The sequence below is a fragment of the Protopterus annectens genome, chromosome 6.part1 (assembly GCF_019279795.1).
Source record: "Protopterus annectens isolate FY-2018-M chromosome 6.part1, PAN1.0, whole genome shotgun sequence".
Classification (NCBI taxonomy): domain Eukaryota; kingdom Metazoa; phylum Chordata; order Ceratodontiformes; family Protopteridae; genus Protopterus; species Protopterus annectens.
The window spans coordinates 168,812,509-168,884,597 of record NC_056738.1 but is presented as its reverse complement, the minus strand read 5'-3'; positions in this window follow the sequence as shown (position 1 = coordinate 168,884,597).

Below are 72,089 nucleotides of genomic sequence, written 5' to 3'. Positions count from 1 at the left end.
TATGAAGATGTTTTATCGAAGCTGCATTTGTAGTAGGTCTGATCAGTTGTGCATTATTTAGAATTGTTGGATCATAGCGCTTCATTCTCAGTTTCAGTCTCAGCTGGGGTGCCTTTTGTGTGAAGTGTATACACCCTTCCAGAGTTCACATGGGTTTGTTCTGGGTGCTGCTGTTTTCTGCCATTCTACAAAGACATAATATATGTGAACTAATGATCTTCTAATTTGTCCATATGCATAATTTGTCCATATGCATACCTGCTGTATGTGAGTAAACACATGCACATTTTTTGCAATGAGCTGGCACTCTCTCCAGGATAGGTTTCTACGCTTTGAACCTAATGAGTGCTGGGATAGGCCATTTCAGAACCCTGAACAGGATTAAGCAATGAGTCAGATAATGAATGAATAAAAAAATGACTATATGAACAGTCTAATTTATTATATGGCTATCTGCCTTTAATAGAGAATTTATCCTATGATATCACTGGGCCTATGTTTAACCATCAAACGAAATCTACATCGAACGGCTATTCTTCGAACACTAAACATCAAATCTCCTGTTTATTGAACAGGCATATCATCGTAAGTAAAGTCACCAAATATTTATAGTTGGCCATCATCCTGGACATATGATGATGCTGTGAAGTAAAACTAAAGAAAAACAAGGTCTGTAAACACACCATCTCAAGTGCACACTGCATGACATAAACTAAACAAAACCTTTTATAAATTTGTCCTTTTCCCCACTTAGTGCGATCTTGGAGTTGGTATATTTAGTTAGGGGGTGGGGGGGGCAAAGCCCCCCACCTGGATGGGTTATAGCAGTTATAGAGCAGGTTTCTATACTGAGGAATAATTTGGAAAATGTATATTAATAATATTAGCCTGTTTAGCTGTCATGTTAACTCATACTATGCGCTCTTTCCTTCTGGTTGGCCAAGTATGACATTTCGTTCATTTTACTTACAATGATATGCCTGTTTGATAAGCAGGACATTCAATGTTTAGTGTTTGATGAGTAGCTGTTCAATGAAGAGCTCATTCAATGGGCAAACACAGACTTGATATCATTGACATTAAAGAAACAAACAAGCTCAAGTTAGGCACCTTGTTTGTTATGTTAAACTTCATCATAATTGAAAGTTCTATTACTGATGTCTATTCAAATTTCTGATATTTATTGATTGATTGATTGATTTTTATTCAGATTTTATTATTTCTGAATGAATTAACTTTTGGTCTAGTGGAACAGTTTATGTATATAGTATGGCCTTTCTTAGATAGAAATAGATTTACACTGGCTAGTTTAATTTTATAGTATAGCTTGGAAAGTTATATAATAGTTATGGCAAATACTTTTGCTCTAAATCTCCAACATGGAGGTTGTGTGCTTGTGTGCCCATCACAGTTTTTGCTTGCTGGTAATATACGTTGTCAGTGATTGTTATATCAGTATTCCCTTCTTTAATTTGTTTCTTCTTACACCCAGCTGTACTTTTATTTATTTTTCAGTAATTTCCCTCATATTTTGTTTAAGAACATTGCTATTTACAATTTATCTAAATGATATATGTTATGCTACAGATCAAATTACTGTGTATGCTGAACTGGGCTGATAATTATGAGGTATATGGGTATAACAGGTTTCTAATATTTCAGTAATTTAGCCACCTCTCCATTGACCCTCTGTTTCATATCCATATCCCAAAGCATTACCTTCCTCCTTAGATTCATTCTACCTAGGGAAACCAGACAGGTGTTGTCATATAGCATGGCAGTTATGCTCAAACTTAGGAATAAGCATCCTTAGCTCCCTTCCTCATTAGTGTACAGAATGCATCATTGACTGTGAAGCATAAATATGTTAAATGAGTTGAAGACAGAGCTCAGAAACACTCTAAAAAGAAAAGGAAAACATAAGTGAGTTGTTGTGTCTTTCGGCTTTTCCCAGTTAGGGGTCGCCACAGCGGAACTCCGGTCCACTAATGATTGGCAGTAGATTTTTACATGCCGAGTTGCCTGCTCTGACGCACAACCTTCAATGAAGGTACACCCATTCACGCATGTCTCCACACAGAAAACGCTCTAGCTGAGAATGGAACAGGGCCACGTCATACTGTGAGACGACAATGCTACCGCAAGACATAAGTGAGTGCTCTGTCAAAAATGTAATACATATGACCAGTGTGATTGCACCTGCATAAACATACATTTTTACAAATGTACGGAGGTGTGAGTTAGTTGCCCATCTTGCTGCCCACATGGTGATTTATCCAGCAGACTGTGTTCCAGATAGCTGGCCAGGGGAGTTGTAAATGAGTTGTTATAGGTCTTCTCTAACATTTCTTTGGGGGGCATTTTTGCATTCTTCTCTGTTAGATTGACTCCTGCAGTACTTAGAGGAAGCTGCACCAGCCACAGAAAAGAACCTAGATGTATCACACCAGACCACAGCATGCAACAACATGTACAATCCTAATCATTTGGGTCAGTGCAGAGCTGTAGGTAGTACTGGTTAAGGCTAGGATATAACCTAAAGCTCTAATTCTTGCACTATGACAGAATCACCATATACTGGCCTTAAACATTGCATTGATGTATAAATGACTGGGATGAGCAGTAATGAGGGAAAAAGAGGTTGTGGTCAGTATAGCCAGGATCATAGAATTATTTTAAAATGCACAGAGTTCATATACAATCACATACAGCCACTAAATAAATAGGTACAACTTGCACACACACAGACTGCAAATAATATAGTTAAGTGTACATCCTGTAATATATCATGGGTATTTATTATACAGTTGAAATTTTAGCTAGAAATTATTAATCAGGCACATAAATAGACTTTCTTCAAAACTAATTTGGCAAGGCACAACTCAAACTATGCAATAACTTATAACATGTTTTTTTTTTTAAGTAACAGACAACAGATTTCTTTCACCTAAAAATGAAGCCACCTTGCAGTGCCTTAAAAGGTTATCTACATCTAGTGGCAGGCACGTTGTAACAAAATGGTGTATACTTGTGGTGAGATTACATTCAAATTAACATATCTCACACTGAGTTAAAGTATGCATTTTTTAGTAAATAGCATTGTTTATTTCAATTCTAAGATTTCACTAATTCAGATTTCATCACGTTCATAGTTTCTGCTGACTGACCTACAGTGATCTCATATTTCTTACGTAACACAAAATACATTACTGCAAATAGATGTAGTATCTTGGCAACCAGGCCCAATATAAATACCTCTGAATAAAAGTAAGTAAATAAAAACAAAGCATCCTGTATAAAGGCAAGAAATTTTTAAGGCAACCCACCTATTGCCTGAGAAGATATGACTTATCTTAATTAAACAGGTGGTCAGTTGACAGATAACAACCTTATCTAGACAAATGTGATGGTAATTAGTATATGTATCAGGAGTGCAAGTGTCTGTCTGTTTGCCTCTTTCTGTCACTCTCTTTGCATGTGTGCCTGCCAGTTCTCCCTCTGACTTTCATTCTTTGTTTATAGGCTAAGACAGCATTCTTGTTATTTTCCTTATTTTAACTATTACATGTTCGAAAAAATGGCACATTACAAGTTTAACAGGTGCTATACTATAGACATTTGTATTTTCTGACATAAGCAAAAATAAATATTTTAGCCATTGTATATTTGTAAAATCATTTGTGATTTCAGTACTGCACACATGACTCCAGCTAACTGCCCCTTCATTTTTACAGTTTGGATGGATACGGGAAATTAATTCTCTGGAAAATGTAGCCAAAGCTCCTGGATACATTTGTGTAAACTAAACCTTAAGTTAAAAAAATAAAAGATGAGTTTAAATACAGTTAGGCAAATTATTGTCCATACAGAACAACTCCCAGTGGAGCTTTGTTCAGTTTATTCTTCTGAATGGCTATGAAGCAATTAAATTTTACATTCAACAAAATAAGTGTGAGTTTATATCTATTCACAGATGGTTAGTGCAGTGCACTGTGCAAATTGGCATGGGTATCAGCCATGCACAGGGGGTGTGTGTGATTTAAAGACGCAGCCTTGGAATGGTAAAAATGCTGTCCTATGCAGTGCATACTAATGAGTGTATAATGATATAGAACTGATGAATCCTGTACAAAATGAGTCAAAATGATTACACAACTGAAGAAACCCAAGATGGCAGCATGATTCAGAAACATACAAAATGTGTGTGCTGTGCAGCAGTGCATTTTCATTTTGAATGTTGTGATTCATGGTGTAGAACAGGAGTAATGCTATATACAGTAACTATATTAGTAGCACAGTTGCTTCTTCTGAGAGCAGTGCCTGCAGTACTGCATGGGATGGTCCTCCATGACACTGAAGGAGTTATGGATAGCACATGATATACCACCAGCTGACAGGCTAAAAGATTATGGACTGTTTCTATGTGGGCAGGCATACAGTAGAAGACCTAGCTGAACTGTGTGACCCACAAGTGGAACTGAGGGGATGCATTGTATTCCTATTCTTGTGGATACAAAGGCATCTGTAGCCTTAGCAATCTTATAAAAAAGTGCTTTCCAGTGAAATACAGGGAGCACATTAGGGTATCACAATCATAATCTTCACAAATTAAATCTGTCCCTTGGTATAATGTTATAAATATGGAGGAGCACAGCTGTTTTCCTAGGTTAGCAGAGAAGAGAACCAGCATCATATCTGCCTTTTGTCTCATAGCCCATCTGCTTAAGGACCTGCAAGCTTTATGTTGCACATTTGTTGCTATCAATACTCCCTCTGGCTCAGAGGGCCTGCTATAAATCAAGAGAAAAGAATTTCACTCTCTGATGTGTCAGGTAGTCTGTAATGCCCAGGGCTTTATTAATAATGTGTCCATGTGCCACCTGCGCAATGCACATTATTCACCTGTAGCAAACATTTTGCAAGAGTTCTTCCCATATCTGATTGATAGGGGCACACACATGCCAGATAGATAGGTGTATGATACACATACATACTGCACAAGCAAGCAGCAGGCCATATATAATATACTACATGTTGTATGCTGCAGGCAATGCTGAATTTGCACTTGTGCCCTGGTTGATGACCGCAATGAGCAACCCCTGCCTGACCATGTAGGAAATTACCTTTAAACCAGCATATGTGGAAACCTGAAATGTGGTGGAGCATGTGTTCTGACTACTGAAGTGATGTTTACAATGCCCAGAGACTACAGGAGGAGCACTGATGTACAATTCAGATATACACAACAAAGTGTTTGCTGTGCATGCCATGCTACACAACATGACATTGCACAAACAACTGGAACAGATAGAGAACATCATGGCAGGGTCATCCATACCAGATGTAGCAGCAGGTGAAGGGTATAGTGGAAAATCAGGAGATAAACATGCAGCAGCAGTACAGTACAAAAGGGAGAGGTGGCTGCAATAGGTTGTAGCACTGACAAAGAAATTGCATCTGGTTCATAACTGCGAGCCAGACAAAGGCAATGCAGAATAAAATGAGACCTAGGCTATGCAGAACAGTGCATAAACTTGCCATGCTGTGCATCAGACATCACTATAGCCATACAGCTTAGAGAGCAGTTAGAGCACAATCCAGTAGTGTAGATAGGGTGGAACAAAATAGGCAGCTGCCTGGGAGTAAAGTGTTAGAGGACACAACCAGGCACTCTTGATCACTCTTTATTCATAGTGCAGCTGTTATGTTGGCTTTTAAATGCCAATATTGCACTTGCTGTAAAAGCTGAGCTCTATAGCACTCTGTGTAGCAAGCAATTTGCTACAATTTAAAAAATAAACCATTTTTTTGTTTCTTTTATTTAAGATAAATCTGTAGTGCTCTGTGGATGATATAAACTGTAGCAAGCAGTTTTCTACAATTTAAATCAAAGTTATTTATTTATTTACATAACTTAAGTGCTTTAGTGCTTCATGTTCCCTATGCAAATGTAGCAAGCAATTTTCTATAGTTTAAATGAAAAAAAAAAGACTGTAGTGCTACATGGGTGGCATAAACTATAACATCCACTTGCTACAAATGTAGCAAGCAGTTTGCTGCAGTTTAAACCAAGACACTCCACATTCCCTGGGCATAAACTGCCGCATCTGCTTGGTTCAAATGTAGCAAGCAGTTTACTACAATTTAAATGGAATTTTTTTTAAAATATATACAGATCTGAGTGCTGTGGTGCTCCATGTGTGGTATAAACTGTAGCATCTGCTAGCTGCAATCGTAATAAGCACTTTACTGTAGTTAAGAAAAGAAAATATATATATTTTTTTCCTTAGCTGAAGAAGGAGAGGTGGGGTGAGGTACAAAAAATGGCAGCTGACTGGCTACTGCACCAAGTACCAGATCACATACTTTTTTTTAAATGGCTCTCTCCTGTCTTATGAAGGGGTGGAGTTTGATGCAGAACCAGGGTCTAGATGGATTATTGGCTCCAGCATTCTGGAGTACCAGTCAGACACCAGATAGTACAGACCTTTTTTTTGCTCATCAGTTTTGTTAAGGGGTGCCAGATTAGGGAATGTCTCCAGGGGCTGGATGAGTCAGCTATGCCTCTGGCACAGTCATCTTCAATTACACAGGTGAAGGTGCATGGTAATATGTGACAGCAGAACCATATTATGGGGTAGAACTTTGTGAGGTGTTCATAGAAGCCACATACTCTGGGAGGTTCTGGGAAATCAGATGACACTTCCATCAGAGGTGTGGATGAGCTGCCATAACAAAAAGTTTCCACTATGTTGGTTTATGGTTTTGGGGTTTTATACAGTCTATGGCAAGGAATAAGTAGAATTACAGGACCATAGGTATGTATCCTAATGAGATATTGCATGTGTTGATCCTGATAAGTGCCTTTGTCTATGATCTGAATGACACCCACAATTGGGGTGGGGTGGGGGCTGTGTATACAGAGGTGACAGTGATGTTGTCTCAATTGTGGTCCATGTTGTCTGACTTAGGATGATCTCTGGCTGATCACCTTGCATCTGAAAGGACTGCATGGCTTGTGAAGGCAGACCAGATTGAGATTGCAATGTGTGTCATGGTGGCACCTACTGAGGTAAAGTTTGCCACAAGTAACCTTGGGATTTTGTGCTCCTGCCCTTATACTCCATGCTACTATGTAATGAGTCCATGTTATTCCAGAAGACACACAGCACACTTACCATCTCTACAGTGTCGATAAGAGCTGCCTGTGTCTGTTTATTTGACCTGTTTATTTGCAGGTTAATGCTGCATGCTACAGCCATAACAGAAATAGTTCTTGAGTCATGGCAGTGCTAAAATCACCCATGGCTTTTCCATGGTGGGTATTTTACCTCAAAGGCAGTGAGCATGTCTGATGCTGTGTGGGCTGGGAGCACAGGTGGAGCCCATGAAAGCCTCTCTGGTACAAGATGCCTGTACTTCCACATGGACCTCTGTAATTGTGGATATAGGTGGACCTTTCTGCTGTGGTACTGAAGACTGTAACACTTATATATTACCAAAATCAACGAAAAAGGGGAAATACAACTCCAAATCAGCAACAAATAGAACAAACAGGAGTTGTTAGAAAATACGCTCCATGGCCACGATAGTTAAGCTCTTTATTCCAAGAAAATACTCAGGACCACACAAAAATATTAATGCTGACGATTCCAAATACATTTTCATCCACCAAGACTTCATCAGATAACATCATTCAACTTAATGCAAGTCCTTAAATACATCACAATTTAAAAAAATCACCCAACAGAAACTTGATATCTATTAATTACAGCCTAAGAAATAATGATTTACTTTTGGAAGGATTAATTAATATAGAAACTTTCAAATTTTTACATGTGCCTCAACCTAGAATACTCACCATGTTTGGGATTCCTAAGGTCCATAAGGATCAACTTAATCCCCCTCTCAGACCTATCGTGTCTGCTGAAGGCTCCAAGACCACGCCTTTAGCAAAATATATGGATGCAAAATTAAAAAAGTACTGGGGTAAGGAAAAAACTATTCTTAACGATTCCTGGGAATTCCTTCAGGGAATTAATTTAAACCAGGTTTATGATGATATTTTATTTGTGACCATGGACATTAAAGATTTGTTCACAGTAATACCCCAGGAATGTGGGTTAAATTGGCTAGAGGCTGCTTTGGTATATAAATGTAATATTCCCAGTGATGAACTACAAGTTATTCTTAATATTATGGAATTGATATTAAAAAATAATTATATTTATTATGGGGGTGAGTATTTTCACCAGGTGAGGGGGGGTGGCTATGGGAGTCAATTGTGCCCCCACATACGTCAACATTATTTTAGCCTGGTGGGAAAAGCAATATGTCTTTAACTCTATGATTGTTGGATCCTATACAAGCAATTTCTTGATGATATTTGCATTTTTTGGAAGGAATCTGAGGAGAAGTTAAAAGAATTTTTAGAGTATTTAAACACAACTACTTTTTTTTGCAATTTACAAGTTCAATTACTTTTAATAAAGTAGATTTTTTGGATGTGAGTATCATTAAGATAACTGGGGGTATAAAATCTAAAGTCTTTCGAATGGAGACCTTGTCAAACTCGTATCTTCACTTTGAGAGTACCCATCCCTATGTACAAAAGAAGAGTATTTTTAAAGGGCAGTTGGTAAGAGCTAGTAGGCTTACCTCGTTAGATGAAGATTTTGAGGAAGAATGTGTCTTCCTAGAAAAACCTTTTTTGGAGAGGGGATACCCAGTTAAATTGATTGAGGATACCACTAGGTGTGTTAAAGATCAGCAGAGGGCAAGATTTATGCCCATTTTAGGTAAAGGTGATGCATTTACATTTATCTCTGGTGAGAAAAATGATAGTAGATTTAGTAAGGTATTCACAATGGAATACAATAGTGACTCAAATATGGTGGTTGATGTGGTTAAAAGAGAGTGGAATAGATTTAAGTCTTTCACTGACCTTAAGGGGGAGGAAAATAAGACTTTAAACATTATTTTTAAAAAAGGTACAAATTTGTAGGAATTATTTGAGATGAGGAGCACTACATCTAGGGTTAAGAGATTTCATACATATAGATGTGGGGCATACTCCCAGTGTAAGCATATAGCCAATGTTGACCAAGTGTACATTAAAGCTAGGAATAGGACTGTTAAAGGCATTTATTACAGTAATTGTAACACTAGTGGTTTAGTTTATTTAGTAATATGTGAAGTTTGTAGCGCCTTTTATGTAGGGAAGACTGGGGGTATAAAATCTAAAGTCTTTCAAAAGGAGCATTTATGAGCGTTTTTATGATTTAAGGAAAAGGAACGACAAGAATACTTTATATGAGCATTCACAAAATTGTGCCCGAGCAAACTTTTTATTTTTTTGTGTTGGAAGTTATTCCTATTGATGCTGGGTGGGGGCTCTTGGGAAACCCGTTTGGAATATCGAGAATTATATTGGCATGTTTTATTGGATGCTGGGAGGTATTCTGGCTTAAATGAGAGTATTTCTTTGGCACCATTATTGAAGTTAAGGGCAGCTAAACTCTAAACTTTTTAAACTTTTTAAAGCTTATATTCAGTTCTAATCACTAGAGGGTATCAATGCATTGGAAATGTTAATGAAATAATTTTATTCTATTTTATATATGTTTACGTATTTAATATATATATATATATATATATATATATATATATATATATATATATATATATATATATATATATATGTGAATACTTTTATAATATGTCTAAACTGATTTTTAATGTTGAGTATTTCAAGTTTTGGGTTTTTAATATATTTTTTACCATATTCTTAGTATTGTATTAAGTGTATTGAGGATGCTTAAAATAAGGTGCTTCTGTTTCTTTATTTCTTAGGCTGTAATTAATAGATATCAAGTTTCTATTGGATGATTTTTTTTTAAATTTTGGTGTATTTAAGGACTTGCATTAAGTTGAATGATCTGATGAAGTCTTGGTGGATGAAAACCTATTTGGAATCGTCAGCGTTAATATTTTTATGTGGTCCTGAGTGCTTTCCTGGAATAAAGAGCTTAACTATCGTGGCTGTGGAGTGTGTTTTCTAGCAACTCCTGTTTGTTCTACTTATATATTACCATCATTGTCAATTACACCTGCATTGTTGACATCATCAATCCTTTGTCCTTGCACAGAACCCTCCATAAGTAGACCCTGTGAAAGAATGAACATGCATGACACCAATATCAGCCCACGTATATGAGCTTCTGTCACCCACCATCACATGCATTCTGTAACAATTCTGTTAAAATATAGTAACATCAGTGAGGTATATACTGTGTTGTGAAGGATATTGCAGTTACAGACTAGAGTTGTCTGGAAAGACAGATATGCAGGTGGGGTTTTGTCAATCTTTCCCTTCAGAAGTGCAGTAGTTGTGCTATCTGTACTTACTGTAATGGACATTACTATCCTGGTGCGTCCTGCACTGACAGATAGATGGTTGGTGCTGGCCCAGTTGTCACAGCCTCCAGACATGAAGAACTGTTACTCCTCATTGGTGAGTAATGCCAAATATTTTCAGTCTTCATGAGCTGCTACAGTATTGATGGCCTGCCTCTGTTGAGGACTTGCCTCTTGTAATGACCTGTGCCTTTTCCTTTGCATGAAGTATCATATCAATAACCCTTCAACTAATTTATGGTAGAGGGTCATGATGGTTGCTCGCAGCATTCACATGTTGCATTAGTCCCTACCAAATCTGGTTCTAATAGTGCTTGTTTTCTGGGACCTTTGCATAGAGATCGCATGCCATGTGTGCAGCAGACCTAAAGTAGCACTTAATTTTCTTGCCTATTGAACAGGCATTGCCTTCACTGGGTGGCCATTGCACATGTCTGCTTGTGAACAAAACACGTCAGACATTTGATTTGCATGGTATGCTCTGAGATACACATAACTATGGCCCTAGCCTCCCCCTCTGTATTCCTTTGTTTATGAGCTAGAGTTAGCATTTTGCAGAAGTTCCTCCTTCTTATTACTGTAGCCATTCCTGAACATATTGTCCTGGAATGTCATACACTTTGTGGCTTGTCCTTCACCTGATTTTCTTTATTCTTTGTTTTAAACTCTCCACCCATCCAAAGACTGACAATACAGTGCCATGCCAGTGCCATTGATTCTCAGTTACACATACACCATGACATCTACCTCACTGTGCTTGACATCCATCACAGAGGCTTTTGTTATTGCTGAGGTACAGTGCCAGGTAGGACTCTTTATTTAACTGTGGGATGCCCCACTTTTAGAAACCAATATTTTTTATTTCATGCTAACAGAGTTAGTGCAGCAGTTATGCTAATGAAGCCAGTCAGCATCACTGGATGTGAATCACACCTGTTGCACACTGCACTGACCATACAGGACCACACTAACCATGCATGTCATGGGGAACGTGAAGCATGTGACCTCTGGGCTCATGAATATGGCATGGATATGCCACAGTAATGTGGTTCAGTACTATTGCGACACAGCAATTCCACAGTAAGGCAATATGATCTATGACATGTGATTCACAAACTTATGTCCATGTGTATGACATCAAAATTTCATTCCTCAAGTGGACATTGTAAGTGTCCATAGCTACATCAGCCTGTGTGAAATGCAGGGTTCCAGTTTTTGTACCATGGAGAGCAGGAGTTTTCCATTATTTCTACACAGGAGCATCAAGGAGTAACCTGATGTACCATTGTAATGGCTCATTGTAAATATGGATGCCTAACATGAGCTATCTGGAATGCTGAGTGATGTCAGTGGCATCGCCCTTTCTGGTGAGTAGTGCCAGCATAGGTACAGAGACCCCAAAAACACCATCCTACGTTGCTTCACAAGTGGGAGACAGAGGCTCAGGACAGGGAGCCTGAATGCATTTATAAGCATTTTTTTAAGTACAATGGTCTTTTATTATTTTAACTGCTGTACATGAATACTTTAGAGTACATATGCTGTTGTTTTTCAGTGTTGCAAAGGACTACCGGAAAGAGTCAGGGAGCTGCAGAAGATGAGAGGGTCTCACAGTCATCACTGGTGTGTACAACATCGGAGCCAGTCCACTTTACAGCTCAGACTCTGTTTGTAGTATATGTGTGTGATAATATTTTCCAGTTGTGTCATCCTTATACAGGTCATGTTGTGGACAGAGCTAGGCTGTAGCACTAAGTGATCTAGACATATTGGCAAGGGGACCAAGCTATATCATTAAATTAAAAAAAAAATGTTCTTACTTTGCTGAAAAAAGTGAAATATTTTCTGCTTTGTGCATGTTCTGCTACTTCTTGCTTTCAGCCAATGAAAACATAGCATATGTGCATGCCGAAATAGCATTAGATATGCAAAGTGCAGCAAAAGTAAAACAAGTTTCCATGCAGCATTTTGCTTTGTAAAGTGCTTTGCTTTGAGTAACAGTCCATGCAGCCTTTGGCATGTATTTTACTTTCAGTTACAGTCTGTTTAACAGGTATTTTAACAGTCCATGCAGTGGGTTGTGTGTGCAATGCCCCACTTGCTTATAAGGTGTGTCAGAGTGAAACCCTGAACCTTAGTTACAGGGGATAAGAGCCATAATTCAGCTGCCAGACCCATTGGAAAACTTGCGGCTTTGTTAACTTTTTAAGTGGTTAAGACTAGTCTGATGAAGAAGAACGATAAATGAGAAGTAGGGGTCCTGAAAGCATGTAACCTCCATAAAATTAGTATGCTATATGCAATAATATTTTGATATGTATATGACTTTTGGGTTGTTGAGCAAAGATTTGTTGCTACAGCATTTATATTGTCTGTAATTATTTTGCTTTATTTATTGCACTACACAATGAATGAATTCATTAATAGGCCGCGATTGATAATATAGTCTAAACATGTTGCATTTTAGTAATATATTTTTGCAGTACCTTCTTTACAGCCTCCAGCAAATGCAAAGGGTTTTACATTTGTCACATCAAAGAGTGCATTATTTAGAACCATCTGATCTTTAGCCTCCATTATGTACCCATTGTTGCACATTACCGGGACATAATGTTCTGTACAAGATTGGATTATAAATGATTTCTGTATTTAGCTCAAAACTGTTAGTCTGTCAGCTAGGACAGAAGATTAACTCACTGTCTTGTTAATGACCTACTTTCTGTGGTAAGGGTATATGGTTTGAGTCCTTTTACCTTCATTTAGCTCATGTGTGACACTAAACAAATAAATGCTTTGGAGCAATTAGGGAATTTATATTAGGCTCCTTAATGATTTCCAGGTCTGCATGCATAGTAACTATGAAAATGTTGTTTGCCACTCATTTTACTACTGCATAGCTGATCTAGCTCTGGAAAAGTTATGGCAATATTGTCAGCACACTATTTTTAATGCAACACAGATGATTTTACTCTTCGAGGGCAGCAGGCCATTTGTAGATGAAACATTTAAATGCAAAGTTGTTTGCCAGCAGCAGCCTCTGCATTAGTAATAGCTGCCTTTAATGTGGAATTATGCAGATGACTTTTACTTTTGCAGAGATTGTGTATATGGACAGCATATGTTAACAGGAGGTTGATATTTCTTAAGCTGTCATAAATAACTATTCCATTTAAACTGTGCTGCACTTGGCTGAATCTTACGGTATGATACTAGTGATCTTTATACAATTTTATGTAGTTCATCCAAAGCTACCAATAAAGAGTATGTAACTTATTTCTTCATAACAATAATGTCTGTACACAGTCAACAAAGTAGTTATGACTGCTGGTGGGGGTAGGGGGTTCTCTGTTGATGAAAGTATCGCATGCTCTTATCTTGTCATTTTTAAACAAATAATCTGAGTTTGAAGAACCACGACAGCAAACCAAACACATAAACACACAAAAACATACTCGGAGGTTCTAAATAAAAATCTGCCTAAGCAGCAGAGACCTCCAAAGCAGACACCCAAGCAACCGCTACCCCAAAACAAAACACGTGCAACACATAGCTCACAAAGCCAGTGTGCTGAACAGTCACAGCCCTTAAGGCTAAGCAACACACCTGATACACTTGTAATAGGTGACTCTATCATCAGGCACACTGACGTCCTGCTCACCAGGCTGAACAAGGAGAAGGTCACGGTGAGCTGCCTGTCGGGCACTAGGATCCACCACATAGCACAAGCACTCAGGTCACTCCAAGGCAAGTACAAATATGACTCAGTCATTGTCCATGCTGATGTGAATGACCTGAGACGTACCTCCCTGGACTACATGAAAAGAGACATAGAGGAGCTCTCTGAGCATGTAGCCCAGGCCGGTATGACCCTGACCTTGAGTAGCATCTTAGCCTCACCAAGAATGATGCCACAATATGAAGGCAAGATGATCAATTTCAACAATTGGCTTAAGTATTGGTGTCATTCAAAGGGGATCCAATGCCTGTCAGCCTGGGATGACATGCTCGACAAGCCATGATGCTTTGCTAGGGACGGCTTGCACCTGTCACCCCTGGGCTTTCGGATATTGGCAAATGCTCTTGCTACCCCCATAGTGCCTTTTTTAGGCAAGGCTCAAAAGACAAACCCACCTCCATAGGTATCACAGGGGTTAAGAAACTAAGAGTAATGCTACTCAATGCCAGAAGTCTAAACCTCAAGATGCACACACTCAAAACTCTCCTTAGCATGGAGAACATCGATATCTGTGCAGTAACAGCAACCTGGTTCAAGGCTCCCTAGTGCACGCCAGCACTACCAGGTTATACCTCATACCATGCTTTTCAGCCCCAAAACATGGACTGAACCACAAAAGGACAGGGAGTATCAATATTCGTCAAAGATACCCACACCTCCAGGTTGGTGGCACAGCACGAAGCATCAGAGACTATCCATGTGCAACTAACAGTGGGTAAAACTGCCTTCCAGTTTATAGCCTGCTACAGACCACCCTCCCAAACCCAGGAACCTCACTCGGCCTTCCTGAGAACACTGGAAAATATGAAGGTCTCTCCAAACACCATTATATTGAGCGACTTCAACTACCCAAACATAGACTGGGAGCATTACTCTAGCTCCAACACCCTAGCCCAAAGGTCCCTAGAATTTATAAACTCAAATGCTATGGAACAACTTGTTACCACTCCCACAAGAGGGGAAAACATACTGGACCTGATCATCACCAACATGGGGACTCTATGCTCCAGACCAGAAGTGTATCCCTCACTGGTAAGATCAGACCATAAACTAATCTCACTGGATATTCACATCCCGACCCCACCCCCTGCCCAGAAAACCACAGTGAAAAACTTCTCTAAAGCAAATTTCACCCTCCTCAAAACCGAGGTGGAATCCTTCAAAGCCCCCGGGCCTATGGAAAATACGGCCCAGACCGCAGAATCCTTTATAAACGCATTCTATGAACACCTTCAGGAATGCATGGATCTTGCAATCCCAAATAAAACCAAGACCCAATCCTCCAAAGGCAGACGTCCTGTCTGGTGGACCCCAACCATAAACAAACTATACAATAGAAGGAGGAAGCTACTACATGATAGAGCAAAATCCCAAAAAGGGAAGGCATCTCTGATCAGTATTAGCAAAAAACTACGGGCACTCATAAAATCGTCTAAGGCCAGCTTTGAGAGAAAAATTGCACAGGACATAAAGGATAATCACAAGGCTTTCTTTAGTTATGTTAGGAACCTGGGTGGGAATTCCCAGATATGCTCAGAATTAGTCCAAAATGACAAAAAATACACAGAACCCACAGACACTGCCAACATCCTAGCTGACAGGTTCAGCGCAAACTTCTCCCCCCCTCCCCACCAAAAGGGCAAATATCTATCCCAGCAGAGTGCTGCCCCCCTGACATCTCAGATCCTCAGGTAAGAGCCACCCTCTCCAAAGCAAAAAACACAGCATCAATGGGACCAGATGGTGCCCTGGGCTGCGTCCTACATGAACTCCAAGAAGAGCTAAACCCAAACATAAAACTACTGTTCAATCTCAGCCTTACTACAGGATATGTACCCAAAGAGTGGCGTACAGCAACAGTGGTCCCTCTCCACAAAGGTGGTGCCTCAATGGATCCTGGAAACTATCACCCCATAAGCCTGACTAGCTTGGTCTGCAAAGCTATGGAAAGGATCATCATGGACCTCATAAATAAAGATATTGGGGACCTACAGACACTGGATCCTACCCAGTTCGGCTTTGTTAAGGGCAGATCCTGCCTCTTAAACCTGGTCGATTTCTTTGAAACAGTCACCAAGGCCATTGACGAGGGGAAGGTGGTCCACACAGCCTACCTGGACCTCGCAAAAGCCTTCGATACAATACCCCAATCGGGCATTATAGATAAGCTCACCAGCTTAAATATAAAGCCCTATGTCACTAGATGGGTTGCAAACTGGCTCAAGGACAGAACCCACATGGTTAGAATTGCTGGAGCCATGTCAGACTCCAAACCAGTTACAAGTGGCATCCCACAAGGCTCAGTTCTGGGACCTCTCTTGTTCGGTATATATTTCTCAGAGGTACAGGCCAACACGGAAGGACTGTGGCTGACCAAGTTCACAGATGACTGCAAACTGGGCGCCATAATTGACTCTCCAGCCAACACAAGCATCCTCCAAAAGGGCCTCATTGAAACAGACAACTGGTGCCAAAGCCATGGCCTCAAGCTAAACGCCAAAAAGTGTATAGTCATCCCCTTTGGCAAAAACAAAGTGCCCACAAATTACCACATAGGTGGTAATCCATTAAGTACAGAAGAAGTAATTAGGGACCTGGGGACCCAAGTTGATAGCAATCTCTCATTTGACAACCACGTGGCTAATGTGGTTAGAAGAACATTTTATATAGCCCACCTAATCATGAAGGGATTCACATCTAGATCAGGGAAGGTCATTGTGCCTCTTTACTCATCCCTCATCAGGTCCATAATTGAGTACAATGCCCCTTTTGGGATTTACCAGACACCTGCAGCAACTGGAAAGACCCCAAAAGTACCTCACCAAGAGGATCAAAGGGCTCAAACAGATGCCATATTGCTGCCCGGTTAAAGCAACTCCAGCTGTACTCAGTGGCATACCGCCTGCTCAGAGGCGATCTGTGCCTGACGTATAAAGCCATGTCCAACCCGGAATTAATGGACATGCTGCACCTCAGAAAATCCAAATCCCATCGAGCTACACGCTCGAGAGACTTGAACCTCAGCACTGAAATAAATAGTACATGCTGGAGGGACAGATTCATAACCCAGAGGCTCCCTTCACTCTGGAATAAAATCCCAGTCCGGGTTAGGCAGAGTCCCTCATTGACTTTCTTCAAGTGGAATCTTGATGAGTGGATGGGAGATCATAGGTTTACCCCGGGTATCACTTCTGTGTCACTGTTAGACAGAGGCACAGTATACTAACCTCGAAAAAGGGCATAGCAAAATTCATTTAAAATGGGTGGGGAAAGCCAAACACACTCTGGCTAGGCTTATAAATGCCCTAGGGCAGATAGTCTAGATTGAACCTATGAACCTATGTTTGTGTGTGTGTGTGTGTGTGTGTGTGTGTGTGTGTGTGTGTGTGTGTGTGTGTGTGTGTGTGTGTATGAATTAAGCTGGAATACTTTGGCTACTGGATGACTGTGTGAAACAAATTTGAAATATGTGACTTTGGTCATTATTGATTTTTTTGACACTGGCATCTGAGAAGGATGTAGTCAACAATGTAGCTTTGCTGGATTGCTGGATTTGGAGGATGTCTGTGGATATAAACATACACATAATCTACCACTGGCTAGATGCATTTTCAAGAAATCTGAGTTTCACGGGAAGAGAAGAAGAGAAATGTAATGTTTCTCATGATGTCTGTTTTCAGTATGATACATTTTTGTTTTCTTTAGCAAAAAGCCATCAGTGTTTGAGCTATAAAATTTGAATTAAAGGTTTTACATTAAATCTCTGTAATCATTGAAAATGTAAAGAAAATAATATGCACACTGACAGGTTTGAACAATGTTTATAGTAATTGGGGATAGACAAACAATTACTGGGACACTAGAATGCTTGCAAGGGGAGGGGGCCACTGTACATTACCCTGCTTAGGGCCCCATCTGACCATGATTCAGCTGTGGTTGTGGAAGAGAAGGAGGCAAGGCTTTGGTCATCTTGGTGTACATTGGTCACTGCCTCTGGCACTGGGTCAGTGGTGGTTAGCACATCTGATTCTTAACAGAGGGACACTCTGATCTGTATGTTTCACTGGTTCCCTATCTGCTTCTCAGTGGGCTGAGGCTCTTTCATGAAAGTGGACCAGAAGAGTTTCTTTTGGTCTTCCATGGTCAGTTGTAGAGGCTGGTGGTTGTTTAGGTGCTCAGGTGTGCCAGCAACTGGGTGCTTAACTTAACAGTGTGGAGTGGCTTCTTTCATGACTAGTGCTGTTGTACAACCAGCAAGCTCTGCTCATTGGGCAACCAGTTGACTAACTTGGACATAATACTAGCTACTCAGGTAAATGATAGGAGTTAGAATGGAGAGATGATAAGTCAGCAAGCAAAGGAGACTAGTATTGCTGAAATTGAATTTATCCTCAAGTCTTGGTGAGTACCTTCATGAGGTGGACCCTGTTTTTAATAAAATTTCACCAAGACAACACTCATATATACACTATACTTTATATACCATATATTATGGACAGAAGTAGATCAATAATTTAAAAAGATAGCTGTTGATAGATGTTATCGAGGAAATAGGAGTCCACAAAAATCACAAAAACTGATAGGTCAAAGAAGAACCATAAAGATGATAGAGTTGACTGTTGAGGATACGAAAGAAATTATGTTACTATTATGCAAAAAGCCCAGAATTACCAAATGCAAAAGATACAAAAAGATTAAGAAAGAAATTAGAGGAAAGAAAAATACTTCCCACAAGAAAAACTGTCAGAAGCCTCAAAGAAAAATGGGTGTTCATTAATACAACAGATGTGTGAAAAACACTATATAGATCAAGAAACATTGATTTGTTTGGAAAAAGAAACATCTGTGAAAGTGTGAAAATATAAACAACAAAACCTAGAGATTTTTGTAAAGTACAAAAAAGAAATATGGACATGGGAAAAAAAGAGAGATTTGGTATGGCGCAATATTTATGCAAAGTTGAATGTGAAATTAATCAATACAAAAAAGGCAGCCCCAAAGATATTCAAAGAGTAATAAAGACAAAGGCATCCAGATATGGAAAATTTCTGAATTAAAAAAAATAGTATCACAAAGAGGGAATGTAGAAAAGAAGATTAGTAAAATAGACGTTAAAAAATAGAAGTTGAAGTTATGGTATGCCTGCAAAGTGAATAATTTGGTGTAGCAGGCCTAACACAGGTTACATCACACCATGATGGAACAAGTCCCCAAAGTAAGGAGAAACAGGAAGATCAGGAGACATCTAAAGAAGAAATATGGACATGGGGAAAAAAAGAGATTTAATATGGTGTAATATTTATACAAAGGAAAAAGCAAAACTAATCAATACAAAAAGAGCAGCACCAAAGATATTTGAAAAGAAATACAGGCAAAGGCATCCAGACAAGGAAAACTTTACAATGCATAAAATTATAAGACAAAGAGGAAAAGTAGAAAAGATTAGTAAGGGAGAAGTTAAAGAAATAGAAACTGAGGTTATGGAGTACCTGTGAAGTGAAGGCTTCAGTGTAGAAAATCTAACTCAGAAAGCCCCACAGCAGGATAGAGCAATAGACATCCAAATTAAGGTGAAACCAGTGGAACGAGAAGCAGCTGGTCAGTTGCCATATGAAGATATTTTGGAGCCTTTCACTGGAAACCAGTATAAATATTCACTTGAAGCTGGACAGCAAGGGAGAAACAGAAAACTGTGGCAACTCTGATGCAGTCAGTGATAAGGAGTGATAGGCTAGTGAGTTCCCATATGAAAGAGCAACATATGAAACAGGATGAAATTGAAGAGAATGTGCCACAGGAAGATGCTATTGAACTTTCTATAGAATGCCTGCAGAAAATGGAAAACAAAAATGTGCCCTCAGCTCAGAAGAAAATGAGCTAAGAGAAGAGTTGCTTGATTTAATAGAGACAGATAGACATATTAAGGTCAATGAAAAAAATAAACTGCAGAATGTCAATAAAATCCAAAAAGCTAGAAGTTTGATAAAACAAATGAACACAGTAATTAAAAATCCATGTGACATAACAGAAGTAAACAGGATATATTACTGTGCAGCTAAATTAATAACAGATAAAATTCTACCACAAGAACACAGGGTAGTAAAGGAAAGGAAGGGGAGAATTTGAATAACATCATGGAAGTATCGAATAAAGAAAACTATAAAGCAATTAAGACAAGAAATGTCACTGTTAGAAGAGTGTAGAAGATCCAACAGATCAACAAAAATACTTAGAAAGATAGATGTGATAAAAACAATGTGCAGTATTATAACGGATCAGGATTTATCATTCACTGTCACAAATAATAAACTAAAAATATCAGCACAGGCAGAAAAACGTAGAAGACACAGATAAATATAAAGGAAAAGTACAAAATAAACAATTTATTGATGACCCAAAAATATTTTATAGAGAATTGGGAAACAAGGTAAAAGGATTGAAAGACCACCCCAAAACATAGAAGAAACAGAAGAAGAAACAGATACATTTTGGAGAAGTGTTTATGAAGATCCTATGGAACATATCAAAGATGCTAAAGGGATAGAAGAATTAAAAGAAAGAATAAGAAGTTGAATGGTACAAGATATGAAATAGGATGAAGTAACAGCCAGAGAGATTGAAACAAAGTTAAGAAAAGCCACTAATTGGAAAGCCCCAGGCCCAGATGCAGTACCTAACTTCTGGTTAAAAGTATTAACATCTTTGCAGGAAGATTTAGCCATGAGTAAGAACTTTTTATATGCACACCCTGAACAGGCACCAATCTGGCTAACAACAGGATAAACAATTCTCCTACTTAGGAGTGAACCTGGCAAGCTACCCTAAATATTATAGACATATAACTTGCCTTCTGGCGATGTATAAATGACACTGGAATTGATGCTGACAGAGTTTATAGTCACATACTTCCGAAGCCTTAATAACGAACACCAAATAGCCCCAAAAACAAAAGTAATAAAAATAAAAAGAACGGCTAAAACCAAAAAGGAAAAACTTTAATACACGCAAAATAAACCAAAAATAGTTTAACACAACATTACAACTGATGCAAATGGCAAGTGCTTTCATTCCTTTTGGAACTTCATCAGACCAAGTTGCTAATTCTAACAAGCATTAAATACCATTCATATTATCATATGACCCGATGCCTCAGTGGATTAACCTTTTTTTCCAAAACTATTTTAAAACTTTCTCTGTCATTTAAACCTGGAAAAAGGCAAGCATTTAATCTCACTTGCCAGCAATATTCTTTCCAATCCAACTCCTCTTCAGCATTGAGTCTGACATCATAGTCAAAAACTTGATCAATAACAGAAAACTTAGATAATAAATTATTATTGTGCTTTTTCTTTACATGCTTAGCCAATGCATTACTTAAATCCAATTTCTCAATGGCCCGTATGTGTTCATAAGTTCACATATAAAAATCTGTAATGGTTCTGCCTACATAAAATGCAGTACATAGCTCACATAATGCAACATAAACAACAAATTTGGATTTACAGTTATACACATTGTTCAGTTTTATATCATTCCTAGCTGTGAGCCTAATATTACTATCTTCTTCCATAAACTTACAATAACTACACTTTTTTGCATTTATACATACCTAAATCATGCCCCTATGATATTTTCTTTTTAAAGTTACCCTTATGAAAAAAATTATTTAAAATTTTTACCATTTTTTAGATACAAAAACATTACTATCTCCTATTATTCTTTTAATCTCCTGAAAATTCATCAGAAATCACCTGTTATTTTTGATAATTGCCCTTATTTTTTTTCATCCACATAATTTTCAAGTAAACAAGCCAAAGCAAAATCTTTTTTCTGTGGTTGTCCTACACATATTAACATGATTCTCAACCTGACCATACAACACCTACAAAATCCTTTCATTTTTTTATTTCATCCATAAGCTTTTTCACTAATACCTTACAGTAACCTCTATCATAAAATGTCACTTTTAAATTATTGCATTCTTTAATTTATTTATTTTATTTTATTTTATTTAACATTTGTTGACCGGGAAAGTCCAACTAGGTTCCACAGAGCCTGTTTTCAGTGGAGGCCCAGGGAGAAATGCTCCAGATACATGTCTTTGGAATGTGGGAGGAAACCGGAGTACCCGGAGGAAACCCACGCGAACACAGGGAGAACATGCAAACTCCACACAGAAGGTACTCCAGCCGAGAATCGAACCGGAGAACCTCTTGCTGTGAGGTGACAACGTTAACCGCTGCACTACTGTGCCGCCCAAATAAAACAATCAAAATCATCTGTTAATTCACTAACACTTTTAAATTGTTCCTTTATAATATTTTTCTTCAAGCTAAAATTATGCATACTATTAAAGTGAAAATAACTATTAATCCACGGTGGTGCAGTGGTAGCATTGTTGCCTCTTAGCTAGAGGTTCTCCCGTTCGATTCTTGGCTGGAGTGTGGGGAGTGGCTTCTGTGTGGAGTCTGCATGTCCTCCCCATGGTTGGGTGGGTGTTCGAAAGACATGCGTAAAAGGGCGTGCCTTCGTTCAAGGTTGAACGTCGAACTGGCACCTCGGCGTTCATCAAAATCTACTGTCAATCATTAGCAGACCGGAGTTCCACTGTGGCGATCCCTAACCAGGAAAAGCCAAAAGACAACAACATTAAAGTGAAGATAACTATTATATTACTCTGCACTTCTTTTTAAAAATCTTCACCTTTAAAACATTGGCAGACTTATACACCACTAGATCTAGAAAATTAATCTTTTTGTTATCATATTTAAAAGTAAATTTTAAATAACTTGTTGAATTACATAAATAATTCATAAAATCTATTAATGCACCTTCTGAGCCATCCAAAATAAAAAAAAATCATATATAAAACTGTGAAGATATATGAAGTCTGTCAGCCTAGCTAGATAGAATTTTGTAGATAAGTCTATGTCATTGTAAATAGGAATATAATCCACATGCTTGCCCTCTTAAAGTAAGAAAACTGTGTTACATGTTGAACTTCAAAAATGTAACCACAGTGCACTCTGCTGGAAGAAAGCTGATAAGTCAAGCATTGTATGACTGTTTGATCTCAAAGCTCGGAGACATAATGTCTGGACTGAGGAATTCCTTCCATTGTTTTGAGACCAGATTTAATTGCTAGATTTTACATATACAATGTCTTTTATTGCTATAGTTTCCTGGCCAGGTGCAAGATCAAAGAACTGTTCAAACTCTGAGTTTCTGTTAGCCTGGGAACCAGAAGGGTCAAGAATGATGTAATCTAAAATGAGTCAGCAGTGATGTATTACCAAATTAAGAGATCTCAGAGAGAAAGAGAAAGCATTTTGCATTTGTCTTCAAAACTGACAGCACCACCAGCACTTGCTTTGCCCTGTATGTAAGTAGGATCTTAGACTTTTGCTTCTCTCTTAGAAATAGATAGAAAATAGTAAGTTTAGTCTAGCTGTTTTCTATATTTATGTCAGACTATTCTACAGTATTATTTTAAGCATGTTCCTGTGATTTCTGAACTCTTGACTAGCACTGTGTTGAATTGAGGAGACGTGTCTTGTTTTTATTATTTATTATTAAATATTTTTAAACCTTTCAACTGTGGCTATTTTGTGTAGAGATAATTTAAGCTCTAGAGTAAATTGCATGTATATAGTGATACTGTACAAAACCACTCCAATAAGCCTTAAAAGTTCTGTTCATACTTACTCATTGGATAATAATAGTGCATGGTAAAATTGGGCACCCTTTGGGAAGGGCCTTATTGGTAGCTGATAACTAGGTGTTCTAGTGGCAGTGGATTACTACCTTGTAGCTTGGTAGGAGGGGGTATAGCTGGAGAACCTGTGACAGCCTTCCCCAGGAGTGTCTCTGTGTTTGTGTATAAACCAAATCTCAAAGTGTGTGTGTGTGTGTGTGTGTGTGTGTGTGTGTGTGTGTGTGTGTGTGTGTGTGTGTGTGTGTGTGTGTGTGTGTGTGTGTGTGTGTGTGTGTGTGTGTGTGTGTGTGTGTGTGTGTGTGTGTGTGTGTGTGTGTGTGTCAGCTACTTGGGCAGGGACATGAAGCACTGGTTGGACAGAGAGGGCACTGGAGCTTTTGGATTGACTTCTCAGCTGAGATCTGGCCCTATAGCTGTGCCAGTGAAGAGTCTTATTGTGGATCTGGAGAGAAAGGGAGAAACCAGACCCAGACTGACTGTGATCTCTGTGTGCTCTTAAGGGGAATTGTACATTACTGTGTGTGTAGTTGTTATCCTTTCCAATGTGGATGCCCCTCAGTGGTGTTAGTAGTGAGAATTGAGGCTCCTTGATTACTGGGCCAGTGCATGGGTGTCACATATTAATTGGTTGGCAGTGGTGGGATATTCGCACCACATATCAATTGGTTGGCAGTGGTGGGATATCCACACCACATATTAATTGGTTGGCATTTGGCCTGTAGTGGTGTGGATGGTAAATTCCTGTAGCTTGTGTACAGTGATCACTGAAGGTGTTTTTATACTCTAAATCAGCCATGCAGTGAATATTCAGAGTTCAGATTACAATTGTTTTATTTATTTTGGTAGCTTAGTTAGTCAGGGAGAGCAGGCAAGCATGTCAGCAGAGGAGTATGGCGAGTTGACAAAGAGCCAGTTGGCTGAGATGTGCCAGGGTAAGGGACTAGTGCATGGAAACCTGACTAAAGCAGACATGATTGCAGCTTTGATCACAACTGCATCAGAAAACAGCAATCAGGAGGGTGATCAGACTGGCCGTGGAGATGTGCAACACTCATTGAATGGACAGCTCAATCTTTCTGCAGAAGACTTAAAAATCCATCTGGAGCTAAAGAGACTTGAGTTGGAGCCCAGTCATTTGAAACAAAAGCAGCAGAGAGGCTGAGATGCCTACAGGCTGAGGAGAGTGAGAAACTGTTACACTTGGAAGCTGAGGAAAAGGAGAGGCAGAGGCAGCATGAAAAGGAGATGCTGACTCTTCACCAGAGTCATGGAGATAATGGGGTAGGGAGTAACTGGACCCCAGAAACACAAAAGGTCAGTAAATGTCTTCACCAGTTTACAGAGGTGGATAATTTTGATAGTTTCATTCATATGTTTGAAAGGGTATGTAAACAGTATGAAGTTGACCAAAACCTCTGGGTATGGATCCTGACCCCCTTACTCCATGATAAAGCTGTAAATGTACTTTCCAAACTGTCAGACAATGATTTCTTAAATTATACTGTTGTTAAGAATTGTTTGTTAGAATATGTTATGCTAACACCTGAAACATATAATAAAAAGTTTATTGAACATAGATGCAAGACAGAAGAAAGTGTGTGTGAATATGTTGCTGAACTGACCACTTATTTTCATAGGTGGGTGAGTGGATGTCAGGTCACCACTTTTGAAGAGCTGGCAGAACGTTTGGTGAGGGAACAAGTCTTTAGCACTTTGCCTGAGGACATGAGGATCTGGTTAGCTGATAGGCAATGGTCTACTTCAGATGAATTGGGGAAGAAGGGAGACCTATACCTAGCAAGCAGGCATCCCTGCTCAGGAAAAGGAACCCAGTACTGCTCATGGGTCTAAATGAACCCATGGTGGGTAGCCCAGACTGCCCCAACAGAATCTGCCAGTAGCAGGGGAAGCCACTAGTCCAGGTACACATCCAGGACCTAGGGTTAAATGTTTTGAATGCAACCAGTAGGGCCATGTGGCATATAGATGTCCATGGAGGCAAGGTGGGGAACAAAAGGAGAGAGAGTGTGTATCCCACAAGGAGCCTGTTGTGGCATATGTCCTAAACCTCAGGACAAGGCTCAGGGAGCTCATGGGCTTGTCCCAGGAAAATCTGACAGAAGCCCAACAGCAGAAAAAGGTCTGGTATGACAGGAATTCTCAAGCTAGAGAGTATGCTGTAGGGCAGCGGGTAATGGTTCTCATTCCTGTCAGACACAACAAGCTGCAAGCAGCCAGGGAGGGACCCTATAAGGTGGTAAGCAAGGTAAGTGATGTTAACTACCTGGTAGAACTGCTAGACAGGAGGCAGAGGCACAAATTGTACCATGTTAACATGATGAAACCATACCATGATAGGGAGGCCCTTGTGCTGAGTATTTGCAGTGGATTGCAGGAGGAGTCTGAGTGGAGATCTGTTGACTGATCTACTCAGTGATGCTTGGACTGACACCACAGTGGAAGGGGTAGCATTGTCCCAGCAGCTATCTCTTACCCAGGTTCGAGAAATCCAAGTAGTGTTACAGGAGTTTGAGCACCAGGTGATGAGCACCAGGTGGATACAGGACCCCAAAGGCCTATTAGGCAGGCCCCTTATAGGGTTCCTGAGACAGCCAAACAGACTCTGAGGGAGGAGATAGATGAAATGTTGGAACTAGGGGTAATTAAAGAGTACAACAGTCCCTGGGCCTCCCCATTGGTGCTGGCGACAAAGAAGGATGGCCACACCAGGTTCTGTGTGGACTACAGGAAATTAAATAGTCACACAGAGTCAGATGCTTACACCATGCCTAGGACAGATGAGGCACTAGAGCAGCTGGGTGGGGCTAAGTATCTTACCACCATTGATCTTACCAAGGGTTACTGGCAGGTGCCCTTGACTCCCAGTGCTAGAGAGAGGTCAGCCTTTGTGACTCCTTTTGGCTTATATGAGTTCAAAACGATGCCCTTTGGGATAGAAATACCCCAGCAACTTTCCGGAGACTGGTAGATCATATCCTAACAGGAGCAGAAGGGTTTGCCCTTGCTTACCTAGATGATATTGCCGTCTACAGCCATTCCTAGCAAGAGCACCTTTAGCATGTCAGGGAGGTGCTGGGCAGACTACAGAAGGCAGGGTTGATCATTAAGCCAAGCAAATGTCAGGTGGGTATGGCAGAGGTCTCCTACCTGGGATATAGAGTTGGGAGAGATAAGATCAGGCCAGAACCTGCCAAAGTGAAAGCCATTCAGGGATGGCCTGCACCTGTTATCAAAAAGCAGGTGAGGGCATTCCTAGGGACAGAAGGGTACTACAGAAAGTTCATCCCCAATTATAGTACCATAGCTGCTCCCCTCACAGACCTGACAGGGAAGAACAGGCCAGATAAGATAGTGTGGACCCCAGCAATTGAGCAGGCATTCCAGAAGCTTAAAGAAGTTTTGGGAGGACCCCCTGTGTTAGCCAGTCCAGATTACAGCAAATAATTTGTTGTGTTGGTGGATGCTTCAAACCATGGGGTGGGGGCTGTACTTAGCTAAACTTCTTCAGAGGGAGAAGAACACTCAGTAGTTTATCTCAGTTGTAGGCTTCAGCACAGAGAGGAATGCTATGCAGCTGTAAAAAAGGAATGTCTAGCCATAGTGTGGGCACTGCAGAAACTTCAGCCTTATATGTATGGAAGAAAATTGACTGTAGTTACAGATCATCATCCCTTAATAAGGTTACCTCAAGCCAGCCAGCAAAATGCTAAGTTGCTAAGATGGAGCCTAGGGTTGCAAGCATATATGTCAGTGCAGCACCGCAGTGGGAATAGCAATGCCGACGCAGATGGGGTCTCATGACAGGGAATGGGGTAAGGTAAACTCAGATAGACCTAACCCTCTCAAGCAAAGTTTCTCAAGGGACACTTGAAAAACTAGCTAGAGTTCTCTGGGGTGAAAATATGTGAAGATATGTGAAAGCTGCCAGTCTAGCTAGATAGAATTTTGTAGATAATTCTATGTCATTGTAAATGTGAATATAATCCACAGGCTTGTTCTCTTAAATGTAAGAAAACTGTGTTAAATGTTGAACTTCAAAAATGTAACCACAATGCACTCTGCTGGAAGAAAGCTGATAAGTCAAGCATTGTTTGACTGTTTGATCTCAAAGCTCAGAGGTATAATGTCTGGACAGAGGAATTCCTTCCATTGTTTTGAGACCAGAGTTAATTGCTAGATTTTACATATATAATGTCTTTTATTGCTGTAGTTTCCTGGCCAGGTGCAAGATCAAAGAACTGTTCAAACTGTGAGTTTTTGTTAGTCTGGGAACCAGAAGTGTCAAGAATGATGTAATCTAAAATGAGTCAGCAGTGATGTATTACCAATTTAAGAGATCTCAGAGAGAAAGAGAAAGCATTTTGCATTTGTCTTCAGAACTGACAACATCATCAGCACTTGCATTGCTCTGTATGTAAGTAGGATCTTAGACTTTAGTGTCTCTCTTAGAAATAGATATAAAATAGTAAGTTTAGTCTAGCTGTTTTCTATATTTATGTCAGACTATTCTACAGTATTTGAAAAACCACAACCAAACGAAAAAAGCCAAATAATAAACCACGAACTGCAGGCCAATTCCACTGAAGTGCTTTTAGAATTTATTGTAAAAAATTTTACAAAAGTTCAATATACTTCCACAAAAAATCGATCTTCTTTCTAGCGCCTCGGCCATACTTGCCTTTAACAGAGTAAACTCTAATCACTCATGCCAACAGCCTTTTATAATAATGAACACACCCACTTAATCAATTACTTAATTGGGTAAAAAGAAATATCCCCATAAAAACTTTTGTATACATTAACAATATATTGACATGTTATAAATCACTTTAGAAAAAACTTCTCCATGTACATTCATGATTTAGCCTTATAGGTCTCATTATATTAAATTTCAAAATCATAAAAGCCTGCTTTTTCCTCAATAAACATTTTATTTGCTGTTCATTCATATATTCATTCCCTTTTATCCAGAGGGGTTACTAGCCACAGTACTAGATCGTGTAAAAGAGAGTAACCTTACATGCTTTTTTTTAATTGGCCTGAGTTCCTCAATTTACTATTCACCCTTTCAAGCCCTTCTTCATTTGGTATTACTGTATATAAAGACACCACATCTGCCATCAACAACCCCATAGTATCTGTCACCATTATTTCCTTCATAATTTTTTTAAATTCAGAAGAATATTTAACAAAAGATTTACCTGAAAAAACTAACTCTTGTAAAAATTTGTCTACATAACCTGCCAATGGCTCTGTTTTATTGTCCTGGCTAGCCACTATAGCTCTGAGCTCTGGATTATCTAAATCCTTATTAACTTTAGGAAGGCCAAAAAAACCTCCCTAATTTAGGCCTGAAGCTGCGGTGGTGCAGCGGTAGTGTTGTTGCTTCACAGCAAGAGGTTCTCCTGTTCGATTCTTGGCTGGAGTCATGTGTGGAGTCTGCATGTCCTTCCCGCATTTGAAAGACATGCATAGAATGGGCATGCCTTCGCTAAAGGTTGGGCATAGAGCTGGTACCTCAGCACCTGTAAAAAATCTACTGCCAATCATTAGCAGACCAGAGTTCCCCTGTGGCAACTTCTAACCAGGAAAAGCCAAAAGAAGAACAAGTCTTCAAAAATTCTACAACTTCTTGATTTATCAGGTCATCCAAAAAACATTCTTCTATACATGAATCAATTACACTGTGTGAACTTTTTGCTCAACTCTCCCCATTTGTCCACCTTCTGTGTGTATGCATCTAGCCACTGTCCTCCCAACCTTATGTGCATATGTGTGTGTGTGTGTGTGTACTGTCCCTGTCTATGTCTATGTTTTATGTCTATCTGTCTGTCTACTGCTGCTATCTGCCCTTGTCCCTCTGAAGGTTTAAGTACATACTTCAGTCTTAGCCATGTCAAAAGATATTTTTTATTTAAGTACAAAACACATGTACTCAAAAAGTCATGTCTCCCAGAAAATGGTTACTTTATAGAAAACTCTTACCAGAGTAATAAAATCTATCTATAAGACCACTGATAATATCCAACAGAAAAAAAAATAGACAGTACACTTTATCCATCAACCCACTACTACATATCCAATAGGAAAATGCAAAGTTTAGTAAAAATACATTCTATACTTCTTATCTACATTTTAACCTAATATGGAATTTTAACCTAATAAGGAATACGTTTCCTTTTTACCCTGTGATTTACAACAAACACTGCCTCAGGCTCAGGAAATGAAACTTAACATTCTGGACTTTTCCATAGTTTCAGGATACTTCTGTAGTCACATACACCATCCTTCTAAAACACATGCATTTTCCTTTTAATCCTTTACATCCTTTTATTCTTTCCAATGTCCTCCTTCACTTCCTTCTCCATTCTTCCTTTATAACACTTACAAAAGGGACTAATTCACCCCCAATATACTTCCTTCCCACCCCTCACTTTTCATACCTTATGCTTACCTTTATGTGTTTCCCTCTCTTTGCTGTTTTACTTTAACTACTTTTATACCTCTCAACCTCTTAGAGCAAGAAATTTTGACAAAACCACATATAATAGGGGGACAAAGACCCAAAAATACAGGCTCTAACTAACTTAGAAAGTTGATAGACTAACAGGTTTTGCATTAGCATGAATTTTCTGAAGGATATGAAGTTTGAAACTTAAATGTCTGGTATTATTTTCTGACTTTAATCCTCAATGATTTGCCAGTGATTTGCCAGAAAAACACAATTGTATGAGAAACAGGCAAAAAATACAGGGCAAAAATCTGGACATTCTGCAAAAATCTGGATAGTTGAGAGGTATCTGGTCTATCCCAAAAGTATTTGGCATTCTTCCCTATTTATATGACAGAGCTGCCATTTTGCTATGCACACCCACACTGATTTATCTGTTGGCAGTTATGCTATTTTTTTTATACTAGATGGGCATTACATGCAGCTTATAGGGACTACATTGCATAGGTGAACATGCAGTACTTGGATGTTCTTCTCTGAAGTGTATCAAGGGTGGAGCAAAAGGAGCAGCTGCCCCAGGTGCAAGTTCCTGCATTCTTTTTTCTGTACCAGGATGTCTTGAAAATTAAGGATCTATAGCTACCTAGTGCTTGCATATGAATCCATGCCATTATATTAGTCTGCAGGTAATTTCAGAGTTATTTTATGAGCCTCTTGGGAAACAAAAACCTAAAACAACAGAATTCTATGTCTGCATACTTCTCACTGAAAGACATAGCAATATGAAGTATAATGTGAAGTATGTGGGCCTAAATACAATCAGATGTCCTTCAATATCACTGTTGCACACCCAGGGCAGCCCGATGTTCGGTCTGTATACCAACGCCTAATGATCTTGTATGCACTGTACGTCACACATATGCTTCCTGCACAAAATGTAGGGCATACAAGTGATAATTCAAATGCAGTTACTCAGAACTTCTTTATCTCTAGCCTGAATGCCATTATTGGTCATTGGTCTGAATGTCTTGTTGCTATGCTGAATACCTAGCTATCAAATAAGTGACTCATTGGGGTTGTTTTTTTCTTTTCTTTGGTCTTGTATTTTAATTTGCTTAACTAGAGTTCATGTCATCTAAGAAGGGAAAATGTCAGTGTGGGAGGCAAATTCCTAATAAGGATCATCACCAACAGTGTCTCTTTTGTTTGGGTGTATCCCATGACCATACCTCTTGTAGCATCTGTAAGGCATTTGTACCTAAGACACTCATAAGCCATTTGTCTTTCCTGGTCATTTATCTTGAAAACCAGTGGCATAAACAGTTAGCCCAGGGTAACATGGCAGAATCCTTTAATCCTGAGATATTCTGCTAGGTAAGAAGAAGGATAAGAAGTCTTGGCCAGATTCTTTAGCTATCCAGCCTCCACCAGAAGTCCCTCTAGAAGAGGGTAATAGCACTGTAGGCTTTTCAGATCCTACATAATATTCATCTGCCATGACCCTATTGGACGCCAGCATGGATTTGTCTTTTCGCATGTCCTCTGAGGCTTTGCAGGCATCTGTTCTGGATGTTGAGTGGGAACCATGGTTGATTATCTCTAAGGTTCTTAGAGGGATTCAGCAGATTATTGGTCAGGGAGAAGGTTCTGTGTTCTCTTCTTAAATCTTACCAAGGGTCAGAATATCTGGTATTTGTTAGGGCTGATGTTCCTTCCAGGAAAAGACAAAGATGAAGCATGTTTTGGTCCATTCTAAGGAACCTCAAAGGCAATAGCAAGAGTTTGCTCAGGGCTTGTTTTCTACCTTGCTGGCCATGAAGCCTCCTCAAGGGGTTTTACTGCCTGCTTCTTAATGGACCTCTACCCTTTCTAAATGGCTTAGGGAAACAGATATCTTGATTGTGGATTCAGAGTCTGATGAGGTGTCTTTGTCCTATTCTTAGAATAAAAGCAAATGCAAGCCAACCATCACTGTGATCAAAAGAAAATTTTAATGGTGAGAACTTTCACAGGGTTACTGTTTCATCAGACCAAATAACACATCAACCAGATGATCAATTTAAATAAGCATGCAACAACCAATGAAAATACACTATTAAAAATTAACCAATAAAAATCAGAAATCAATTAAAATGAATCAATTGATAAACTGTTGCCTTGCCCTCAAAACAGGTTTGAAGGGTAGACTATGATTAAGACCAGGCATCCTATGTGCTTGAAGGGCTATGATCCATTTAAGTTCACAGCAACCCCACCAGGCCTCCAAGGGCAACAAGGGTTGTATTTGGGCCCCCTCTGCTAAGGCTTCTCAGATTTCTGTGGCCCAGAAGCCTCCTTTATCTGATTAGCGTGCTTCCCTTTGACAGCTTACCGCCCCTTTTCTTAGGCCATGTTCCTTTATCCTTTTGGCTTTCCCTTAGCCTTCTAAATTGGCTTCTCATCACTTCAGACTCTTGGGGTCTTTCTATCATCTGTCAGGGTTACTTCATGGTATGGAAATATCTTCCTTCTTTTTTGAGGATTCCTCTACCTCCTCTAGAGAATGTCCTCATTTCCCTGAGTTTCCAGGGTCCCTGGTGAACCAAGGAACCATTCAACCTGTTCTCCCTTCCCATGTGGGAAAGGATTTTTATTCCCAGATGTTCTTGGTTCTTTGAAAGAAAGGCACTCATGGACTTATTTGGGATCTCTCCCTGCTCAATACCTTTCTCAAAGTCCCTTCTTTTCTGATGCTTACTCTTCTAACCCTGTTTCCTCTTTTACTACCACAGGCTTTTCTGTTGTCTTTGGATCTGAAGGATGCTTACCTTCATATCCTTATTCACCCTCTTTTTAGGAAGCTTTTACATTTCTCTGTTTTTTTCCTTTCATTTTCAGTTCTATTTCCTGCCCTTTGGCCTCTCTACTGCCCCTAGCGCCTGTAATTGCTTTCTGCAGGCTCCAAGGCTTTCAGATTTTTCCTTATCTCGATGACCTGTTGCTTCAGTTGTCTTCTCTCAGTCTCCTGTTAACAGGATCTGGAGTTCACCATCTCCCTTCTTCAAAGTCTGGGGTGCACTATTAACTTCCAAAAGTCCATCCTGACTCCTGTGTATCTGGATTGCCGGATTCAGACAGTGCCACTGTTGGCCTCTCTTCTACCGTCAAAGGGTTTTGATAGTCTTCTTTCAGTCTCTTCTTCCTCTGATTGCCATGCCAGTCAGAGAGTTTCTTTGGGCCCTGGGACTCACGGGCTCTTCTATTCCAGTGTCCCCTCTTGCCAGACTGCATAATGGAAGCTTCAATGGTACCTCATGTCAGTTTGGCTGCAGCATTGCCACACTCTGGATTTCAGTGTACCTTTCCTTACCTGTCCAAAGAAAGAATCTGAGTAGTGGATTCAACAGTTTTCCCTCAACTCAGGCCTACCCTTTCAGCCTCAAGTTTCTTCCCAAAAACTGTTCACTGATGCCTCAGCATGGGGTGGGAGAGGGCTTAATTTATTCACTTGAAAATTCAGTGTTTCTGCCCCCCCCATTAGAAGTCACACCATATCAACATCAAAGAGTTGAGAGCTCTGATTCTGGCCCTGCAAGCTGTTCATCCCATGTTCTCCTCAGGTTCTTTGAAGGTTTACACAGACATAACTACAGTGATGTGGTATGTCAACAAGTAGGGAGGCACAAAATCTTACCTTCTGTGCAAAATGGCTCTTCAGGCTTGAGAGGTGGCTCTCATTTATCAGTTAATTCTTCAGGCAGTGTACATTCCTTCAGAGCAAAATCTAGTGGCAGACTCTCTGAGCAGGTCCAAAACACAGGCTCACGAATGTATGCTTCACAGAGACATGTTTCTGGAAATTGCCTATCAGTGGGGTATTCCTCAGGTAGATATTTTTGACTCCTCTCTGAACAGGCAGCTCCCTCTCTTCTGTTACAGAGTACCATGCCATCTGGATTGGAATACAGATGCCCTTTCATTTCCTTGGAAGGGGATGTTTCTTTATGCTTTCCCCTCCTCGTCCTCTACTATCAGGAGTCCTGAGAAGATTCAGCTGGACTTCCCAAAAATATTGCTAATGACTCCCTTTTGGTCAAGACAGCACTGGTTCCCCCCTTAATGCATCTGACCAGGGAAAACCACAAGTTACCTCACTGGCTGGGCCTCCTCAAACAGGACAAGAGGTATTTCATCCATCCTCACTTGTCCACTCCTCAACTGACACTGTGAGTAATAGGGTTTTGATCCCTTTTGGGCACCTGTTTTCTGAGGACATGCTCAGGGTTTTATACGGGCAAGAAAAGCCTCAACCAGGAAATTTTATTTTCTAACGTGCAAAAGTGCAAAAACACAAGTTACTTATTGATGTGGTAACTCTGTTAGCTACTGATGTACAATATACTGTTAGTTCCACCTCTTTCTTCTCCAATTACTTCCCTACAATGAAAAAAATAAATGCACGTCTTTCTTTTTTTCACAACATCAAACTTTTTTAATCAAGACTCTTAAGACAAAAGAAAAATAAACTAGTACAATTTTAAGCACAGAATATCATTTCATAAAACACAAACTCCAGCAGCATATGACTTATTAAACATGAGAAAACAGTTAGCAGAAGACAACAGATGTTGTGTCTTTTCATTCCTCTATTGGTGACAAGAAAACATAGACCAAGAGCAAAACTGGCAAAACAGGCTGTACCTTATAACCATTTACTTGATCTAATCAATAAACAAAAACACTGTAGTAGAATACTTATTTATGACCGTTAGTTGTTTTCTCTCCTTTTTAACCAGATTAGGTACTAACAATGAAATTTTATAATTTGAATGCAAAAAATGCACCAGTATTCATGCCACTTATTCGTATCCAGTTGCTGACTTGACCATTTTCCTAAGTTGTACTGACTATAAACAGAATATTTATCCATTTCCGAGTAAGTTCTTTCAATGAACAAAGTAGATAGTCCATAAATGTTGCATCTACCATTTTAACCCATGCCTGTTCAGTTATCCGAAGTGTAAGCCTATTGTCTGGAATTCCAAATATTCAGAACCTATAGTCCATTTCCTCCGGTAACGGTAATCTTATAACTTGACACCAGCATGATCTAAGGACAGTGAGAAATCATATGCAAATAATCTGCCATCTCTGTCTGGTACCTTCAGCAATTACTCTCTCTGCTCCCTCCCCTTTTGCAGAGTTGAAACAAAGTGAGATGCCATCTAAAATACTTTAGGAACAGTGAAGCAGGCTAAATGTGACTGATTTTTATTAGTTAGTTGTTTTAACACTAGTAACCATTCCTCATATGACAAGAATTCCCCCAAAACATCTTTTCAACCACTTTGTAATAAATGTAATTGTGCCTGAATTTCCTATCCCTGGTAACAGTGTAAAGGTTCTTCAAGATGTCCTTTACTGCTCACAATGTTTTTGGTCACTGTTCTATCTAATATGAACCTCAGCTAAAGATACTGCCACCAATGGGCTCTGAGCTTGGGGAAGCTCTGTTTAATTGCCTTAAAGGGTAAAAACCTGCTTCTTGACTCAATCCCATGTATCTTTACTGTAAAAAAAATTCCTGCAGACTATCAATTCATTTAGCTTATAGGTTTCTCTTCAACTTGAATCAGAGGATTATTCCATAAAAATGATAGTGGCAATAACCTTGTATCACATATAGCCCCTGGGTGCCATACTTTGGAATATGGAGTAGTCACCCTCTTGTTACTTCTCATGATTTTAAGAATAACCTCCAGCATTAGCCATATAGGAAAATTCTTTAACCTTGCCCTGAGATAAAACCACCCACCTGCAGTCACACCATCAGTATAAAGATCTAGAATACCAAGTCCCCCTAGTTTCTGGACAATATATAACATATGCCTAGTAATTTTTGGAAGTTTTCCCACCCATAAAAAATCCAGTATACATTTTTGCATTCCCTTAATATAGGGTGAGAAAGATGACATAGAATAAATAGTATTTTTGGCAAAATACACATCTTCACTATCTGTATCTTACCTTGGAATGGAAGCCTCATCTTTTTCCACCTCCATATATTATCACTGATCTTTTTCCATGTTGGTTTACAGTTTACCTTAACTATCTTCGTTAGTGGGGAATACATTAAAATACCTAAGTACTGGACTTGTGAAACAATAGAACATCATATCCCCATCAAATTTAATTAATATTTTTTCTAATATTGACTGTTAATCTGGTATTGTTCTCAGTCCTGATGAGCCTACCCAACACCTCCTTTGTCTGAGATACAGGGTTATTGAGCCATACTGCACAATCATCAAGAAACCAATGGTTAGTGGGAATGATCCCCCCACAACCAATTCTATGTTGCCCAAACTGTGTGTGCAAGAGTGCATCTATCATTACCACAGCCAACACAAATGGTAAAGGGCAGAGTGAGCAGTCTTGGGGAGTACCCTATTTAGATGAATGGTCCTATAGAATACTCCATTTCCGCAGACCTGGACCATAACATGAACATATAATGGTTTTCATTTCTAAATAAAGTTAGTGGGAAACCCATATGATTCCATTACCTTCCAGAGAAGGAGCCATTTTATAGAGTCCAAGGCTTTCAGCAAATTAATAAACAGTACACCTGCTTGGCAGGTTTGTTGTGTACAATATTCCTGAACACTCTACGACAGTCTAATGGCATCAAGACCTACTTGACTCCCTTTAAAAAACCCTAAATGGTTTCCCCTATAATCATAGGAAGATATTTCTGCTTCCTGCCAATATTCTAATGAAGTTTTTAACATAAAGATCTACTGATTTATTATACTTAAAAATCACATTTTAAAAAATACAGAAGAGACTATAAACTTCAATTATGAAAGAAAACCCTCTTTCACTAACCTAATTATTTCTTGGAATAAAATTTTCATTTCCTTTGAAGATAGATAAAAATAATTAAAATTAATTTACTTCTGAAAATATTATGTATAACTCAGTCTCTTATAATGCCACCTACTAATAAACAAATTAAAAGAATAAATACATGACTTATTAATTTCCTATGGTATCCAAATTAATCTACCACAGGATTTAATAAACTCTGTGTAGGCATAGTGTAGACCCTACATGAAATGTTACCATGTTCGTGTACATGCTTCCCCCTCAGCAGCACATCATGCATATTAATCATGGCACATTGATGAGAGAGAGCCGTGGAACATAGTTATTGAATCAGAGTAGGGAATGTAGTGCCAACTGTGTCTGCAGATGAGTAAGACACTCCCTTTACTGTCCAATAGTATAATGCCAATCTTGTATGTAATTGTTGTAAGTGTTTACCTGTTATTTTTTATATCCTATTTTTTTCTTTTTTTTTAAGCATGTTTGTGCTGTGTGGTGTGGAGCACAGCAATGCTAAGTGGTGCCGAGACACCTGCAAGGCATCTAAAAATAGAAACTGGATGCAATTAATTATTCATTTAAGCATAGCTGAGGGGGTTTGCATGGTGCTACATGGTGCTCAGCAGTGCTTATAGGCAGCTGAGAGGTATATGTAGAGGAGTAGCTGAATTCCACATATCCTTATTTCTAAATGGGTAGAGGCACAGACTCATGAGCAGTAGGTGCAGGGTTTGAATACATGCAAGGGAAAATAAGCATTTCTTTTTGAAATACAAATTATACCAATTTCATTTAAATTCTGCCCTGCTGTGCTCTGCTAAGCTCTACTAAGCACAGCATAAACACAATAATGGCTGAAAATGTTTATGCACTACTTGGGTCTGCTTGGTTTGTTTGCACACTGCTAAGCACTGTTAAGCATATGGGTCTTTGAGTTTTCACACTGCTCAGGTTAGCTGTGCTAGTTTGCGTGCCGCTAAGTGAAGCGCCACATTTTTAAATATTGCCCAATAATTTGTAAGGTGGGAAACAGGCTATATTAAGCACAATAGGCAGGAATACAGCATACTTCATTGGAGTTCTGTCTCTGAAGGATACTATGGCAGTCGTTGGTGAGGGTTCACACTTTTGGGTGCAGTGTTTGGGCATCCTGGAGTCCAGGGTCATGGTTGGAATCCTTATTAAAAAACATGAAGGTCAGCTTCTGCAAGGAGGTTACCAGGTTTCAGAGTGCAAGGCGGAGGTCTGGGACCAGTTGGCAAAGGGCCTCACTAGTGAAACTGGTATCCCCTGCACAGGTGAGCAGTGTTGTAACCACTACGATGACCTGAAGAGATGTAAGGGGGATCTCTTGGATGCCTGAGTCCAAGAATTTCAGGCAGGGGATGTTCCACATGTATGTAAGCACTTTTACCTCTGTACTATCAATATCAAATCTGAATGCCTGCTAAACTGGTATGCATAATGGTGTTTTTCTCTCCCAATAGCTACTGAGGAGAGGGCTTGCAACCTTGAGGCCTATGCCGAGCACCTGGCCAGGTTGTGTCATGAGTGTGGTGAGTATGGATATATTATGCTGACTGTAGTGAAATAAGTAAGAAAGAGTAAAGCATTACCTGCAATAAAGTATGTACATTAAAGTTTGCATTGCAACAAATGTGGACTTAGAGCTGTAGTGCAATAAATGAATAATTCCAACTGTAGTGCAATAAAAACATGAAAGAATAGCATTACCTGCATTAAAGTATATGCAAGAAAGTCCGTAGTGCAATAACTATGGAAGTAGAGCTGTATTGCAAGACCTGAATAATGAAAACTGTTGTTAAATAAAAACTCAAAACAGTACCTGAAACAGGTCTATATTACATCATTGAATGGTTAAATAAGTGAATGATGATTAATTGACCCTATGTAAGTGAAAGCTTACAAATTCAAAACCCCAGAACAGCGATTTTTTTTTCCAAGGGAAAAAAAAAATCGCTGTTCCAAAAAAAAAAAAAAAAAAAACAGAAAACTTTAAAACAGTACATAAAGTGGGGGGCTTTGCCCCCACCCCCGACATGTGGGCTGTGCCCCCACACCCCTCCTACTTAAATATACCAACTCTGAGATCGCACTACAGTGCCAAAAACCACAAAGTAATGGAAGCGGTCAAGCAAATTCTTTCCCAGGGAAAGAATTTGCTTAAAAGCCGCTTCGCTATTTTGCCTTTTTTGTTCTTTTATGGTCGATCAAGACACATTCAACAGAATAAGTCTTCATTCATGTAATAGGAACACCCTGAAACTGCATGAAAGTATAAACAATAAATTCTGTGGTGAAATAAGTGCAGAATTAAAGCTGTTTGTTGTGAAATAAATAATGCCAACTGTTCTGCAATAACTTGTACCACTAACAATAACACCAAGGTTAATTGTATATATCAGGTTAGTTTTGATTTAACCATTGCAGTACAACTGTATGCATTCAGGCAGTAATGGAAGGTGCTGCAGTCAAGTATAACACTGTAATAGCCATAGCATGCAAATATAATGGCAGCCAAATGTCTTCTTTAAAACATGCAGTACCAGTCAAGGCTGTTTCTAGGCCAATATTGTCCACATAATGCTCTGTCATCCACAAACAGCAGGTAAGCAAGGTATATGGATGAGGTATCCCACTCCATGTTCTGATATTGTTGGTTGACTTCACAGATATTTCAAACCAGTAACAATACTGTGTGTACACCTGCATTATATATACTAATTTATAGACTACCTACTATCTCTGTCATGTTGTATTTCATACATGTGTGCCCTACTGTCACTGCCGTCTAGTATACAACTGTAATAGTAATAATACCAGGACCTATATTGGTTCCATGTGAGCTCTAGGCAAATATCAGTCAATAAGTAGTCAACAGTGGCTCAGTAGCTTGGTTTGTTAAATGCTCTGTCTGTAGTGCATGTTGCCACACACAGACCAGGGTTCGAATCCAGTGCTATGTAATACTAAATATTACATTGTCTCATCATGTAATGTTTACAGATTCTCTCTCCACAGAAACTACAGGTAAACATATGTGGTAGCCCATATTATGAGTAAATAATTGTGTGTTTAGATGTCAAAGACTGTTAAAATCATTAGCAAGAATGTGAAAGTACAGCATATCATAAAGGGAATGAATAAAATAATAAAATAAAATGAAATAAATATAATGGGTAATCTTGGTATGGCTGTACGTCTGGAGTGTCTGTTCAAAGTTGTTGCAGCCAATTCATACATTCCATGCAGATGTCCTCTGCAGTCACCGCTATTGGGTTCTCACATGTAGAAAATAAACACCTCTGCCGAGTGTCAAACAAGGGCCCCTCTCTACTATACCCCACTGCATTAACCCATCATACTACACAGGCTCTAGGCTAAACAGGTGTTTCCAACAAAACATACTGTTTGCTACTTACAGACATTATGCATGTAACTGAAATAAGAAACTAATGTGAAATCTGGGAATGTATCCTGGATTCTGGTGCAATAATAAATAATAATAATGAAGACATACTTATGAATATAAGTGAGGCCTGTGATAGCAGGTATATGTGCCCTTTTATCATCAACTTGTGGTAATACACCTGCTAAGGCAGCAATGGCAAAATACAAGTACAACTGGAACCCTGGTGGAGAAATTCAACCATATAAAGCCACGCACATACTCATGACTGTGGAAATATTCCTCACAGCCTGTATATGTTCACATATATCCTGCAAATACAAATGCTATTGTACAGTCTCAGTAGCTCAGTCTGTTAAATGCCTTGCATGCAATACATTTTGCCACACACAGTTCTGGGTTCGAATCCACTGTTGTATCACACGTCAATTACATGGTTGTGAAGACAGCAAATAATGACTGGGTCATGCAATCAAACTACCCACAGGTTACTGCTACTTAATTAACTGCTATTCAGTTTTGCAAGACAAAGACTGCAGGCAGGGACAAATACACATATCCATACTGCATAGCCTAACCATATGTCACCTACTACTCTGCTAGTTGCACTGTTGTATAACAGACATACCTTAAGCACATGCCCCAATTGCACTGTATAAAATACCCTTGCCCTGGCTCTGCCATGATGACAGGCCTGACACAGCTGACAAAGTTACATGTACAGTTTGCTGTCCACCAAAGTGTTCACACTCACCCCTATGTGTTGTACGCTGTAACAGCAGTTGCAACCTGTAGCATACACAGCTGCATGTAAAGGTCGCTGGTACAAACCTACCATACCTCTCAACCCCCTAGCACAAGGGATCCAGACACAGACATACTTATTGGGGGGCAAAGGCCCACAGATAGCAACATGTGTAACAGTTTGCCCCTTCAAAGATAGTTTATTGATAGAATAACAGCTATTGCAGTAGTATGTATAATATGATGGGAATGCAGCATGACACACATGTGTGTCTTCCATTACTGACCTCAGCCCACAATGATTGCCAGTGCACTGCCAGATGTCCACAATGATATGGGATACTCACCACATATATGAAGCAAAACTCTGGACATATGTCCTAAATCTCTACAGTGGATGGTGTTTGTACCTATTCTCTGCAATGCTATAGTCTCCACACCTCAGTAATGTCCATCTCATAAACTAAGACAGGGGCCAAGACCTACATGAAGGCCTGATATATTACACTGTGGTGGCATGTCATTGGCTAATGCTAGTGCAATACAGCTGTTTTGGTTGCAATTAGCAATTCTGAGCCACAGAGTGGTGCAGGGGCAATTACCTGCTATTGAGCAGTACCTTACAAATGCAAGAGGCTTGTTATGGGGAACAGGTCTGTATGAGACTTAACACACACAGACAGTGTATTATCAAAAGATTGCTAGACGCAACGTTCAATAAAGGAGTACTGCACTCCACCAGGTATGCAATAGATATCTACATATAACAGGATACAGATGGGAGGATGGTGGTATGGGGAATAGGGATTACAGCAGTAAGCCTATCTTAGATCTATGGTGATGACATGTCATTGATATTCTGCTGCCCTACACCTACATGCATGCCTTTCAAATGTCCCTGATTTCCACTCACATCCCAGCTTTGCCCCTGTGAATCCCACCTACAATGGATGGCTGTTGTTGGAAAGCTAATGGATTAGAAGTAGCCCATAGTGACAATAAGGGAGGGTGTACACCCCTGTAATGTCAAACGCTGTACTGCAATTCACCTCCTCTCATTCTGTCCATGTCTCATATAATTACCTCTAACATTGTAACACTGACCCTGAATGTCCCTGATGTACTCTGGTTAAGTTCCCTGTGTCTGTTGACATTTGTCCCTGTTTAGTTGCAAGCTATGCTTGACATACCGGTCAGCCTCCTACAGCAAAAACTCAGGACAAAGCCATACTTAATGGGGGGTCAAAGGCCCACACTCATGGCACACAACCTGAGGCAGTGATAGTACTACTGGCATATCATCCTCAATATAGATGTACTAGGTGTTATGGTAAGGTCTGTCACATACACTGTTATATTACATACCTTACAGGTGTATTGCACTGGCAACATTAACTGGATGTAGCTGATATGCATGTTATAATAGGCCTGAGTTGTCCGTGTATGGTGTTGTGAGTTTGTCTGCTGTGCATGGGAGCAGAGATGTGAAGATTTGGAACTTATACTGCAGTTGTGGATCCTCATCTGTATGAGTCTATGTGGATTACCATACATATTAGTACAGGTATTAATGTACTGCTGTTGTTTTGCTTCTCATATGTGACTGGTGAACTGGAGTCTGTCCCCCTCACAACCTGATGTCATGCTGATGATAATGGTGGCCATAGTGAGGCACAGGTGGGGTTGTCAGTGGCTGAATTGGTCCCAGAGATTGACATCCCTTTTCTGTCCCCATTGTCATCACACACAGTCAGTATGCCGACACATACCCAGTCCCCAGAGGTCACAGATAGTGGACAGTCAGATGGTGGCAACATTGAACAGGGCAATGTGACAACTATGGTTTCAGTGAGTGTAAACATTGGCCTTAGCCACAGAACTGGTGACATCCCACAAAGGCAGATTGACAAGGGTGCTGGTAGGTGGACTGCTGCCCATCCATCACCTGTTGCAGGTATCACATCACAGGTCACTCGCCACATGTTTTAGTCCATCATGGAGGCACAGGCAAGTTCTGAACACAACACCACATGGATGCTTAGGGTTATGGATGCAGCACAGTCTGACATCTGTGACTCTCTCCACTACACTGGGAACACCCTGGATTGGTTCCCTGCTGTTGTGGATAGACGGTGGGCCGAGATAGTTTCTGTCTTTGACCACCCGATGTCTGTGCTGGAACATATGATTCAAAGTGGGCATTGGAAATGTGGACAAAGGTCCTCAACACCATCTGCTCGGAATCCAAGTGGCTGTGCACAGTCATGTCCCTGTACTGGCTATACATACAGTGGCACAGAGGGAAGTGTGCTGTCCACACCATGATGTGGAAGGCCATGGGTACGTGATCCTGGGTGATCCTGTGTGGGACACAGTCCCAGCATATTGCAGTCACCATCTGGTACTGGCACAGCATCTGACGCTGGCCATGATGGTACCAGTGCTACTCCTAGCAGAGCCAGTGCACGTGTTTGTGGCCAGAGATAGTGAACTGTCCCTTCTACCATTTATGTTCCACAGCTGTCCAAGATACACATGTGTAGGGCTAGCACTACTTGGCTTCATTGTGTGTGCACTTACACACTCAAACACCACTGTTGCATGCAGGGCACCAACATACACACATGGCACCTCTCCATGGCCAATCTAACCCGCACCCCTTCCTGACTCATACACATGGTGTCACCTGTTTGGCACAGCCTAGGCCTGTGGCACACCCAAACCACACCCTGTGCATGTGATGATACCTGTCCCACATCCCTGCCATCCATGACATAGATGCAGGGAAATGCAAATATTTGTCTGATGCACAGGGTGAATATATTAACTTACATGTACTTGTGTAGTGCAATATTGCCATGGCATTTGTTGTGGGCCACTACAAGTATTGCATGCTGGCATGTGTCATGACTGCATATCAAACTTTGTGTAACTTTTGTTGCATGATGTTAGACTGGTGGTAGAGTTAGAGAATGACAGGTGTGTTGTGGACCTGTGTATGTGTCCATTCCAGGTGTCTGAGAGGTTAAACAATGGATACATGGCGGCAATACAGTGGCACTGGATGACATGGCGGCACAGCAGACATCTGTCGTTAGCAGAGTAAAGCAGTATGTGTGCATGGCTCCCTATGTGCATACCTATATAACAGTGTATCAGTGACAATGGGGGCAATCAGCATAATCATGCATTCATACTTTGTGGCAAGGTCTGCTACCTTCGATACATGTCACCTGGGTTTTCTGAATGTAAAAATCTAGAAGGTGGCAGACATCAGTTATGCTTATGTGGAGGAGGGTAATATAGAGGCCATAAGCTAGTCACATGCCCATCTCATAAAATGCATAACAACTGCACAGAGATAACCCCTATAGGAATGTCTGGAGTGCTGTAAGGGGATATATTTATATACAAACACACACACACACACACACACACACACACACACACACACACACACACACACACACACACTTGGATGATGTGAGATTAGAACTCCTACTTATCTACCATTACACAGTACAGCTTGGAGTACTTATCACATGAGCCACAGAGTTTAGCTGACATTAGACTGTCAGACAGCACCCTTAAGGTGGATGACATCAGCAGGCCTTGTAAAGGAGGCCAATGCACAGGTCAGCAGCTAGTTACAGAGCCTTAAAATGTATAACCAATGCACAGAGATAGGCATGTTTGTAGTGCCACAAGGGGATATATTTACACACACACAAGTTGGATGATGTGAGATTAGAAACCCTAACTATCTACTATTACACACTACAGCTCACAGTACTTATTACATGTGCCATGGAGCTTAACTGGTATTGCATTGTCAGCCAATACTCTTAAGGTGGATGACATCAGCAGGTCTTGTAGAAGAGGGCAATTTAGAGGCCAGTCACAAGACCATAAAATGCATACCATTGCATGGAGGTAGCCCAAATGGGCATGTCCATAGCACTGTGAGTGGATATATTAATACACACACACACACACACACACACACACACACACACACACACACACACACACACACACAGTTGGATGATGTCAGATTAGATTAGAACCGCTATCTATCTACAATTACACAAAGCACCTCGCAGTACTTATCACATGTGCCATGGAGTTTATCTGACCTTAGACTATCAGTCAGCACCCTTAAGGTGCATGACATCAGCACGCCTTGTAAAGGAGGCCAATGTAGAGGCCAGCAGCTAGTCACAGGGCCTTAAAATGCATAACCATTGCACAGAGATAGACCAGATGGGCATGTCTGTAGTGCTGCAAGGGGATATATTTACATACATACTGACAAGTTTGATGATATGCGATTAGAATCCCTACACATCTAGTATTATATACTGCAGCTCACAGTACTTATCACATGAGCCACTGGTTATGTCTGTTGTATATGGATGCAAGCACAGTACTTGTGGAGTACACAAAGTGGCCTTGTGTTAGCATGTGTGGCCTGCAGAGTGATACTGATTGGTGCTGTTATTCTATCTAGTGTCCTAGGAGTGAGATACTTGGTAATATCCCTGATATGTGTGTACACTTACCAGTCTGGTCATATATGGCTGTTTGCAGTTTGATAAGTGGACATGTGGCCAGGGACAATACGGCCTGTCCAAGGCATGGATTGCACCCATTGTACATTACACCACCTGCATACATGTGTCTGTCTACAGGGTGACAGTCCACAGGCACAGGGGCTATGGCTGAGTGGATTATGTACTGTTGTGGCCTTGGTCTGGTTTCATTGGACAACTGTTGTGATGTGTAAGTGCAGATAACCTCAGCATTCTGGGGTATGTGGGGACATTTGTACATCTCCACACATATCTATATAAATGTGTGTAAGAGGGATGTCTCCATAACTCTTGTGTGTGTACGTTATGTAAATATATTATGTAGATATATGTGGAGAATCTATGTATCATTGTACTTTATATATATATATATATATATATATATATATATATATATATATATATATATATATATATATATATATCATGTTATTATATATATATATATATATATATATATATATATATATATGTGTGTGTGTGTGTGTGTGTGTGTACCACATACTGATAGCTAAAGTAATCAAATGTGAGAGGGATAGGGATATACTGATATGTATATGTAGCTGTATGTATGCACAGACATGTTTCCAGACATAGCAGGTCTTTGGGCGGTAGAGGCAACAGACTTCGACTCAAGTTAGCTAAGTGTAGGAACATGCCCAATGTGACTATCAGTACTTACAAGGTGACTCCAGGCCAGAGCTACCTGAACTCCAGTCTGGGATTATGTGTGCTTCAGGCCATTGGCTGCTGCACCTGTTACCACAGTACTGCAGTTCCATGATATTGTCCAAGGCATTTCCTGGCTGTTTACTGACCTTAATATGTGACTCATACCTCACAACTCTACAGAGCTTGACAGAATGTCCAGAATTGTACCTCATATTTTTGGTCCATTTTACATAACATTGTGATTTTCTGGCAAATTAGTGGGAAATCAGTGAAGATTGAAGTCAAGAATTAATGACAGACATTTGAGTTTCAGTCTCCATACATATCAAGAGATTCCTGCTAATGCAAAACCTGCTATTCTATCAATCTATCAATATTCTATGTTTGTAAGAGCAATATTTAAAACTTGTCCCTATTTCTGGGGCTTTGTCCCACTTTTATTCATGGATTTGGCCAGTTTCTTGTTCTAAGAGGTTGAGAGGTATGATGTCACAGGGGTACATGATGTAACACCACACACAGGGTGACAGTCTGCATACCTCTCCCTGTACATGTTTTTTCAGAATGTCCAGCATTTCACCCCATATGTCTGCTCTGTTCCTCATAGATTTGTGGTTTTCTGGTACTATATTGCAAAATGCAGTCACTGAACTGTTGTAATTACTGAGATATTTAAGTGATGGCCTTAACATTCTGCAACTAATCTGACCTGATGCAACCTGCTGTTATACTAGCCACCTTCTCGGTTACTCAGAATATGTAGAATGTCTGCTGTAGGTTGTCCCTTTGTCCCCCCATTCACTCTGGCTTTGTCCAGCTTTCTTGCAGTAATATATTGAGGGATTATGACAGTCTGTGGGAATACCACCTAACAACTACCTCAATTGAAATGATGTGGCTACTGCCAGATTCAAACCATCAACACCGTCACTCATGCTAATGTCCCCAGCCTACTGAGCCACACAGGCTGCTAGACAGGGATGCATCATTCATCACAGAAGCAACAGCATGCAGTTCACAGCCAATACATGGTGAGGTACAAGTTGTGTGGGCTGGCTGGCATAATTTTTACTAATATGTATGTAAGTCGGTGTAAGGTGTCAGTCCCTAGGACACTAGGTTGTCAGTGCATGTGCTATACGTTGTCTCTTGTCCAAGGCCAAGGCATACTGGGCACACCTATTGTCTGCCTACAGAGACAGCCTCAGGGTTTTCCTCCTGAGTACCCACGTGGGTGTGGCTGTGGTGAGCTAGGCACTGGAGGGGGCTGTGTATCCCTTTCCTTTGCTGATCCTGTTGCAGCTGTTTCCACGGGTTCATATTATGTAGCATGGCACATACTGTGAACATGTGTGCACATGTGGCTGGAGAGTACTGCAGGGCTTCACCAGATATATCAATGCACCAGAACCGTGACTTCAGCAGCCCAAACACATGCTCTGTGATGTTCCTAGTTTGTCTATGTGCCTTGTTATGGCATTCTTCAGTGGGTGTGTATACATTTCTGATAGGTGTCATCACCTACAGTTCCAGTGCATAGCCAGCATCCCCCAGTAAATGGCCATGTGGGATGTACCCCTAGCAATCATCTGGTACAGCTCTGATGCATGCCAGATATGGGAGTTGAGATAATTACCAGGGCTGCTCGCATACACATTCAGGATAATACCCTCAGCATTGCACATGACCTGGCAGTTGATGGAGAGGTACCCTTTGCAGTTCAAGTAGATTTTACCCTCCTCACCAGGTGGTGTCTTGATGTGTACATGAGTGCAATCTATGGCACTCAGTACCTCAGGGTAGTGTGCTACATGGTAGAAGTGTTGCATACTGCTGGCCTTCACCTCAGGGGTGATTAGAAAATAAATGTGCTCATTGGCATATGGTAGCATGACATCCAGGAGCTGGTGGAATATCCTGGATGCTGATGCCTGTGAGACCCTCATCATGTCCCCAGTTATTCATCAGAATGTACCCATAACTAGTATCCTAAGAGCTACACATACCTTACCTTTCACTGGGATGGGTTCCCCTCTGTTGGCTCTGGGTCTGAGTTGAGGTTGGCAGAGCTCAGTGAGTTTATGTAGTGTGTCCCTGTCTACTCTGTAGCACTCTACAATCTCCAGCTCATGTAGCTCCTGGAAGGTTACCCTGGGCCTGAACACTCTTCTCCTTCTCACTCTAGGCTTATGGTTAGCAGCAGCAGAAGTGACCTCAGCATCTAGCACATACATATGTAGCAGACTTGCAGCAGCCCCTAGCATTTCTTCAGTTAAAATTCCCAAGTCTATACTCCAGGTGTGCAGAGTATGTGGGTGAAAGATTGTAGGGTTTCTGCAACCTTTATAATGGTCTGCTGTAGATGCAGCCTTTGTGATTGGCTGCCTATGATGCATTCCACCTGCCAAGTACATCATTAAGGACTGTTACTGGCCCTAGTTCAAGTGGAACAGGGGCCATCAGTAATTAAAATCTCATTGCCTTTCTCAGTCAATTTTTTAACAGCCTTCCTCACTCAGCAATGCAACACAATACACAAATGCTTGCCACGAAGGTAAACAATGCTCAGCAGTCATTGTACACTCTTCCTTTCTGAGCACGACGGTGAGCCATGCAAGCTTAGCAGCCAGTGTACACATCCCTTTGCTGAGCACAATGGTGCACAAGTCAAACAAGTGCTGCTGTGCTCCAATGAGCTTAGAGGGATGCAATGCATCCTCTTTTGATGTTGACAACCTCTTTTGTGGACACCAACATGGTTCTCTGCCTACACAAATGGGATCTGCGGACACAGATAACCATTTGTGCTATTCAGCAACCCCAGCTCATTTGCATAGAGATCCATGCACACAACCTGGGAACTACACGGTTCCAGACCCTGCCTTGTTAGCAACCACAGCAGTCTACCATTGTACATACTCCATGTAGGGTTCTATAATGCATTACTGTAACCTAGTACTAATTTATGTTTTTATACTTTTTAATTTTTTTTTCTTAACATCATGTTTGTGCACTGCAGTGTGCTACTCAAACATGATATGATTATTAAAAAAAAAATTAAATTATTTTCCATTAGGTTTTGGACACACAGTGGATCATTTTACATATATCTGTTGCTGCTATGCTATTTCTGTCCTTCTTAGTGCATTTTTCCAGCCCCTGTTCTCTGTTTCACATCCTGTACGTGGACTTTTTCCATGTACATTTTGGACATCAACTCAAGTTCTGCAGGACTTAATTATCTGCTTGCTGAATTGCTCTATCATCCTCATTTGCATGCAATTCACCTGTTTATGAGGTGATTTACATGTCACAGACAATTCCTTGTGGTGCGCTCATGCAGTCTCCTCAGCTCTGTTTCTTGGATCGCACACCTGCTTACTTTTGTGTAAGCAGTATACCACTATGCCTACATGGAAAATAAGTTCATGTCGGCTTTATTAAATTCCCCCCATAGATTAAATATAAATCATCATTTTAGACCATGGAAATCTGGAGGTGTAAATTTTCCAAATATAGAAACTTACAAATAAATTATGAAAATTATTTTCAATTGGTTAGATAATTATATTACAAACTGGAAAAACTTACATATCATCTGAAAAATGTAAATAAACTGAAATTTTTATACCCAATAAATATAAAATCATGTAACCCATTCTAGTTTTATATTTGAAATATATTCAAATTCCTATATATTCCTCAACTAAATGTAATTATATAAATATAGCTTTAATAGCATTTAAGAAAATAATTTCAATCAATTCAAATTATTGATTTTGGTTTGACTCCCTTATTCCCTTCTCTTTAACAAAAAAATAAATAAATAATAAATTACCAGCTCATACACTTAATTCTTGGAAAAGTAGATGTTATTGTTGGTATCAATGCCTAGTAGAAAATACAGTTAAATCTATAGACTCCATATGCTTAGAGTTTAATATTGATAATAATGATACAATTCATGCACATTTAGTTTTAACATCAGTTCAAGCTAAACTATCTCTCTGTTCTATCCAATTTACAGTATGATGAGATCTCAAAATGGATTAAAATTTTAAATGAAATTATTTACAAACATAGAACATGTTATAATTGAATCACTAAATTACATTCAATATTAGCTAAAGATATTTATAACTTAAGAATTTTTGGAATTTCTTCACTAAAGAGTACCAAATAGCTTTAATTGAACAAAATAAAATACAACTTCTTTCATCTAATAAAAATACATCTCGGACCTTATATTGGAGTTTATTTACTTGGAAATTTTTATTTAGAGCTTTTTTGACTCCTGTAAGGGTTGCGAAAATGAGAAAAGAAAGTATAGCTGAATGTTGGAGATGCAAAAGACATACTAAGGCTAATAAGTCACATAGGTTTTATGACTGTTTTATAGTTTTAAGTTTTGGGAAAAGATGCAAGATTTATTTACAGCTTTATGGAAAGACTCATTCATATTAACAAAAAAGATGGTTCTGTTTAATATATTGGAAATAAAAAAAAAATAATAATAATTTTCTTATCTAACTTGGGCAGTTTTTGCTGTGGCCAGGAAATCTATTTCAAGAAGTTGGAAGAACCCTTCAGAATAAAAATTTGAAAATATTTTTATCCTTCTAAAAGACACGACAAGCAAAGAAACAGTAGTAAAAGAAAATATGATGTACCCTAACAAATTTAAGAATAATCCTTGGTTGAATGTATTAGCCCTCACTGTAACTTTTTCATCATAAATATAATTCATTTAATTTGTTCTTAGCATTGTATATGTCTCATGTTAATTATTAATAATTTGGTTTCAAACATTTTATATTGTAAATAGTTGTATTTTTTTTCATTTATAATTATACTTCGTCTTGATATACTTTGTAATCATTTTAAAAAGTTTAATAAAATTTTTAAGCAAAAAAAAAAAAAAGATTTTAACATAACTTGTAGGACAGAAATTGGTCTGTAACTCTCAGCTTTATGATGCTCTCTGTGGGGTTTGGGAATCATGATGCTTTGGCTTTTGACATTTCCTCAGGGAAACTATACTGACTTAGAACATTTTGATATACTGTCAACAGAAAAGGCCAAATATGTTTATTGAACTTCTTATAGAAGTCAATAATGATCCCATCTACCCCTGGAGCTTTGCCCACTGGTAGATCATCTACATTTTTTTCAACCTCCAGTAATATGATAGGGCCATCTATCAATTTCTTCCAGTTCTGTGGGATAGTGGGAAGCTGAAGCCAGCATATTCCAGTCAAACCTAACTTTCCCACCTTCTCTTCCTACACCCCAACAATTGTCTCATAACTGTTAGCCAATATCTGGACCATTGTACCCGGGTTAGATGTGACCCCCCCAGTTGATAGAGCCAGGATAAGTACTTCCAGAGCTATCCCTCTAAATATTTGAGCTAAAATCTTGAGAGACATTATCCCCTTTTACCCAGTGAAAATATTTCATCCTTTGCATTTGTCCCACTCCTGCTTGTGCTTTAGTTGTCTATATTTTAATTAGTTTGTTTCAACTATCATCATATAATTTTCTCTTTAAATCTCTGATGCTTCTATTTGCTTTCTAATTATGCTGTTGTGTTCTTGAATCTCTTTAGGCTGGATTCTTCCTCTGTCAGAACTTTATGTTTCTATCCCAGGAGACTTATCTACACTTCCTCTTAAATTTCATCCATCTCTCTATGGGATAAACCCTTTCTTCCTGCATGTTATTTCAAAATGGGCACTGGTGCTGAATTTTTTGCATACTTATCATATACTCTTGGTAGCTGGTAATTAACTCACAAGGATAAAGAAAAAGTACCAGTTATGTACTGAATGAGCTGGATTGTTAATGAAGGATACACTCCCCTGTCCCTCACCCTGTTTTGTACACAGGAAGTAATATAAACAGGCATTGAATCTTGGTTATACTTGTCCTAACTACCCGTGAAACAAGAAAGTAGTGTTATTTTAAACAATGTGTGTTTTATCTTTTACTTCAACAATAATCAGCATTATATGTCATAACACATAAAATTATACTAGATAATTTAATTACACCTATGGTTACTATAGAGTATCATCCACCGTCTTTTTTAGTGGTAGCCATGACTGACATAGTACCCTTAACCACAAGAGACACAAAACAAACTCTGTGGACAGAAAAAAAAAAACATAGTAGCGTATTTGGGAATAACAACTCAGGTAATCAACATTGACTGCCCCTTAAGTTGATTATCGCCACACAGTCATTCATTGCTGAGCTTTGCCACCTTTGCTCCATCTTTTCCAATTCATCCATTGTGATATTTGGGCCCAGAAAGAAGGATTCACCTACATCGCCAGCATAAGAATCAGTTCTGAGTGTAGCCAAAGGTTCATATTTATTACCAAATTTGGAACAGAGCTTGTGTCATGACAAGGGCTTATTATGTTTTGTTTCAGGTAACTTCAAGGGCTGATCCTTTCCTAGACTTTCTGAATGTGGTTTTTAGGAGATGACAGGGCAGATCTGACTCTTGCCTATAACATTAGCATTGCTCAGCCCTTTTACCACTGCTGTGTAGGAAGTACCCTTAGCAGTCCATAGACCTTTAATAAATTGCACCTCTTTTGCAGGAGAATGTAATGTTTAGTAATAGTATTCCTTCATGATACATAGTGTGGCAGTACATTTCAGGTTCACATTATACCTCATATATCTGCATAGCCTGAGAAACGGTACCATTAGTTTCTTTCTCTCATAAAGTTTTATTCTGTAATCAGGCACCATCTTCACCTGATGTCTTGCCATCTTAAGTGCTGTTCCTTTTTCAAAATGTATTCTCTAGCATTATAGTCTAACCATATGTATATAAGATGCCTAGAAAAAATGTTTGTTTTGTTTCTGTTATTGATATTGTATGCTCTTTCAATAACAAGCCCTTGCTTGTGACCTAACAACACCCTGCATTTGTGCTTGACAAAGTTATTAGGTTCATCCCCCGCATCATTTTTGGGGAGACCAATAAATCTTAAATTATTTCTATGTGCATTATTCTCAAGGTCATCAAGCTTATTATCTAACTGCTGAGATTGGATTTGCAAATCTTGTAACTGGCAGGAGTGAAAAGCTATAATGGCCCTCTGCTTGGGAATCTCTAACTGTTGTTGGTTAATGGGTTATTTAAACTTTACAATTTAGGGGATTTGATTAGTTGTAGTTACCTTTCTCTGTTTGACATCCATCACTATGGTTTGTAAAAGCTACAGTAAAGTATCCAATGAGGCTCGGATGGCCCTCAGTTCTTCAATGACTCCCACTTGATCGGACATCATCTTGTTGCATGTATCCCATTGCAGATTGACCAAGTAAGACTTTATAGACGAAATTTCTTCTTACTTTGCACACCAACTGTGGACTGTAACATTATCTTGTTATGCAGATGAACTTAAACAAACTGGCTCAGCATGAAAAATGAAACACAAAGAGAATATGCATTTAAAAAGCTTGTATAGTGAAATGGTCAAGGAGCTCTTAGCATTTACTCCCTCACATGCATAATGTAGTGCACGCCCCCATAAATTCACATCTTTACAGAAACCAAGAAGTCTTTAGTTTACAAATATGTGAGGCAATTTTGTAATTGATTTAGTATTGTAACACTACAAACAGAACCTCATTGTCATCACTTGTTAAGTGTCTGCAAACATTTTACATTTATTCATCATTATCTGTTCATTGTACATTTGTTTAAGTTAAAAAAATCTATAGATATGATCTTACCATGTATATTTTTCAATATTTAATAGCAGATGCATGTTTATATAATTTTTGATATCTTTTTATATATTCATATTATTATTTTGCTTTGTTTTTCCACTTTTTCATTTATGACATGACATATCATATATGCGGTGGTACAGAATTCAAGTTTTTCTTTGTATATGAAGAGCTTAACATTTAACATTTTATTACTTGTGACACAAAGACAGTTACTTATATAGTCATATATAAATGCAATACTTTATATGTAAAAAATGCCTGTACTTTTAAAGTATGGGTGGGTAAATTTTTGAATGATATCTATTGTCATCAACAGGCTAATACATGGTTTTCTTTTCTTGGCATTGATAAAGTGTTTAAACATATTGGATGGTAAAAACAGTTAGGGTTTAAGGAATAAAAACAGACTGTTAATCTTTGAGCTTTATTCTATCCAGGTGTCAATGATACCTTTCAATCTAGTTTCACTTTTTAAGGGCATACTTGGTCACATGATTCATTCATGTATATGTTTATTGTCTGCTCTATGTGTTTTTTTTTTCTATCATGACTGAAGAAGAGTAAAGCATATTACTAACTTTAGTTTGATTATTACATATATTTATTTTCATAATTGTTGGCACACAGCATATCATTTTTTGTGCTTAGTTTTGTTTTATTTTGTGTTGCATACCCACATGCAGAACACAATATGATCATAAGGTACACTGGCATGTGTTCCTACTGTGGTGGCCACATCTATTCATCTGCAGTGCATCTCTCAGTCAATAATATAATGATTAGTTCTTACATCCATGGCTTGTATAGTCTGCCTAACTCAGGGTATATGCATTGGGAGAGGATTAGTGATTGCGTTGTGCTGGGGGGGGTAGAACATGTTCTGGCTGGTGTTCTGTGGGAGTTATGTGTGGTGTGGTATGTTTTTTGAGGGAGAAAGTATCATTCATAGGGATGAAGGCTATGTTGATGACCCATGTTGGATAGCGGTTGTGTGCCTATTGGCACCATATAGACCATGCTTCACTCCATCATATGTCATTGTTTGTCAGTGTCCTATTTGTCTTGCTACAGCCATGTTATGTGGGTTGCAGCATACCACTTCACAGAACACTGCTTACAGGGGTTCCACAGGGACAGACATTTACAGACCATGTATTACATCTGCCACAAAACTGTCACATGGCACCGTTATATCATTAACACCTTGACACACATTGATAGCAGTGGAAACTATGACACTGTACACTTGCCTTCACATTCTACCATAGGGACTTGGGGTAACTATCTGAAGTGTCATAGTAACATATGTACTTCTTTTGTAGTAGATGTCTGTGTATCAGTCAGATAGATCATATGCAACATAACTAATACTAATGTCTTCCCTTTGTATTTATCTAACTATCTCTTAGTATCTTTCTTTTTTTACATTTGATTTGATGATCATTGCTTTTTATCTCTCCATTTATGGTTCCATTTTCTGCAGCATCTGCCATGGCTGTGGTAGTGGCATAGCAGTGGTCCCCACCCTCCATTAGGCCCAGCCTTCTCCTGCCAGCACTCAACCAGGCCTCTGGCCTCCATCCCTAATGATGGTAGTGGGAGGTAGTTAGGTGGCATCATCTATGGCCATTGGCAGTCATTCACCAGAAAGAAATGCTATAGTTCCCACAGGTGACACTGCCAGGGGTTTGTAATCAGTCACATGGTGGGAGATGGTGGAGGTAATGGGAATGTTGATGGAGGTAGTGTAATAATTGGTGGAGATAGTGGGAGAGTTGGTGGAGGCATTGGTGGAGGTAGTGGATGAGTTGGTGGAGTTAGTGGGGGAGCTGGTGAAGGTGATGGGGAGTTGGTGGAGGTAGTGGGGGAGTTGGTGCAGGTAGTGGAGGAGTTGATGGAGGTAGTGGTGGAGTTGGTGAAGATGATGGGGGAGTTGGTGGGAATAGTGGTAGAGTTGGTGAAAGGTAGTGGGTGAGTTGATGGAGGTAGTGGGCAAGGTGATGGAGTTAGTGAGGGAGTTGGTGGAGGTAGTGGGAGACTTGGTGGACCAGCAGCAGTAAGCCTTCATTTGTCACCTGAAAAGGATCCCTGGGCAGATTCAAGAGTTACACTGCTGCCTGGCTCTGCCTTAGCACCTCAGGCTGGACCCAGTGGAGGGGGTGATCAGGGTGATGACTGACCTCTTCCTGGGTCTGGCTAAGACAATATGGCAATAGGAGAGTCATACCCACCCTAACCCCTACGATAGAATTTCTCTTCCATGTGTGTTACCTCCCACATTTGCTTCTTGTCCAGTCCTCCCCATTTACTGATGCAGTCTTGTTGTCTATATATCTATAACTCCATTCTCAAACCCTCCCCATGTGGATCAACACCTCACCTATTAGTCTTTGCCTGTGTTTTATGTTTTTGTGTGGTCCTGCTTCCAAACCTCTGAGTTCTCATCTCCTGCATTGCCCTTATATCTTCCCCATCTTTTCTTCTCAGAAAAGTGTCTGCCCTTCAAAAAAAAAGCAAAAACACATCCTTTCTCCCCACTCCAGTCCCAGTTTTATATTACCCGTTTCCTTGTGTAAGTCCCTATGCTTCCTGTACCACTATTTCATTGTTCTATTCACACATTTCCACCCCATTTAAAGTGGTAAAAATAGATTTAAACATTGCTGGCAGGCACTTACTGTGACTTCCAGTCACTTTGGTAGCATCATTCTCTAATGCATTTTCACACATTAAAAAGCATACACACTACTTGTTTTCTCATTTGCTTTGCATTATATTCCTGGCTAGAAATTGTAGGAAAGTATCTCTTTCCACCAAGCCTGCCATTTTCATCAGTATTTTTTTAATCAGTAGCAGTTTGGACCACAAAATTCGAGAGAGTTAATTGATAATTACATCTGGACTGCATCTCTCTACAAGGTATACCCACAGAAGTCTCAGTGCAATCATAGAAGGCATATTTCTGAATCCCAGGGAGTGTTTCCAGTGTGGAAAAAGTTTTCACATCTAAACAACTTTTGGTTTAAACACAATCCCCAGGATTTAATAAAATCCATGTAGGCACAGTGTAGAGCCTACATGGAATGTTAATAAAATCCAAGTAGGCACATGTTACCATGTCTGTATATATGGTTCCCCCTCAGCAGTGCATAATGCATATTAATGATGGTGCATTGCTGAAGGAGAGATGAGGAACACAGTTATTGAATCAGTGCAGGTAGTGGTTTATTGATAGCTATGTCTGCTGAGGAGTAAGAGACTCTCTGCACTATGGTAGTGTTTTATTATTATTTCATTTAAAAAAAAGTATGTCTGAGAGGTGTAGAGTGGAGCACAGCAATGCTAAGTGCTGCTCACATATAAAACAGCAGACACCTACCAGACATTTAAAAATAGAACTGGATGCCATTTTTAAAATGGGATGTTTAAGCATATCTAAGCGTGTTTGCATGGCATGGTGCAGAGCTCAGCACTGCTTATGCGTAGTTCAATGATATATGTGAAGGTATAGTGGATTAGCTAAGTGGATAGAGAGGTGGCTTCATGTGGAGTAGGTCCAGGGTTTGGATACATGGAAGGGAAATTAGTATTCAATTTTAATATACAAATTTTGCAGACTAATTTAATATATGGCTCCACTGTGCTCTGATAACCTCTGTTGAGACCTGCTAAGACCTGCTAAATGCCACATAAACATGATAATGGCTGCCAATGTGTATGCACTGCTCTACTCTGCTTGGCTGGTTCTGCAAGTTTTTGTGCTTCTTAGCTCAGCTGCACTGGTTTGCATGGTTAGCAAAGGTGGAAAACAGCCTATATTAAGCCCAAAAAGTGGGAATACAGCAGAATCCATTGGGGGTCTTCCTCTGATGGGTGCTATGGCTGGTGTTGGTGAAGGTTCATGCTTCTGGGTGCAGCATAGGGCATTCTGGAATCCAGGGTCATGGTTGGACTCCTAGTTAAAAACCATGAAGACCAGCTGTTGCAGGGAGGTTTTCAGGGCTCAGAGTGTAAGGTGGATGCCTGGGACCATCTGGCCAGAGAACTCACCAGTGTTACTGGTATCCCCCGCACAGGTGAGCAGTGTTGTTATCACCAGGATGACCTGAAACAAAGAAAGGGGGACCTCTTGCACACCTGGGTTCAAGAAGCTTGAGCAAGGAATGCCCCGCAAGTATGTAAGTAATTTTACCTCTGTTTCACCAATATCTAATCTGAATGTCTGCAAAACTGGTATGCATGATGGTGTGCTTCTCTCCCAACAGCTGCAGAAGAGAGGGCTCACAATGTTGAGTTGCATGCTGGGCACCTGGGCAGGTTGCACCGTGAGTGTGATGAGCACGGATGTATTATACTAACTGTAGTGAAATAAGCAAGAAAGGGTAAAGTATTAACTGCATGAAAGTATATGCAATAAAGGCTGTAGTGCAATAAATGTGGAATTAGAGCTGTATTGCAAGAAATGAATAATGCGCACTGTTGTGCAATAAACACATGAAACACCAGTAACTGCATTAAAGTATATACAATGAAGTCTGTAGTGCAATACATTTGGAATTAGAGCTGTATTGCAAGAAATAAATAATGCCAACTGTTCTGCAATAAAACAAGAAACAATACCAATACCACCAAGGAAAATGGTGTACATCAGGACTGTGTTGTTTCATTGTTTTATGCATGTGTGTTCTACTGTCACTGCAGTCTAGTACAACACTGTAGTAGTACTGCCAGGTCATATTTTGGTTACAGATAAGCTCTGGGAAAATATCACTCACTCAATAATCAACAATAACTCAGTAGCTCAGTTTGTTAAATGCTCTGTATGTAGTATGTTTTGCCTTACACAGACCAGGGTTCAATTCCAGTGCTATGTAGCACTACATATTACAGTAGCAGTCACGTAATGCTCACATATTCTCTCTCCACAAGAACTACAGGTAAATGGGTGAAGTAGCCCATACTATGGGTAGATAATTGTGTGCTTAGATTTCCCAGACTGTTAAAATCATTAGCAAAAATGTAAAAAAATCAACAATGTGCAGCCAGAAATAATATGTGTAATCCTGGTATGGCTGTATGCCTGCAGTGTCTGTTAAAAGTCACTACAGTCGATTAATACATTCCATGCAGCTATCCCCTGCAGTCACTGCTATTGGGTTCTATTCCATGCCTGCCAACTAAGGCATGAATGCTGTTTAGCATCTGTACTGTACACATATATGTCTCTCAAATGTCATGATTTTATGTTATGTAATTAATAGTGCGTAATCCACCTGTTACAGAAATACCATGGCAATGAGTACCTATATTGCAAAGTATCACCATTTCAGTCCACAGAATGCATTGGCAGTTATATAGGTCCACCTAATGTGCAAGTGTTCTGTGTAGCTGCATAGCCGCTGTTGTTAACGTTTGGCCCATAGTGTCCCAAGCATATAGCTTGAGAGGTATGTATGTGTTGCATCAGCTACAAGAGACTTGTACTCACTATACATATAAAGAAAATACAGACCTATAGAGTAGATAGTAGTACTGTTGTCAAGGACGTAAGCAGCAATGTTACTAAATAACTGATTTTCTCTCTTTCCCCACCACTTATCTTCATTTATTTATTACTTTTATTTATTGGTTATGGTTTACTATTAACATATATTGTTACATTAACTATTTTTTGAAGCATGCGTTTTATTATTGTTATATATTATAATGGATGCATATTAACATATTGTGTTAAATTACCTAATTTGTTGGCCTTAAGCTGTAATTGTTACTGGCATGCTGCTATACTGACTGTTCTGTTATTTATTGTTGTGTTTCACATAATATGCATTGATATGTAATTGTGCTATTTCCAGTGTTCTGCCATGCTGTTATTACTAACAATGGTTTGTTAATAACTAACCTATACTTATTGTTATACCTCCATTACCACAGCATGTCAGGGTAGGTCACTTCCTGATGATCTGTCTACCTTGCCTCAACTGGCTGCAGCACTGGGTCCTAGCACATCTGGGACCCAGGCCAGTGGAGCCCCTCCACTGCTCCTGCACCACCTATGGCATCTGGTGGAACTGCCTCAGAGGACAAGGCCTGGCTTTCCCCTGAGAGCAGTGGCAGAGGGGCTGCAGTCACCCAAGATCAACTGCTGGTCATGATGTGCAGGATTGTTCACCAGAGCTATGAATGTGGCCTGCTCCAGAGTGAGAGCACTCTGGTCAACCTGGTGGGGCAGGCTCGCCATGGTACCCAGTCTCCAGCACAGCCACCCTCAGAGGAAGTGCAGGAGCAGTGTCAACTGTCCCATGGGTGGGGATGGGAGTCACACTACTGCTATCTGAAGGTACATGTGATTTGGATTCCACAACACTCAAGATCAACTGCTGGTCATGATGCACAGGATTGTTCACCAGAGCTATGAATGTGGCCTGCTCCAGATTGAGAGCACTCTGGCTGACCTGGTGGGGAAGACTTGCACTGGTACTCAGCCTCCAGCACAGCCATGCTCGGGGCAGTGCAGGAGCAGTGTCAACTGTCCCATGGGTGGGTACATGAGTCACACTGCTAATGTCTGGAGGTACGTGTGACTTGGATTCCACAGCACCCTCCTCATGTGTCATAAACTGCCGCTGTCTGCTGTCTTTCTGTCTTGTCCATCTGCAAATGCATCCTTTCCTATCCAACTTACCTCCACACATGTACCTATGTGCCTTCCCCTACATTCCACTCTCACCTTAAAAAAAATGGGCACCTGTCCCAAAAAAAAAATCGTCCCATACATAGCTCTCCATGTCACACATGTGTCATCTGGACACCACTAATATGGTCTAATTGGCTTGACAACACATTTATGTTGTCCTCACCCCCTCTCTCTGGGGTTTGAGAGTCCAAATTCATTTACAAAATCTGTCAAAATGCACATCTGTTGCTGTACAAGATATGGATAGCTGTGGTTCTTTCCTACACCCTTCCTGCACATCTCTGATTCTCTTTCACTATGTTTTTCCCCCTGCTTGCCCTCATTTCACCACTTTCCTATCACCCCATTTTTCTTTTCTTTATATTTTTTAGCACATATTTGAGTGGAGCTAAGCAAAGCAGCAATGTGCTGCCAGCTGCTTTACTTAGCTAAGCTTAAATGTGCTTTAATGATTAAATGTGTTTATGACATTGTTAGACACATGTACAAAAGAAACACCACTGCCAACATTTGAACCTGGGTCCTTCGCATCTACAGCCAACTGCATTAAGCCACCAAACAGAACTGATTTAAAATATGCATTTCCAGCAAAACATACTGATTGCCACTTACAGTCATTAGGCATGTAACTGAAAGAAAAACTAATGGGAAAAATGGAAATGTACCTTGGACTCTGGTAGAATAATACACCAGTAGACAGACAAAGGCAACATATGGATGTAAGTGATGCCTGTGATAGCAGGTATATGTGCCCTTTTATTGGCAACTTCTGGAAAGACACCTGCTAAGGCAGTAATGAGAAATTACATGTACAACTGGAACCCTGGTGCAGAGATACAGCCATATAAAGCCATGCACATACTGATGCATGTAGAAATGTTTGTCACAGCCTGTATATGTGCATATATATCTTGCAAATACAAACACATTTGGAGTGACTCAGTAGTACAGTCTGTTAAATGCCTTCCATAAAGTACATTTTGCCACACACAGTCCTTGGTTCAAATTCAGTTTTGTGCTGCAGTTCAATTACATTATTGTGAAGACAGCAAGTAATGACTGAGTCAAGCAATCCTAATCCACACAGGTTACTGCTAGTTAATGAACTGCTACCTAGTTTTGCAAGTCAGGGACCTGCAAGTAGGGCCGTATAGCCTAACTATATGTTGCCTACTACTCTGTTATTAGCACCATTGCATAACAGATGTACTTTAGTCATACGGCTTAATTGGACTGTACAGGGTACCTTTACCCTGTCTCTGCTGTAATGACAGGGCTGCCACAGCTGCCACAGTTACACGTACAGCTTGCTGTCATCAAAAATGTCCACACTCCCATCTACGTGCGCTAAGCTGCAGCAGTAGCTGCAGCCTGTAGCATACACAGCTCTATATAAAGGTAGCTGCTACAGACCTACCATACCTCCCAACCCCCTAGAACAAGGGATCTGGACACAACCATATGTAATGAGAGGGACTAAGGCCCACAGATACAGACATGTGTAACAGTTTACCCTAACAAATATAGTAGCTTGATAGACTAACAGCTATTGCATTAGCATGCATATTCTGACAGGTATGAAGTCTGACACTCAAATGTGCCTCTTATTGTACCAAACTCAACCCACTATGTTTGCCAGTGAACTGCCAGATGACCACAATGTCATGGGACATTGACCACACATATGAGGTGAAATTGAGGACATAACTCCATAAATCTCTACAGTTGACAGTTATGGTACCTACTCTCTGCAATGCTGTACTCTTCACACCTCAGTAAAGTCCATCATAACAACTAAGAAAGGGGCCCATCTCTACATGAAGGCCTTATATATTGCACTGTGGTGGCATGTCATTGGCCAGTGATAGTGTAATTCAGCTGTTTTGGCTGCAATTAGCAATTCCAAGCCCCAGACTGGTGCTGCTTATGGGGAACAGGTCTGCATGAGACTTAACTCACATGGAGAGTGTATTTCCAAAAGATTACCAGAAGCAAAGTTTAAAAAAGGAGTATTGCACTCCATCAGGTATGTAATACATTATTCCATATAACAGGATGCAGATGTGGAAATGGAGGTATGAGGAATAGAGATTACAACAGTAGGCCTGTCTTAGATCTGTGGTAATGACACATCAGTGATACTCTGCTGTTCTACACCTACAGGCATGCCTCTCAACTGTCCCTGATTTTCAATCACATCTCAGTTCTGTCCTTATCAATCCCTCCTACAATAGTTGCCTGTTGTAGGAAAGCCAGTGGATTACACATAATACATTTTGACAATGAGTAAGGGTGCACACTCCTTTAATGTCAAACGATGTACTACAATTAATCTCCCTCATTCAGTCACTGTCTCACATACATAGCTCTAACATTTTAAATGTGTCCCTAAATATCCCTGGTGTACTCTGGCTAAGTCCCCATTTCTGTTGACATATGTCCCTGTTTGGTTGACGGCTATGCCTAACATACCTGTCAACTCCTTACAGCATGAAAGCAGGACAAAGCCATAATTTATGGGGGGACCAAGGCCCAAACTTAGTGACAGTGTTTAAGTATTTGTCAGAGATCCACAAGTTTGTGTGACACTGACCAAAACTATGAGGCAATCATCCTGACATTTTGCAAACATTTGTATAGTTGGGAGGTATGATGCCTACAGGGAACATATACTGCAGCAGATTTGCATTGCTTTCTGTCATTGTAGCACACTGGTGTTGCTGAACTGTCCCCATATACTTGTTGTAATAGCACACTGTTAATTGTCTGGCAGTGGCCATATGACATATCAGTGGGAGTTTGTTCGTAGGGGACACACCACAGTAAACTACAGTGCTGGGTGTTGAAACATACAGCAGAATCTGTCATGGCACACAGGAACATACCCCAGTACTGCTACTATCTTGGTGGCATCCACACACATAGAGTGTTGCCAGACTGTGGGGTATGACATGTGAGGGAGCAGTGGATAGTGCAGGCAATTATGGGTGTGCTGGATCTGTGCATACTGGACATTTATGTATCTGGTCCTGTAATGTATTCTCCTTTTGTTGTCTTTCAGGAAAAATGTACTGCAGGAGACATGCCCCTTCACAGGTGTGGAGAATGACACAATAGTGGATGGACTGAGACAGCACCATCAGATCTTGTTGTCCAGGGGGAGGCATAATCAGGAGCAGTGGGCAGCATTGTGGGCAGGCCTTGCGTGGGATGCTAATCAGATTGGCCAACAGGGCAGGACCTATGAGCAGGTCTGACACCAGGCCACAGACATGCTGAATGCTGCATCATGAAGGGCAGCTGCTGTTACCAGGGATCATGCCACCACCGGTGTAGGGCCTGCAAAAGAACAACCACTCTTGGCCACAGAGGAATTTCTGGTGAACCTAAGAACACATGACAGCTCCCAGGCATCCATCACACCATACATCATGGAGGTGGGTGCCACAGTGTCCACAGCAGAGGAGCGTCCAAGTAAGCATACTGTGTTCACCAGTGTAATACTGTATCTGTAATTGTAGCAAGCTGTACACAGTTGTACATGGGTGTTAGGTCTATCTGCATTGAGGGGCGGGAGTTAGGGTTTACGCTCATTTGTGCACACATACTCAGAATGTCAGCAATACAGCCAGTATCACAGTAGCTACTGTACATGTGGATATATGCACATATTAACTTGTAGAGCTGCAACCTTTGGTGGTGTTGACAATACCTCTCCCTCACCTTTTCATAGGTGTGTCAGGTGCACCCAAGTCCGTGGTCCTGTACTTGGTAAGTGTGATACTGTTTTTTGCAGATCATATATACCCTATGAAAGTTAAGGGCTGCCAGATTGCTCTATGTACAAATGTTGTGTTTAGCCAGAGTAGAATATCTGTATCTTCCATTCTGGGACAGTTAACTACGGTTCATAGACTGGTTAGTCACAGGTGTGTATTTGAATGACCATCGACACGTCTGCACTTATAGCTGTGAGCGGCTACACAGCCTGGTATACATGAGGCAATTACTCCAAGATGCTGTTCAAACACAAAAGGGAGATGCTACATACCTGAGGTAGTGACAGTAGTGCTGGCATATCATTCTTGAGATAGGTGTAGTGGGTTTTACATGTAGTTCTATCACATATAGTGTCATATTGCATACCTTACAGGCAGATTGTCCTGATGGAGAGATGAAAAGTCAGCAAGCAAAGGAGAGTAGTAGTGCTGAAATTGAATTCATCCTCATGTCTTGGTGAGTACCTTTGCGAGGTGCACCCTGTTTTTCACAAAATCTCACCAAGGCGACATTGATATATATACTGTATTTATATAGCATATATATCATAATTATAAAAATAAAAAGATAGCTGAATGCACAAGACCCAGGATAAAAAAGTGCCCAATCCTGGTAGACGCACTGGTGCCATTACTGGAAAAAATGACAGTGTAGAATCCTAAAAAATAGAGAAACATTCCTACAATGGGGCCAGGCCAGGCTCAGGGGGAGGATCCCCCCCACATTGTAGAAGGAAATAGCAGTCCACAAAAATGACAAAAATTGATTGGACAAACAAGAGTCATAAAGACGATAGAGTGGACTATTGAGGATAAGAAAGAAATTATGTATTGTTACTATTGTGTAAAAAGGACAGAATTTCCAGACACAAGATATACAAAATGATTAAGAGAGAAATTAGAGGAAAGAAAAATACTTCTGCAGGAAAAACTGTCAGAAGCTTCAAATAAAATTTTGCATTCATTAATATAACAGACAGTATATAGATCAATAAATTTTGATCTGTTTGGAAAAAGAAGCATCTGAGGAAGTGAGAAAATATAAACAACAGAACCTAGAAATATTTGAAAAATATAAAAAAGAAATACGATTATGGGAAAGAAAGAGAGATTTGATATGGTGCAATTTATATGCAAAGGAGAAAATCAAGTTAACTAATACAGAGAAGGCAGTCTCAAAGGTATTTGAAGAGAAATACAGGCAAAGGCATCCAGATATGGAAAATTTCACAATAAAAAGATTAATAGCACAAAGATGTAATGTAGAAAAGATTATTAGTAAAGCAGAAGTTAAAGAAATAGAAGTTGAAGTCATGGAGTACCTGTAAAGTGAAGGATTTACTATAGAAGGTCTAAAACAGACTACATCACAGTATGATGGAGTGAGTCCCCAGAATAAGGAAAAGCAAAAGGATCAGGAGACATGTGAAGAAATATGGACAGGGGAAAGGAAAAGAGATTTAATATGGTGTAATATTTATGCAAACGGCAAAGCAAAACTAATAAAAAAAGAGCAGCACCAAAGATATTTGAAGAAAAATATAGGGAAAGGAATCCGGATATGGAAAATTTTACAATACAAAAAATAAGAAGACAAGGCAAAAACACAAGGCAGGACCACCAGGCTCAAAAATTTAGTTAAATATATTGTATATTCAATGGGTAAGCGCTTTCAAATGTAAAAACATGCATCAGATCTCAAAAAACAATCAATTAGCTTAATTTAAGCAAATTTAAAATGCTACCAACCAATCCAGTCACAGCAGAAGAATCAGATTGATTAATTAATTAACCCCTTCAGCAGTAAGACAAATGCTAACTAAAGACAAAGTGAATTCCATGTTAAATGGACAATAAGAGGATGTGTAAATAAAAACAACATTCACACATACATAAACCTTAATATATATATATATATATATATGTGTGTGTGTGTATGTGTGTGTGTGTATTTATGTAAATTCATATAAAAATATGTATAAAAATAAAAATAAAACAAAACATAACAAATATACATCAAATATGTAGGCATATATAAATAAGGAAAAATAAAATAAAATTTAAACAACCTACAAGAAGTTACAAAGGATTCCTTGTACCAATTTCAATATATAATATGATCTAGTCATAATTCAGACAACAATATTATTATACTTAAATATGGACAGGGGAAAGGAAAAGAGATTTAATATGGTGTAATATTTATGCAAAGGACAAAGCAAAACTAATTAATACAAAAAGAGCAGCACCAAAGATATTTGAAGAAAAATATAGGGAAAGGAATACAGATATGGAAAATTTTACAATACAAAAAATAAGAAGACTAAGAGGAAAAGTAGAAAAAGAGATGAGTAATGGAGTAGTCAAAGAACTAGAAACTGAGGTGATGGAACAACTGCAAAGAGATAACAAAGATGCTAAATGGACAGACGAAGTAAAAGAAAGAATAAGAAGTTTAAAGGTGCAGGATATGAAATGGGATGAAATAACAGCCAGAGAGATTGAAACAAAGTTAAGTAAAGCTGCTAACTGGAAACCCCAGGCCCAGATGCAGTATCTAATTTTTGGCTTAAAATATTAACTTCTTTGCACGAGGATGAAGCCATGACCATGAACTATTTATATGCGCACCCCAAACACACACCACACTGGTTAACAACAAGAAAAACAATGCTCTTACTTAAGAGTGAACCTGCAAGCTACCCTAAAAATTATAAACCAATAACTTGTCTTCCAATGATGCATAAACTATACACGGGAATTGATGCCGACATAGTTTATAGTTATTTAGAAGAAAACTCAATTATGGTAGTAGAATAAAAGGGCAATAAAAGAAAGTCATATGGAACAAAGGATCATTTGTTGTTAAATGTTATAGTGAAGAACTGTAAGAAGGGGAAATATCTACGTATGGCATGGATTGACTACAAAAAAGCATTTGATAGTATCCCACATTCATGGATACAAGAGTGCTTAAAAATATATAAGATACACTCTACACTGATTGACTACATTACAGTAACCATGAAACAGTGGCAGACCACTTTGCAATTAAGACATGATAAAAGACATATTATTATCCCAGGGGAAAAAAAATTGAAAGGGGGATATTTCAGGGTGACTCCTTGTCACCATTGCTATTCTGCCTTGCCATTAATCAATTAAACTGTTTACTTAATAGCTTAGGCCATGGCTACAAGTTAGCTCCTAGAAAACAAAAAAGTCTAATGACTTCTCATCTTCTTTTTGTTGATGATTTAAAACTGTATAGCTCATCAGATGAGGAACTGAAAGCACAGCTGCAGGTTGTCAAAACTTTTTCAGATGATATTGGAATGTCATTTGGTCTTGATAAATGTGAAAAAGCAACCTTTAAAAAAGGAAACTGCAGCACCAGGAAAACATCAGTTTGGGACATGAACGTGATATGCAAGAGGGAGTGTATAAATACTTGGGAATTGATGAAGGATCTGCAATAAAACATGAACAAATGCAAATAAAACTCAGTAAGGAGTACTTTAGAAGACTTAAATTAATCCTGAGAACACAATTGACATCTAGGAACAAGATCAAAGCTATGAATCAATTTGCTTTTCCTGTCCTTATAGTTTTGGAGTGATTCACTGGCCCCAAAAAGTGTTGGATAGATTGGATATTAATACAAGAAGGATGCTTCATGCTCAAAAAATTATTTATAAAAATGAGTGTATACCAAGATTATATATTCCCCATTCTGAAGGAGGGATGGGCCTCCTTGAAATTGATTACATGTATAGATCTGCAATCATGGGACTCCACACATATCTACTGACCTCACAAGATCCAAATGTAGTGAAAGTTTTGAAACATGAGGAGAATAAATCTAAGATGGCATCTCTGCTTAATTTAGCAGAAGCATATTGACATCAAGCTGGAATGGAAATCAAATGAATTTACATCAAGAAATGAAAGGTTAATATTGGCATAATATTGGATAATATATACAAGATAGTGGGCTACATGCACACTGGTTTACAAAGTCCATTGAATATGCGGGAGAAACAGACATATGTAGGTTTCATAAAACCAAATTGGTAACAGTCACACACCTTGTTGCTTGTTGCAATGCACTAATGTTATCATGTTTCTAGTGGTTTTCAGCCACTTTGATACCATAATGTGTCCACAATCTCCAGTGTAACAGTCCTGCCACATTATTATGCCTTGAGGCCCTGAGGCCGTCATAAGCCTAGCCAAGAGTTTAGCCCATGTTCAGACAAATCAGCACCCAAATCTCCTGTCCAGCAGGGACTCAGGTGGAATTCCAGGGGTGCATGTTCTGTTTCTCATCCAGTTATCTAGGTTGTGCTTGAAAAGGGATAATGAGGTACTCTGCTTGATGTGGAGAGGGAGTCTGTTGACACCAATCTCTCCTGCTAACAAGTCGTATTGATGTCACAGACCAGGTTGAGGTCACGCGTGCAGGTTACTCGAGTGGAGCTTAACTTGTGAATATGTAGCAGTCCCATCAAGATGGGGTCTGAGATTGCTTTGTATGCCAGACAGACGTCAATTGTGAGGAGTCTTTATGAGTAGAGAGAGACAGGGCCTTTAGCCTATATGTGTAGGGTAGATGTTTGAGGCCCTGAATTATTCTAGTCCGTGTGGATTACTATACATAAAAGTGCAGGTAATAATGTACTGGTTTTGTCTTGATTTTCGCAGGTTACTAGGGGGGTGGAGTTTATCCCCCTCATGACCTGATGTCAGTGTCTCATCAGAGTCTGATGATGATTGTGGCCATAGTGAGGCACAGGTGGGGTTGTCAGCAGCTGAATCTGTCCCAGAGGTTGACATCCCTCTTCTGCCCCCATTGTCCCTGCACACAGTCAGTATGCCCACACATACCCAGTCACCAGCGGCCAAAGATAATGGACAGTCAGAGGGTGGCAACACTGAACAGGACACTGTGGCAACTATAGCATCAGTGAGTGTAGGCACTGGCCATAGTCATAGACCTGGTGAGGTCCCACACAGGCGGATTGACAGGAGTGCTTGTAGGAGGACTACTGTCCATCCACCACCTTTTGCAGGTGTCATGTCATGGGCTACTCAGAGCATGTTTCAGGCAGTCATGGAGGCCCAGGCACATTCTGAATGCAACACCAGATGGATACTTAGAGTTATGGACGCAGCACAATCTCACATCTGTGACTGCCTCCAATGCAGTGGACAGATGGTGGGCTGACAGTGTCTGTTTTGGACTGCACATTGTCTGTTCTGGAAAAACCTGGTTGGGGTTGGGCGTCGGACACATGGATGTAAGTCACCTCATCTGCTGAGAGTCCACATGGCCATGCACAGTCAATCTCCTCTAGTGGAAGTACCTCCAGTGCTACAAAGGGAAGTGTGCTGTCCACACCGCAATGTGGCAGGCTATGAGCATGTGGTCCCAGGCAGTCCCATGGGGGACACAGCCCCAGCATTCTGCAGTCACCATCAGGACCTAGCATCACATCTTACTTTAGGCATGGTGGTGCCAGTGCAACTCCCGGCAGAGCCAGTTCCCTTGTTCTTGGCTGGAGACAATGAACTCTCCACTCAACCATGTATGGTCCTCAGCTGTCCAACATACACATGTGTAGGGCTAGCACTGGGCTTGACTGTGTACATGCACACACTCAAACACCACTGTCACATGCCGGTCACCTACAGACATACACAGCACCTCTCCATGGCCCATCTATCCCGCACCCCTCCTGACTCACACTCATGTGGTCAACTGTTTGACACAGTCTAGGCCTCTGGCACCCCCACACCATACCATGTGCATGTGATTATACATGTGCCACATCCCTGCCAACCATGCCATCGATGCAGGGAAATGTTACTATGTATCTGATGCACAGGGTGTCTATATCACTTGACATGTGCTTGTGTAGTGCAGTATTGTTTTGCCATGACACTTGTGGGCCACAACAGGTACTGTATGCTGGCATGTGTTATGACTACACATCACACTTTGTGTATCATTTTTGCATGACGTTGAACTGGTGGTAGTGTTACAGAATGACAGTTGTGTCACAGACCTTTGTATGTTTCTGTTCCAGGAGTCTGAGGGTATACACTATAGACACATGGCAGCGATACAGTGGCACAGGATAACATGGCAGCACAGCAAAAATATGATGTCAGCAAGGTGTGGCAGTATACATGCATGACTCCCTAGATGCTTATGTGTAAAACAGTCTAATATGTTTACACACACAGAGTTGGCTACTGTGAGATTAGAACTCCTACATATCTAATATTACACACTAAAGCTTGCAGTACTTATCCCATGTGCCATGTAGTTTACCTGATATTAGAATATCAGCCAGCACTCTTAAGGTGGATGACATCAGAGGGTCTTCTAGTGGCTCAATCAATGTAGATGCCAGCAGCTAGTTACAGGGCCATAAAATGCATAACCATTGCACAGAGACAGCCCATAGGGGCTTGTCCACAGTGCTGCATGGGGATATATTTACACAAACATAGTTGGGTGCTATCGGATTAGGACCCCTACCTCTCTAAAATTACATGCTATAGCTTGCAGTACTTATCACATGTGCCATGGAGTTTATCTGATAGTAGAGTGTCAGCTAGCACTCTTATGGTGGATGACATCAGCAGGCTTTGTAGTGGAGGGCAATGTAGATGCCAGCAGCTAAACACAGGGCCATAAAATGCATAAGCATTGCACAGAGATAGCCCATATGGGCTTGTCTGTAGTGCTACATGGGGATATATTTACACACGCACGCAGAGTTGGTTGTTGTGAGAGTAGAACTCCTACCTGTCAACTATTACACACTATAGCTTGCAGTACTTATCGCATGCACCATGGGTTACATCAATTATATACGTGATTGCAGGCACAGTTCTTGTGGAAGGCACAAAGTAGCCTTGTGTTCAACAGCATATGTGTCCTGCAGATTGATATTGTTTGGTACTGTTATTGTATCTAGAGTCCTAGGAGTGGGATACCTATCACTATCCCTGCTATGTGTGTACAGTTAGCAGTATGGCCATATGTGACTGGTTGCAGGTAGATAGGCAAACATGTGGCCATGGACAATATGTCCTGTCCAAGGCATGGGTTGAACCATTGTGCAGTACAACACCTGCTCACCTGTGTCTGTCTACAAGGTGACATTCCATAGGCACAGGTGTATGTGGGTGAGTGGATT